This window comes from Eucalyptus grandis, chromosome 6, assembly GCF_016545825.1.
Source record: "Eucalyptus grandis isolate ANBG69807.140 chromosome 6, ASM1654582v1, whole genome shotgun sequence".
Lineage (NCBI taxonomy): Eukaryota > Viridiplantae > Streptophyta > Magnoliopsida > Myrtales > Myrtaceae > Eucalyptus > Eucalyptus grandis.
This window is the reverse complement of record NC_052617.1, coordinates 5130848-5191795: the sequence shown is the minus strand read 5'-3', so window position 1 is coordinate 5191795 and position 60948 is coordinate 5130848. Positions and strand designations below refer to the sequence as shown.

The window sequence follows — 60948 nt, the reverse complement described above, 5'->3', positions numbered from 1 at the left end:
ATACTCCTAGTTGCAAATAAGATTTCGCTGACTTGTAAATTGAAGTCCTTATTTGAGACAATTTTTACTTAAGGTCTTTTGATAAAATGGTTTTACTTCAAGCCCTTATTTGAAATTTACCCTTATCTTATTATACTTGGAAGAAGAATAATATTTGCCATCGTAAGTTAGGGTTTGTTTGTTTAAAAGAAAACTATTATAGAAATTATTTTTCAATTTTTTGGTATTTAGATGAAAAAAAATAATCGAATCGTGGATAAAGTTTTTCACTGATTGAAAACTAATTGTTTGACTTGAATATTTTCATAAAAATATTTTTTTTTACCATGGAATTTTCAGTACAATAAAAGGACCCTCGTTTCAAATAATTTACCTTTTTTGAGCTCCGTAAGTGGGCTCAATTATTGAGAAAGAGTGCGCTGTGATTGCCTTGGAATTTTGAAGTGTTCGATGGGTCCAATAGAAATAATCCAAGAAAAGTACCAAAATAGGCTTAAACATTTTATATTGATACAAATTTAGTCCTAAACTTTTTAATTTGACCATTTTAGTCCTAAACCTTTTTACATTAGTACCAATTCAATCTCGGCTAATTTAAGTCGGAAATTCTTTGACGTGGTCGTTAACGGTCTTATGTGGCGCAATGTGGACAAATTTTATAATTTTTTAAATATTTTTTTCAAATTTTTAAATTATTATTATTATTAATTTTTTCTCCTTACCCCTTGGTCGGCGAGGTCGCCGGCCACGGGTTAGTTGGGGCGAGGGACCCCGTGCCCTTGCCAGCCACTGGCGAGGGTCGTCACGCCTTTGCCGGCCACAGGCAAGGGCGTTGACCCCCGCCCAAATCCAGGTGAGGGCCGAAACCCTTGATCGTTGGCTGGCGAGGCCTTTGCGCCCTCATCGGCCACAGGCGAGGGTGCGACAGCCCTTGCTTGTAGTGGGCGAGGGTACAGCGGCCCTCTTCCAGATCCAGGCGAGGGCGCGGCCCTCCGCGGTTTCAAGCCTCGTAGCTATCAGCAAAGGGAGCGGTGGTGGTCAAGGCTCGTGTCGGCAAGATGCGACCGCTCGCGGAAGAAAGCGTGCGTGAGTGCAGGCGGGAGAGAGAGAGAGAGAGAGAGAGGGTACCGTTGAGCTTGATTGAGAGAAGAAGGGAGAGACACTTCACAGCTGGAGGAGATGAGACGCCTCGCCGCCACGCCCTCGCTTGGATCGGGCGAGGGCCACCGCACCCTCGCCGCCACGAGTGAGGGCTGCCGCACCCTCGCCTGTGGCCGACGAAGGCGCAGAGGCCCTCGCCGGCCAACGGGCAAGGGTTTTGACCCTCGCTTGGATCGGGGCGGGGGCCAACGCCCTCACTTGTGGCCGGCGAGGGCACGGCGGCCCTTGCCAGTGGCCGGCAAGGGCGCGGGGCCCCTCGCCCCGACCAGCTTGTGGCCGGTGATGGTCGGCCAGCCGGCCGGCAACCTCGCCGGCCAAGGGTAAGGAGAAAAAAGAAGAAGAGAAAATAAGGAAAAAAAGAAAATAATAATTTAAAAAATCTGAAAAAAATTATAAAAAATTATAAAATTTGTCTACGTGGCGCCACATAAGACCGCTGGCGGCATTTTCCGACTTAAATTAGCCGGATAGACTAAATTGGTACCAATGTAAAAATGTTTAGGACTAAATTGGTCTAATTAAAAAGTTTATGACTAAATTGGTACCAATACAAAAAGTTTAGGACTATTTTGGTACTTTTCCCAAATATTCCCGCAAGTTAGACAGGGCAAATGATTTTGGTGTTGGATCATGAATATGTATACTTGGATTATATCGAAGTTGAATGACCATTGCCTTGCTTTGATTAAAAAATCTAATGGCCATAGGAAAGTGATGGACAATTGTTTTTAATTGGTTATTTCTTTCCGTATACTATTTTCCATGAGCAAGGGAAAATTTACTGAGAATTAAAACTTAATTGGATTGCGTATGAGTTAAGTCCACTCGAGTTTTGCATAGGTTGCAAAACTTTTATTACATAAAGATGGAATTGTTTTGAGTTAAAATGGTTCAATTTAAATTGAATCCAATATGACCCAACAATTTGATAAGTCTATATAAAGGTTGTACGATCATCAATTTTACTGGAAAAACACAAGATAAATTGAAGAGACTATCAATCCTAAAAGGGCAGAGAGAAGCATAATCGATACTTAATCACAATAGACATCGTGTGGTGTAGCCCAAATATTTTAAAGATTTAGTCCTAATTTAGATAATGATGGGGTGCTTCATTTTTTATTGCTTTTATCCTTCCTAAAGGACTATAATTTTCAACGAGATTGCCAATCGAGAACCTGAAATCCTAAAAGAAAACAGAAATCTAAATGAGCTCAAGCTACTAATGAGCTAATCCCGTTTATCTACTTTTCAAAGGCTAATATTGATCAATTGGAACAAAATTAAGTCGTCACAAGGTATTTTTTAGCTTGGGAGAAAGATAAGTTTTCACTACGGTAAAAAAATCTATGATTCTGTCCTTATTTGGAATATTTGATATCATAGTGAAATGAAATAGTATGTTATTTTTGGACACTTGGATTTATTACTCCTAGATAGGACGCTAAGACCACAACCAATTATAGTTGAAATTTCTTTTTGATTCTTGAAATTTACCATAACAGGACTTTATTCCTATTTTTTGTGCACAAATAGAATCTCGCATTGGACGTTTCACTATTCCCTAGCTAATTGCTCTTTTTTTTTTTTTGTGTAAAAAATCATCAAAAAACCTAAATTATATCACTGTGACATATTTATCATGAATTTTTTTTTATCATGATATAAAAAAATCCAAATTATGCCCATCATAACACATTTATCTAAAATTTTTCTTGTGACATGAAAAAATCTCAAACTTATACTTGTGTGACATATCTATCCTCCATCAAGATTTTGTCATATAATTTTTTAGCTAAAACAACATGGTTTATATTTCATTTAAATCACATGGGCGCCATGTCAATACCGTCTGTTTTTAGCATCCATATATGTAGATTTCTTAGAGGATAAGTGTATCACGCAAGTATAAGTTTGAGGTTTTTGGTATCATAAAAAAAGTTTAAAGTAAATATATTATAGTGAGCATAGTTTGGAGTTTTTGATGACTTTTTTTTTTCTTTTCCTTTTTGTCAAGAGGTACCCTCATGATAGCTGTTAAATTAAGAGGCACCTATCACGAATCGAGATCTTGAAATTACTCAGGATCTAATCGAGTCATAAGATTCGGTCGAGTGTCTTAAATTGGTATTTCAAGATAATGACGAGTTTGGCCAATAATACTGTGAAATAAGAACGTCCAGTGAGATTATTATAAAATATGAGCTTAAAGAAAGAGAATTCTAAATAAACAAGAGAGGCCCAGCCCAGTATACTTCCTCAGCCCAAATAAGCTTCAATAGTCTTCTTCTTCCTCTTGCTGCTTCATCTTAAATAGAAGAAAGCCAAAAGAGAAAGCAGAGCCTTGAGGAACCGAGAGAAAAAAAGGGAGAGGGAAATCGCTGTGGTTGGTTGGAAAATATTAATTAATGCCGGAATACGCCTCCTGCATGTGATTGGTAAGCGTTTCCTCGTCGTTTTTTTCCTCTTGCATGTTAGTTCTTGTTCGAGGATAATGTCGTAGCCCCAGCTGTGTTGGCTTCGCCGGTGACGCTTCGGCCGAGATGCGTCGCTTAGATCTCAAATAGATACTAAGAAACTAAGAATCAATAACTTAGCAGATGCAATTTGTCAAGCTCTTGGAATAGAACCCAAACATTGAGTCTAGTGGAGGAATAATATTTCAGGTCAGTCACATTACCGAAAGAAGAAGGAACCAGTCAAGTGAGCTGCTTTTCGCTCTGCTCTAAGTCAAGCCTGGAGGTTTCGCGTCTCATTATGAATGTTACTGGGAAGCTGGTTACCCAGGAGAGAAACCGAAGGGTAAGCTTTGCCAAGTTGCCTAAAGACGGCAAGATTGAAAGGTTGAGATTATTATTGTAAAGGCTCAACCATCGAAGAAATTTCAAATTCCCTTGCTCTGGTTGGATGGAACCTGTAGGTTCATTATGGAGTGGGAAGTGCACTTGGTGGAGTGACCTAAGACAGTGAAAATGGCTGGGAGCTAGAAGCATGATGATTGTCTTGAAGCCTTGGGAATTTATGGCCTTTTTTCTCTTTTTGTCTGGATGTTGATTTTCTCAGGACCAAGGGGAATGCTTAAAGACTTTCCCTTGATCTAATTTTCCTATTTGGCAATGGAAATGGATCAACAAGCATCAACTTTTGTGGATCACATGGTTGTTGATGCTATCTGGCATGATGAAAAGGTTGACTGTTGCCAACAAATGGTTCTTTCTTGACATTGCATATTGCCTGTTGCCTTTCTTCTAAGATATGCAGCGCATTCAAGATTTGAGATTGATTTAACCCAATTACTTGGTAAGGTTGCGCAACATATCTCATTGTCTCGCTATGCCTTGAGTTGAATGGTTGTTACTTCATTTTACCCCCCGCACTCTCCATTGACACGGTTTTCTGAAACTACGATCTTACAAAGTTGGGTTTTATTTGAGATTGATCGAGGGCAGGGTCAAACGTTGGTATACTATGGTTTCCTATTTTAATTTCACAATACTCTGAGCTCTCAAAAATATGTTTACTTTTTTCCAGATAAAAGTACATGAGAGAATTGTTCCGACATGTTTTGCGCAAGGCAATATATTCTCTGTTTTCGAAAACAGAAAAGATGGTTTGTGGTGAGCTAAAACATGACTGAGTTTTATTTGTATTTGACGATGGAACGAGGCCCAGGGAAAATGAACTAGCATGATTTAAATCCCTCAAGATTTTGGAGGGCATCGTTTCGTCTGCCTCCAGGCTCTTGAAGTATAAGGTAGTAACAGAACAGAACTTGCATTTCTTTCTGAGATAAAGCATTGTACCATAGAATCTGCCCTCAAGATAAAATGATGATCAGATCTTCCTATTTAAGCACTTTCAAGTTCAAAGCTCTATTGAAAATAAAGTCTGGATTTCCTCTAGTGCCATATTTCTTTTGGAGCAATCAAAAGCAACTGAACTTCTAATACGTACCCACGCCATAACAACATGCAGATAGCACTCGGAATAGGAGCTGATTGAACAAACTGTTATGTAATAGCGTGGTACTAAGTTACACGAAATATAACGTTGGAATATTGGCCCACATTGCTTGACAAGGGGTTTTTTTTTATGCTTTTTATATTCTTGTGTTGTCCATGCATTTATTAGCTTAAATTTTTGGATTGGATTTTTTAACGTGGTGGTATTAGAGCTTGTGCTATTTCTTTCACATGTATGTTTGCAGGAATGGGGGCGTTGATATCATCCCATATGGCTCGATAATATCTAACAAACATGGTTCATGGCTGCAACTAGAACATTTAGTTTCTGATTGAATGCACTCTGAAAAGATGGGTGATTGAAACTTTTCTGCATGTAAGAGGATTTTATATTTACCACAAATCCACCATGAACCTTATAAAAGGACTAAAAAAGGACAAGATCTCAGAGACCAAATAAAAATATTCGGTTGCGACTTTACATGGACCCTCTGCTTTCAAGATGATAACGCTAGATACATAAGCAACTTTACAATGATACGAAATTCATATTTTATAACTCTAACTAGACATGGATACATAGCTTTCGCTGCGACGATACTAGTATGATTATTAATAGATGCAGAAACAGTTTGGAATATCTCCAGTTCAGCTGTTCTCTCCAGAAATGAAACTAGATGCCGGGAAGTTCAGGTTTTGCTCCTTCCAAAAGAAAAGGCTGTTCTATACTTGGGCATGAACGACTTGTAGTCCTCATCCTCATGTTGGTAGCCTAAACACGTACCCTTGTTTCCGGTCAAAATATTTCTCCTAAATGCAAGTACAGTTAACAGAAGAGTGATTGAAACAATAAATTAGAAAAAGCTTGAAACTTAATTGATCAGTATAAACGACAGTGTTTTTTTATTAAAGACCAGACCTTCTTGCATGTGGTTGACAGAGCAAAATCGTTTATCAGACGATATCTTCTACAAAGTGATCCAGTGTACGGCTTGGATTTGTTGCATCTCTCACAGGATCAGTGGGCTTCTGTGATTTTTGAACTCCATCAAAAATGGTTGAACGAGCTGATAGGGCGTGAGAAATCATTTTCATTGACGGCCTGAGTTGGGGATTATCAGATATGCAAGCGATTGCAAGCTTTAGGATGGTCAGAAGTTCATCCTCAATGCCTGGCATGGGCGTTGGCAGGCGTGAATCCAATATATTCTTCAAAACTACTGAGATCTCCATGCCGACCGGAGCTAATAGAGATGAAAAACTATCACCCGGATGTCTTCCTTTGATCACCTCGATGGCTACTATTCCAAAGCTATACACATCGCATTTCTCTGTCACCTTCATTGTGTAAGCAAGCTCTGCACAAAGAAGGAGATATATGTGTTAGCACAAATACATCATTTTAGCTAAACCGTTGGATCAAGAGTCGATTTTAGAAATTAACCTGGAGCTATGTAACCATATGTGCCGACGACTGCACTCCAGTTTGATGTGTCCAACTTAAGAAGCTTAGCCGTGCCAAAGTCAGAAACATGCGCCACATACTCCGAATCAAGCAGAATGTTGTTACTCGAAATATCTCGATGAACGATTGAAGAAATACAATCATGGTGCATATAGGATAGAGCATGAGCCACCCCTTTTACTATGTTCACCCTCTTGTTCCAATCCAACTCCATGGCTTCTTCTTCATTGCTCAAGATTGTAGACAAGCTTCCTCTGTCAAAGTACTCATACACCAAGAATGAGTGTTGTGGATGCGAACAAAAGCCCTCTAGTTTCACAATATTGCGGTGTCGAATTTCTGTCAATGCCTTAATCTCATTCAAAAATTCCTTTTGATCTGTTTGCCCACTATCAGCTGTTTGATAGAGCTTCTTTACAGCTACTATATCACCTGATCTTAATTTGGCCTTGAAGACACTTCCATAGCCTCCCCTTCCAATACAGAAAATCTCATCAAAAGCCCCAGTGGATTCTATGATGTCTTCATATAAGATCATTCCACCGTACTTTGATAGAGAAAAGACTTTAGTTGTCTTGCTTGATAGGTCCGCTTTTGGATGGAACTTCTTTCTAAGGAAAATGAAGAATATTCCAAAGAAAATAAACAACACTACTCCTAGCAGAGAAAACGCAATAAGAATAACCTTGCCTCCCGTTGAAGAGTTTTCCCTATCCACCACTGCTTGATTACATGGCTTAAGTCCTCCAACATTTCCACACAATCCGCTGTTGCCTTCAAACGCTTCTTTTGTTGCATTTTGGAATGCGGTGGTGTTGGGGATGGGACCCTCAAACTTGTTGTGAGAGATGTCCACCTCCATCAAACCTCGCATATCCTTGAAAGTCTCGTATATAAGGCCAGAAAGATTATTGTGTGAAAGGTTGAGTTTCACTAGGCTTTCCAGCTTGTTGAATTGAGCTGGGATCTCACCGCTTAACAAGTTATGACTCAAGTCTAGCTCGGATAAATGAGTTAGCATCCCTAATTGGCCTGGAATATCTTGGCTCAACTGGTTGTTGCTCAGATCCAGGTGGATTAATTTTGAAGAAAACCCGATAGTCTGCGGGATAGACATGCTTAATCTATTCCTTGACAAATCCAATTTTTGAAGACCAGGTAGCAACACAATATCTGGACTTATTCGGTCAGAAAGTTGGTTCCTACTTAAATTCAAATTCACCAAAGAAGTCAATTTTCCGAATTCTTTCGGAAGCTCACCAACTAAGCTGTTGAAGGAAAGATCAATTGCACCCTAGTTGAGTTGCGTTTCCAATCTCTGGAGGCAAGCTACCAGTGATGTTATTTCCCGCAATTCTTAGATCCCTTAAACGCATGCAACTTCCCCAGTTTGTTGAGATTTCTCCATAGAACTTGTTGAAACTCATGTCAATAAAGGTTAGGTTGGGGTAGACACCGAAGGTCTCGGATATGTTTCCAGTGAGCTGGTTTTCCTCAAAGCGTGCTCTGACTAAGCTTGTGCAATTTCTCAAGCTTATAGGGATAGAACCAGTTAAGTTGTTGTCACTCACCGTAAGGTTTTGGAGCAACCCATTTTGGCATAGATTCTCTGGTAAGAAGCCGCTTAAGTGGTTGGTATCCAATTGCAACACCTCCAAGTTCACTAGATCCCCTAAGGATCTAGGAATTGAACCAAAAAGGTGATTGTCACGGAGAAACAAAGATGTTAGGTAGGTCAAGTTACCCAAAGAAGAAGGAATTGGGCCGGTGAGCTGATTTGTACTTAGCTCTAAGTCAAGCATAGCGTGGAGATTTCCCATTTCATTAGGAATGTGACCGGAAAGGTTATTACCGTAGAGATAAAGAGAGGTAAGCTCCATCAAATTGCCTAATGTTGGTGGGATTGAACCCATAAGATTATTATCATTAAGGCTCAACTCATTAAGACGATTCAAATTCCCTAGCTCCAGTGGGATGGAACCAGTAAGCTCATTAGCAAATAGGTTCAGCTTTGTCAATTTGGTTAAGTTCCCCAAAGTGGAAGGAATTGGTCCTGTTAGGAAGTTGTTGTCCATGTGGAGCACTTCCAAATTTGTCATATTTCCCATTTCAGGAGGAATAGAACCAGAAAGGGAGTTGTTGTAGACATACAGTATAGCCAATTTGCTCAAATTACCTAATGAGGAAGGTATGGGTCCATTCAATTGGTTCGAATATAGCGCAACCTCATTGAGCAAATGCAATTGTCCGATTTCTTGGGGAATGGATCCATTTAACTCATTGGAAACTAAGTGCATGACCTTGAGTTTCGTTAGATGGCCGATCTCCGGGGGTATATTCCCCATGAACCGATTGATAGAGAGGTCAAGATAGGTGAGATTGCTCAAGAGACCGATTTGAGGCGGAATATGGCCAGAGAGACTATTTATACCCAGGTCCATGTATGTTAGATGAGACAAAGATGAGAATGGGAATTTGTCGAGCGTACCTTCAACATAAGCACTGGTGAGATTTATCCCGATTATGCTCCCTGCCTGATTGCAAGAGATGCCATACCAAGCACACGGACTCATGGTCGAGTTGGAACTGGTGGCATGATGAGGAGAGGGAGTCCACGAAGAGAGGGAAGTAACCGAATGGTTACTAAGACTGGACTTCCACTTGAGGAGGGCTTGGGCTTCTACAAGGGGAAGCATGAGCAGGAAGTGGAATGACAAATGTAGTGAAAAGGGCAAGGGCAGCCACAAGGCTCATGACTTTTGTGAATTCTAATGAAGGATCCATCAATTCTTCTCCTTCTTCTCTTTTGTCTCTAGTAAGTTGGTTTTTGTCTTCCTGAGGCAACGGGTGATGCTTAAATAGGCTGCGAAAACTCACCTTCTTATCATTTTCCATGGTAATGGGAATGCAATAAAACAATAGCCAACCAAAGAAGACTAGGAAAAGGCACATCGATATTGCTTCGCACGCCATAGGAATAGACATCTGAGAGTTGACTGGGATGAATTTTTGGTTCCTTGAAGACTTCGGAATTTTTACTTTTGTACTTTTCGTAGGGCCAATTTCCCACAAAAAAAAAAAAAAAGGTCTTAAACTTTAGATCTAGTCTCAAATTTGTTTGAATTTTTTTTTTTGTATTTTAAAAAATCCTAAACTTTAGGTCTAGTTCCAAATCTACACAAACTTTTTTTTTTGCCTCAGAAAAAATCCCAAAACTTTAGGCTTTGTCCCAAATCTGCCATGAACTTTTTTTTTTGTCTCAGAAAAAGCCCAAAACTTTAAGTCCAATCCTAAATCTAACTCAAATTTTTGTATCGGAAAGGAAATCATCAATTTTAGTCCTAAATTTTCCCAATTAGTCTTTTGTCCAAAAGTTGTGGTTAGTAGTGCCTAATTTTTTTATATCCTACAATGGTTTTATTTTGAAGATAATTTTCCACGTTGCCTTGTCAATGTGTATTTATTATCGATATGGAAATGTCACGTTAAGTTGGGACTGGACCATGGGGTAGATTTGAAAATATATTAAAAGTTGGTGATTTTTTTGGGTATAAATGGAGGGTAAAATCTTAAATTAGTACACTCATCAATTGTTATGTGTCATCCAACTTAGCAATTAACAGTAAAATTTAACGAAAACTAACAGAAGGTAAATTTGTCACATGTGTACCGGTTTGGGTTTTTGATAATAAAAAAATTAGTTTAAGATAAATTTGTCACATGTGTACTAATTTGAGATTTTCCGTTGTTAAAAAATTAGTTTGTGGGAAATTTATCATAGATATACTAGTTTGGGATATTTCATTGTTAAAAAATTAGTTTTGGATAAATTTGCCACATGTGAACTAATTTGGGATTTTTTCATGATATTAACCTATTTTTTTTTTTTTAGACAAAACAAAATTCCAAGCAGATTTGAGACTGTACTTAAAGTTTATGGTTTTTTCTAAGATAAAAGAAAAGTTTGGGGTTTTTTAGACAAAAAAGATGGGGCAGATTTGAGACTTAACCTAAAAGTTGGGTTTTTTTTTATATATATTTATTTTTGTAAAATTTTTAGAATTGACCTCTCTTCATGGTGACTCGGTCAGTCCCTCTTTTTGGAATTGAGTCCCACCCATTATATAAAATCAGAGACTTTGACTTGGACTGAGAAGTCTTTGAGGAAAGTGATGTAAAGTTAAGGCCTTGAACACTTTGGAATTTTCACTTTTATAGTCTTCGTGGTGACTCCGTCAGTCCCTCTTTTTGGAATTGAGTTTCACCCATTATATGAAATCAGAGACTTTGACTTGAACCGAGAAGACTTTTGAGGAAAGTGATGTAAAAGTCAAGGCCTTGAAGACTTCGGAACCTTTTACTTTTGTAGTCTTCGTAGTGACTCTCTTTTCGAAATTGAGTCCCACCCATCATGTGAAATCAGAGACTTTGACTTTGACTAAGAAGTCTTTGAGGTAAGTGATGTAAAGTCGAGACCTATCATGTGGTTTGGGAACGCTCAACTTTCCACAAGATCAGACCGTAATTTGTGCCACACAGATTTTTGAATTCAAAGCGCAAAAGGAAAGTCCTCTCACTCAGCATTTATGAAGCCATATCTTGACGCGGTTGGCCTCATTATTGCAGAAACGACTGCTGACGATCTAGCCAAATGGCCCCTGGCACAGTAAAAAAATAAAAATCTAATGGCATATTTGGAGTGGAAAATTGCTGAACATTGGAGCTTGGGTTGAGTTGTGTATGATTTGGGTCCAAGTGGAATTGAGTGTGAGCTGCTAAAATTGTATTAAAAAAATATGGGTTAGTACGTGTTATATTGGTCAATGTGAACTGGATCCATTTTCTACCCATTCGTACTTGACATGATCCTTACTAAGAATAACACCAAATAAATCTAAAATATTATTTATATCAATTGATGGAAGAGCAAACATTCATTGAGTATTAAAAACTTGTCCGGGAACAATATTTTCTCCAAAACACAATCAACTAATATAAAAAATTGATGACGAAGTACAAAAATGACACTCATAAATTTTACGTACAAAACTCAATGTGGAAAAAATTATAGATCACTCAAAATTTCCACTAATCACCAAGAATAACAAAATATATAATAGTTCATCTCTAGTCACACAGCTAGAAAATGAACACATCAACAATACAACAATATATCATTATTTGATTAACGAATGAAGTAAGAAAACTCTAACCACAGCCAGAAAAATCGAAAGACAAATTGGAGAAGGATCTCAATGATGACCTTGATATCATGAATAAGATATTAAAATTTTCGCCGATTCCGACAAGATTCCGCCATTAAATCTAATCTTCCTTTTCTCCTTTGAACCTCCTTTGTTAGTCTGGCTCTTTTCTTTTTCTTTTTGTGTGAACACTCACTTTTCTCTTTTAACTATAAAAAACATTCCACCTTAATTTTTTTTTTTTTTTTTTATATATTTTTTAAAAAAGATGTGCTGGGCCCCATGAGGCGGACCCAGCCCATCATCAAGTAGGAAGTTCACTTGTTGGAATGACTTAGACTGAAAATGGCTAGGGAAGCTAGAAGAGTTATGACTATATCGAAGCCTTGTGAATACATGGCCATTTTTCTCTTTTGGTCTGGGAGTAATTTTTCTCAGGTTCACAAGGATTCCTCGATCTTATTTTCCTGCGATTTTCCTATTTGACAATGGAAATGCATCAGCAAGCATTAACTCTTAGAAGGCCTGTTGGTTCATGCCATTTGGCATAATGAAAATATTGACAATTCTCACCGGATGGTTCTTTCTTGACATTGTATGTTTCCTGTTGCCTTTCTTCTAAGCATTACAATCGAGAATTGAGATGAATTGACACAAATACTTGAGATGATTGGGTGAACATAACTTATTGTCTCGCTGCGCCTTGATTCGAATGGCTGTCACTTCATCGTTTTCTGTCTATACGAATATTCACAAAGTTTTCTGAAACTTTGAGTTTACGATGTTGGGTTTTGAATAAGAGCGATCAAGGGTGGGGCCAAACATTAGTCTACTATGGTTTCCATTTTCAAATTCCCAAGACTTTGAGCTCTTAGAGGCTAAGTCTACTGTTTCCCAGCTGAAGTTTATGAGGCGACGTTTTTGACATGTTTTGCCAAGGCTGTTTTCCAGGTCTAAGTTCCCTGTTCGGAAGAACAAAAGAGATGTTTGATGATGAGCTAAAACCACAAATGAGTTCTTCTTGTATTTGACAATGAAGCTAGGCCAAGCAAAAACAGACCATCATGATTTAAAACCACCAAGATTTTGAGGGCTGGATATTGTCTGCCTTCACGCTATTTAAATATAAGGTAGTGCATCGCATTCTTTCTGAAACAATGGAGAATCTCCTCTTGAGATGAAATGATGACCAGTGATCTTCCTAATTTGACCACTTCAAGTTTGAAGCTCTAATGAAAACGAAGTTCGGATTTCTCTACTTTGAAGCAATCAAAAGCTACTGAACTTCTATTGAAGACTCATGCCATAATCTCAAAAGCTACTCTAATTAGAAAAACGAAGAGCTTGAATCCTTGGCCTTCTGAAACAGTGTTAATCTGACTTGGGGCATGTAAGCACCAAAGCTTTTCCTTTTTCCTTCCTATTTCCTTTTCTTTCCCTTTCTTTCTTCTCTTCTTCTTTTCCTCTCTAATTGCTTTTTCCTTTTTCCTTCCTATTTCCTTTTCTTTCCCTTTCTTTCTTCTCTTCTTCTTTTCCTCTCTATTTCTCTCTTTTTCTTCTTCCTCTTTTTCTCTCGGTCATGTCTCTTTGTTTTAAATAAAGTGGTCTCCTTTTTTCTTTTTCTTTTTTATTATTAGCGACTTCATTTGACCAAGTCAACAAACCCAAATATGATAGAATGCCTTCGAAGCACTTGACAGGGGGAGGTTTTGGATGAAGAATTTGACGTAAAAATAAGGAGCTTTATGATGTGTTCGGGTACAAACACTGTATAATCTTTCACACTTCACCTTCTTAAAGTTAGGCTACATTTTCCTTTTCCATTTGCCGTTTCTTGCACTGCATAGAAAGAAAAACCATTCTTAAACAGCATTAAAAATGAAGACTTGTTAGTCAAAAGAGGAAAAGGCTGGAAAATTGCTCCATGACCCTTCCCATACGATAAGTTGGAAATTTTAGAGCCAAACATCACTAGTAAAAGTCCATTAAGATCATGACTTTCCATGAATCATTGCAATGCGTACTGATCCAAAAATCAACACACATGAAACCCCAAGAGACCTTGACTTCTTGAGTAGGCACAAGTCTATTCTATTGCCCGAAGACCTTGACTTCATTAGGGATATTTACAAGATTGATCTACACATGCATGTCGATTTAAATTCTTTATTTTCCTTTGGGCTGGTATGCTGGTTTATATTCTAATTGTATCATAAAACCGCACAATTTAGAAAATTTTGCATTAGCGGAATATTTTCTTGATGGATATAGTAATAAAGTTTCAAAGGTGCTTACTGCAGGGGACCATGCACAAGGTGAAAAATGGGGCACAACCCTATTGTCAACTTATACTATAGTGATCGAAAAAAAAAAAAAAAAACTTATATTGCAGTGTAAGAGAGAGATTCAGAATGTTAAAATGGTTTTTCTTGTAACTTTCTTCTTATGTTAACAAAAAAAACTATTGCTATTCTTACATGGCTAACTTTTTTTTGGAACAATTTTATGGATTTCTAGCCATTGCTGTCTTTTTTGAGGAATGAGGATGTTGCCTTGTAGTTACTAGCTGAAAATAATTTAATATTTTAATGATTTTGCCACCATTTTCTTACTATGTAATCGTTAACTAGAAATACTCTTTTAGAAAAGAGCAGGATACAATGTACTTGTATGAACCATTAACTGTTCTTTGTTTAACGAAGTAATAAATTTTAGCATGCCTTTTAGAGTTTTTTTTTTGGTATAATCCCTTTTAGAGTTTGAATGCTTCTGATTATGATGTTTTAGGTAATGACAACTGTTACAAAAGAGTAGTGTTTATTTATACGGAGTCTAATATATTTGGAAGCAAATGGTAGACTTGACTAAACTTTCTAAACTAAATTTTTTTTCCATCACTATTGTTTTGCTTGCTAAATTACTGATATTTGAAAGGGAAATACTTATCTAGCGGTACTGTTATTTCTTTAAAGTAACGATGCATTCTCTGCCACAAATTGCTAACAGATTTATGAGGACACTTTTAAAGCCAGTTTAATCATTCTTTTTTTTCCTTCTTAAATATTTTGGAAAGTCAACCTGCATGATTAGGCCAATGCAATTGAATATCATTTTAGTTTGTCAGTTCAATTATTGAACATTGATCAAGCCAGTTTGATCTAGATTTGGACCAATTCGAGTCTTAGTGATCATCGGACATGACTAAGGGCAAGTTCTTGATCGAACTGGCTGGACCAAATTTTAAAACATGGGTTGTAATCAAATGTAAAACTTCACGAAACAATCTCTTACATTTTATTACGTTAAGACATTTTGTTTTCACCAAGTTCAAGATATTTTAAGATGCAATTCTTTCTAATTTTATGAATTCTAACTTTTCTAGTCTAACTAAAGGCGGAATATTCTAAAATGTGACTTACATTTTACGGATTTATGAAGTTTCATCGTATTAAAGTGTGAGACATCATAATAAAACTTTTATGGAACAGCATATGCTATATTTCTACCAAAATCATAACAAATTGAATTTATTAAACCAGCAACATTATGAAGTAACGAAGTTTTTTTTTTTTTTTTTTGCATATGTCTGAGTTGCATCTCATAGAGAAGCTTCATAGAAAGTGTTCAATGGAGTTACTTTATTTAGACAATGGAGAAGTCCTTTGTTTTTACTCTTTGAATGATCAAATGTATCAAGGGGCAGTGTGGAAAGTGGTCATTCACTAGAAGGCCACATCTTTCATCCTTCCTCTCAAAAGAAAATATTAGAAGAAATGAGAAAAATCATGAGACTAGCTTGAAAAATCTCCTTGTAATACAGCCAGTGTGGCCGAGAATGCACCATTATTTTGAAAGAACAACAATACCGTTACATAAGCATTGCCCTATTTGAAAATACGATCACAGACATTAATTAGTAAAGAAAGTAGCGCTATCCCTTCTTTTAGACTATGAGATTGTAGCACCGAAACTTTGACCAAGAACACAGGTTTCTTCATGACGCGGGAATTCCTCCCATCCCCCTTGATGAATTTCTCAACACCATTATGAAGCTATTTTAGATGTTGTAAATAGGGTAATGCTTCCAAGCATTTGATAGCAAAGGTCGAATAGTTCAATGCCTTTTATGCATGTGTGAACACCTTCTAGCTTTTTACACGTATCTTCTCCAAGACGTGCTTAAAAGATTGGGATAGGATGCATTAATATTGATAGGCTAATCTACTCTGTTGAGCAAGCAATTATGAAATTAATGATTTTCTTATGTGGTTAGCATAGTTTAAATCTTGTTGGTCAGGCACATCGAGGATAATTTATCAAAATTGTTAGCAACTTATGGACGTCCACTGCATTAGCAGGATATCAATTTTTCGATATATTCACCAATCAAAATAAAAATTGAGCTGTGAACATAGTATTTTACCAATAACTTGCCAACTAAGCTCCAATTTTGTGGTAGTATGTATGTGATAACCAGAGGAAGGAATTTTCCAACTTCAAGCGGAGTGTAAGTTACTTACTCATGTACAATTTCACTACTCACAACAAAAATTTAGCGGTGAAATTAGTGAATTACTGACGTAGGTTGTGAATCCATGGCTTTTTTTTTTTCTCTTTTGATCTAGATGATGATTTTTCTCAAGCCCCAAAAGACGCGTAAAACTTTCACTCGACTTATTTTCCTGTGGTTTTCCTATTTGACTATGGAAATGCATCATCAAGCACTAACTCGTGGAACACAAGCATGTGGATGCTATTTGGCATAATGAAAAAGTTGACTGTTGCGACAAGATGATTCTTTCTTTGATGTTGCATATTGCCTGTGACCTTTCTTCCAAGACATGCAGCTCATTCAAGAATTGATATTGAATTAACTTAATCGCGTGATAAGGTTAGGAAAACATAACTCATCATTTTGCTACTTCTCGATTGGAATAGCTGGTACTTCATCTTTCCCCCCTATACTATTCGTTCACAAAGTTATTTGAAACTTTGACTTTATTTTGTTGGTTTTTACTTGGGATTGATAAATGGCGGGGTCGATAGTTGGTCTACTGTGGTTTCCTATTTAAAATTCGCAAAACTTTTGAGCTCTCAGAGACTATATTTACTATTTTTTTAGCTAAAGTACCCGAGAGAAAATTATTCTACCATGTTTTGCGCAAGGCAACATAAGTTGATTGTACTAAAAAACAGAATAGATGGTTTATGGTGAACTAAGCCATAAATGTATTGCAAAATCTTTTCTCGAGATAAATTGATGACTAGTGATATTCCTAATTTTAGCACTTTTGAGCTCCAAACTTAATTGCAAACAAAATGAATCTGATGCCAACAAATCGCTGGCCCAAAGCGATTATTCAAAGTTATCCACAGCATGAAACTTAATCGCATATCTCTAATATTTCATTTCGACTAAACCATTACTTCAAAACAACTCCCATGAAATCTCATAGCTCCACTTCATCATAATCCATAATTTACATAAAATTTCACAACTAAACAACTCCAAAATCAGATTTTGCAATTCAAATTTAATATATTTCAACTTTGTGCTATAATCCCGAAAGCTACGCCGATTCAAAGAATGAAGAGCTTGAATTCTTACTTGACGTGGTGAAATGGTGTTAATCCGACCTGGGGCATGTATGCACAAAGAAAAATGATTGGGTGACAGTTTTAAATTCACTATGAGAATAACAATTTATTTTAGAAAAAAAATCAAATAATGAATAATTATAAATTGTTGTAGGGTTATTCCTTTTAGAGTTTATGGCTCACAATAAGTTACTATTTTTGCAGCAACTTAAAAACTATTATACTAGCAAAGTTCATGCACAAAAGCCTTTCCCTTTTTCCCTTTTTTTTTTTCCTATTTCTTTTTCATTCCCTTTCTTTCTTCTCTTCTTCTTTTACTCTCCGTTTGAGATCAACCTCTCTTTTTCTTCTTGCCCTTTTTCTTTCTGTCATGTCTCTTCGCTTTAAGTAAAGTGGTCTTCTTTTTCTTTATCTTTTTTAATTAGCCACTTCATTTGACCAAGTCAACAAACCCAAATATTACAGAATGCCTTCAAAGCACTTGACAGGGAGAGGCTATGGATGAAGAGCGTGACGTCAAAAAAGGTGCTTTTTGTTGCGTTCGTGTATGAACACTCTCTCTAACTTTTCCACTTCACCTCCTTGAAGTGGACACATTTTCCTTTTCCATACGCCGTTTCTTGCACTGCATCAAAAGAAAAACCATTCTTTCACGGCATTATAAGTTGAAGACGATAAGTCAAAAAAGGGAAAAGGTTGGAAAATTGCTCCATGACTTTATCCATACGATAAGTTGGAAATTTTCAGGCCAAACATTTAAAAGTCCATAAAGACCAGGATTTCCCAAGAACCATTGCAACGCGTACTAATCCAAAAGTCACCACATGAAATCTCAAAAGACCTTGACTTTTTGAGTAGGCACGTCTCTTCTATTGCCAAGACCTTGACTTCTTGAGTAGGCACATGTCTCTTCTAACGCCTGAAGACCTTGACTTCTTCACACTGCGTACTCGACAAAGTCCTTTGACTTCTTGAGAGATATTTACAAGATCGATCCACACATGCATGCTGGTTTGAATTCTTTCTTTTTCTTCTGGGCTGGTAAGCTAGTTTACATTCTAATTGTATCATAAAATCACGAAATTTAGAGATTTGCGTTAGTAGAATATTCTTCTTGGTGGATATGGTAATAAGGTTTCAAAGGTGCTCACTGTAGGGGTCCATGCACAAAGAGGGCATGATCCTACTGTCAATTTATAATGCAGTGTAAAAGAGAGATTCAAAATGTTAAAATAGTTTTTATGCTTACTTTCTCTTTATGTTAATATGAAACTATTGCCTTTCTTGCATGGCTGACTTCCTTTTTGAACATTTTTATGGATTTCTAGCCATTGCTCTGTCCTTTTTGAGGAGTAAGGATGTTGCTTTGTAGCTACTAGCGGAAAATAATGTAATATATTAATGATTTTGTTTACCCTTTTTTTACTATTTATTGTTAACAGGAAATACTCTCTTAGAAAAGAGCAGGAAAAATCTACTTGGATGCACCTTTAATTATACTTTGGTTATTTTGTTTCAGGTATTGACAATCGTTACAAAAGGGTGATACATTATTTATACAGTCTCACATATTTGGAAGCAAATGGTTGACTTGACTCTACCTTACTAAACTGAGTTTTTCCAATGTCAGCATTGTTTTGCTTGCTAATTTACTGATATTTGATAATAGGATTCCATGCATCACAGACATTAATCAGTGAAGAAAGTAGCGTTATATCTTCTTTTCGACTTTGAGATTGTTGCATCGATACTTTGACCGAGGACACGGGTGTCTTCACGACCTGGAAAATTCTCTCATCCTCCTTGATAAATTTCTTAACACCATTATGAAGCTACTTTAGATGTTGTAAATGGCGCAGTGCTTCGTTTCTAGTACCAGGCTAGACTTAAGACCTTACTAGCATTTGATAGCATAGGTCGAACATTTCAATACCTTCTATGCATGGGTATGAACACCTTCTAGCTTTTTACACGTATCTTCTCCAGGACGTGCTTAAAAGGTTGGGAATAAGATGGATTAGTATTCATAGTCTAATCTAGGGCTGAGTTGCAATTAGTCAGCTCAGCAAGCAATTATAAAATTAATGATTTTCCTAACACGTCTAGTATAGTTTAAATCCTGTTGGTTAGGCATGTTGATGATAATTTACCAATCATGTTAGTAACTTGTGGATTTCCAATGCAATAGCAGATTATCGACACCATTCAAAACAAAAGTTAAGCGTTGAACATGGTATTTTACCAATAACTTACCAATAGAGCTCCACTTTCTTGGTAGTATGTGATAACCTGAGTAAGGAATTTTCCAACCTCAAGTGGAATGTAAATTACTCATATACAATTTCACTACTCGCAACAAAAACTTAGTGGTGAAATTACTAAGTTACTGACGTAGGTTTGGAATTTATGGCCTTTTTTTCTTTTTTGATCAGGATGTTGATTTTTCTCAAGCCCCAAAAGATGCCTAAAACTTTCACTTGAACTTATTTTCCTATGGTTTTCCTATTTGACAATGGAAATGCATCACCAAGCATTTAATCGTGGAACACATGTTTGTGGATGCTATCTGGCATAATGAAAAGGTTGACTGTTGCCATCAGATTCTTTGACATTGCATATTGCCTGTTGCCTTCTTCCAAGACATCAGCACATTCAAGAATTGAGATTAGAATAACACAACCACGTGATGAGGTTGTGAAAATATAACTCATTGTCTTGTAACTTCTCGATTGGGATTGTCGTTAACTTCATCTTCCACACCGCCCCCCCTTTCTATTCGTTCACAAAGTTATCTGAAACTTTGATTTTACAGGTTCAGTTTTACTCGCGATTGATTGAGGATAGGGTCAAACGTTGGTCTACTATGGTTTCCTATTTCAAATTCAGAAAACTCTGAGCTCTCAAGGACTATGTTCACTGTTTTCCAGTAAAGTACTCAAGGAAAATTGTTCTGACAAGTTTTGCTCAAGGCAACATAAGTTCACAGCACTGAAAAACAGAAAAGATGGTTTATGGTGAGCTAGCCATAAATGAGTTTTACTTGTAATTGACAATTGGAGCTCGGCCAAGTGAAAACAAACCTTCATGATTTAAATGCCTTAAGATTTTGGAGAGCAGGATCTCGTCTGCCTTCCAACTCTTGAAATATAAGGTAGCAACAGAACAGAACTTGGATTCTTTTTGAGACAAAAGTATTGTATTGCAGTATCCCCTCTCAAGACAAAATGTTGACCGATGATCTTACTAATTTAAGCACTTTTTAGTTTGAAGCTCTAATGAAAACGAAGTTTGGATTTCCTCTACCACTATACTCTTTGGAGCAATCAAAAGCTACTGATTTGCCAGTAAAGACTCTTGCCGTAGCAACATGCAGTAGCACTTGAGATAGGAACTGACTGAATGCGCTCTGGGTTATGTTACCCAGCGGGTAGTAAGTTACACAAAATACAAAATTATGGCGGATGGCCACAATTAGAAACAATTAGTTTTTGATTGAATGCACTCTAAAAAGACGCATTTTTTGAAACTCTTCGGCATGTAAGGGATTTTGCATCTACATAAATCTGAACAAAGCGTTATAAGAGGACCAACAATGGACAACATTTTGGACTACTTATGAATGTTCAATTTCAACTTCACATGAACCCTTCACTTTTTAGAATATAAACACTATATACATTGACTTTACGTTGATATAATAGTTATATTTTCTCACTCTAACTCATCATGGATACTTAGATTTCACTACAATGACCTCAGACTAGATGCAGAAACAGTTCGGAATATCACTTTGAGTTCAGCTGTCTTCTCTCTACAAATGAATCTAGATGCCAGAGTTCAGCTTTTACATATTCCAAAACAAAAGGCAGTCCCATATTTACTTGGGCGAGAACGAAATGAAGTCCTCATAGTCATGCCAGTATGGGTTAAGCACTCAAATTCTGTTGCGGGTCAATAGTCTTTTAAATTCAAACAAAGATAATACCACATCAGTGAGCGTAGCAATGGAATGAAAAAAGTTTTGATACTTAATCAGATAGTTGCAAGGACCCTAATTTTCATTAAAGAACTTGCAACTGGTTGACAAAGCAACATCATTTATCAGACAAAATCTTCTACAAATGATCCAGTAAACGGCTTGAAGCTTTCGCATCTCTTCTAGGATCAGTGGCTATCCGTAAATTTTGAACGGCATGGAAAATGATTGAACGAAATCATTTCCATTGACAGCCTGAGTTGGGGATCAGCAGATACACAAGCGACTGCAAGCTATAAGATGGTCGGAAGTTCATCCTCGATGCCAGTGATGTTATTTCCAGCAATTCTTAGATCACATAAACGCATGCAACTTCCCCAAATTTCTCCATAGAACTTGTTGAGACTTGTGTCCATAAAGTCCAAGTTGGGGTACACAACAAAGGTCCCAGATATGAACCAGCGAATTAATTTAAATGCTAGTGCGATCGGCTCAAGAAATGGAACCCATTTTCATGCAAATTTGTCGAGAGAAAAAAAAACTGCCAAAAGAAGGGATGCCAAATTGGCACACCCACCGCTGTGAGGATATAAAAACCATATTAAATTCAGGAGCATCATTTCATGAGGAATGAAAAACCATATGGCATTCATAGCGGACCACCTTCGGAGATGGCTAGTGGATTATGACCAAAAAATGGCAAACGAAAGTGCAGGATCATCACCACCACGATTCTCTCATTGTCCATGTGCATTACGTATGATTAAACTGACGCCCCATCCACAATAGTTAAAAGTGTAGCCAGAGACCTATGAACAAGTGCATCACAATAAAGGCTTTAATGGACTTCATGAATGCACATTATAGCACAAGAATAAGATCAGAGTATCACAATAACCACCAAAGTCAGAAAAGACGGACCAGCTGACTTCAAAGAAGGAAAACATCACGCCCGACTAAACCTAGGATTAACATCTAAATCATTGCACGCAACGAAGTATCTGTCCACCCAATCAAGAGCAACTCAGGAGAAAGTGTAATTGTTTGTCGAGCAAAAATGACTCCCACGACCTGGGGCACTCATCTTTCCTAAAAAGGCAACATGAAAAAACAGAGATAAGGATCAAATAGTTGCAATAGAGTGAGACAAAATCCATTCACGTCATTTTACCACTCGATCTATGGACTACGTGGTGATGCACCACCGGAATTGGCAGGACGTCCACTGGGGACATCTCTTTGGAGCTGAGAATCTCTTTCACCATTTCGTACATCAGGACTTTCAAGTGTAGAAGGTCTCTGATTTGGAGAGCGACTCCTCTCATATTTGGCTTTCTGCGGGCTCTGGGATGAGCTGAAAATTGGGGAACTCCAATCAGATAGAAATTCTCAACAAGAGGTGACCAAAAGAAGCATTAAAGGGAAATAAGGAGGGCCTCACCTTGTGTATGATCCACTCCGACTTCGGTCCTCATCATCATATTTAGGTGCCCTTCGGTCTCTGCGACGATCAGGACTTGTGCTATAGCTCCTACTTTGGTGACGGTAACTCCTTCCCCCGTCTCTGTACTTGTTGCGATCATATCGTCCCCGGCTTCTACTGCGACTTCTCCTCCTGTAATCACGGTCTCCATATTCATCTCTGTACCTGAAAATCCATTGTACCATCAGTTGCAGTAAAGAATGTGAGGAATTACTTGCAACTCTGCAAGATGCAAGTACTCATTAAGATGGTTAAGGGCTAACTGCTACTTGCAGTTATTTTTTTCATTTCGCTACAAACAAAAGAACAAGGTGCAACAAAATTAGATGTCACCTAATATCTGAACTGCAAAGCTTAAACGACCAAAAAAGGGAATCTAGAAACCAACAACTCAATGGCATAATGGGAACTAGCCGAAAGAAATTAGCAACACCACATTGACACCTTACTTACTTGTTAAAAGGAGGTCACGGGAGTTTACAATTTCATGTGTGAACATCTTAGTTAAAGGCGACACAGTTACAATCTTATTAGGCTGAATCATCAAGTGCTGATGGAGTAAGTCTAAGTTCATAAGCTCTTCATCCAGCACAAATTTATAAAAATAGTTTTGGGAAAAGTGCAAAACAAGTCCTTGACGTGTTACCCATTGTCCCACTGATCAATTGAGCTCTAAATCTTTTGGCAAATGTTCAATCAGTCCTAGTCTTGCAGCTGATGCCGTCTTTTCACTGGAAAATGGAACCCACTCAATTTTACATGAAATTGAGTATGCTCTTTTACTATAACACTGGATTTTGTAATTACGAGACTCAGAACCTAAATTTCATTTAAATTGAGGAAACCTTGGACTTCAACTCAAAACCCTAAATTTGGCCCTTCAATCATCAAATTGTTTAATCATTCAGCTGATTCTCATAATCAATTCTGTCACTCAATGATTGATTAAACTGATGTGTTTTATCCCTTAGTTATGGTCCAGATTATCCAGTTAATCTTTTTTCCAATGTAATAAAAATGAGGACCAGTAGCTTAGCTGGTTTGAGCAACCGTAATGTAACTGCACTCCCAACGTTTTTCTGGAAATTGCACTTCCAAACTTAGTTGCTTAGATCTCAAGAAAAGATGGGAAAGTCCTATCCACTAACTGAAGAATAACGAATCAAATTTACTATATGCATGAGTGACTGTCGTTTTAGCATTCAGATTCAGCTGCAGCATTCAGCTTTTGGGACGTAATTCTATTTCTTGACATTGGATTACTGTGAACAAATTCAATATATAACACCCCAATTCTTTAAAAGTAATTGCCTCTAATGTCATTTAAATGTTAAACATATATTATGATTTGTATCTTTAAAAAGGTATAGATATTTTCCATAAGCCCTAAGATGCGTAAACAAGCTTCTCACATCATTTTTAACAGCATTAACTCCTCCATAGGATCAGTTCTCTCCATGAACCTGATCAACTGTTTTCATTACGTGCAGACAACTAACAAGGGATAGTGAGGATTATGCACAAAGTTCGTAATTTGATTTTCATAAGGCCAGGAGGGAACCTATAAAATAAATTAGCAGTGACATTGTTAACCCAGAGGGTCAGGTGTCCAGTCATATAGAGGTAAACTAAGGAGAAATTCCCTCCCTTTCCTCTTCAAACATCTCCACAAGTCATTGAAAAGAAATTAGATGGCTTAATCCTTCGTACATCAAAGAGCTCTAGTCATGGGTCCTCTATCCACTGTAGCATCATGATTTCAATGGTAAATTGACCCTGCCTATTTTCTCATTCAATCAGGATCCCAATCAAAGTTTCAGCTGCCTTTATTAAATCCCAATCAAAGTTACAGCAACCTTTATTAACTCTTGATATGTAGAGATAAATGAATTGTGAAGCTAGTAAACAGGCTTATGTAAGTATTAGAGGACAAAGTATCTTAACCATTCTATAAAAATGATTTTGAAATTTCACCTCAAACACAAATCAACAACTATAGCAATAGGGAGTTACAGACAGTTATCAACACATTAAACCCAAATTTATAATCAAGTGTAGAATTTTTCTCATTTTAGTATATATAGACACAATTTGCATAACTTCACTAACTTAACAAACTTAAACCAATTTGCATACACACGGTTTGTGTAACTTTACTAACTTAACAAACGTAAACCGTACCTTGGAAGAGGACTGCGACTTCTCGACCACCTTCTCATCTTTGAAACCGGTTCAGTAATCTTCCCCTTTTCGCTGTTGCGAAATAGAGGCCAAGCTCATCAGAAGAATCAATAACAAGAAACTGACAGCGAAGTTATTCAAGAAATCTATTTTTTCCTTTTCTTTAGGCCATCTCTTGCAGGTTATTTTGCGAAACGAATGCTCCACTGACAGAATCGTGCCAACAAGGTCATAGCAACTTGCACCATTCAAAGGTTTATTCCAAGAAAACCAAATTCCCTCCGGTGAACTCGTACCAGATTAGCATTGCATTGTGTTTTGTCCCGAAAGAAGCACAATCTATTTGCACAATTCGAAAACTAAAAGGTGAGATAATAATCAAACAGCTTACATTCTCTCGGCATTGGGACCGTACTTCGCGAACTGAACCCCAATCTCTCTCCCTTTCAACAAGAAAACCGAACAAGAAATCAAACGCCAATCCAAGCGTTCCCGCACAACGCAAACAGAAACCCAAGTCACCGAAGGAACTAAAAATCAGAGACAAGAGCGACACCATGGAGCTTGTCCACCGCCTTCTGCGCTTCGTCCGCGTACTTGTACCTCACGAACGCGAACCCTCTCGACTCCCCAGTCCTGCGCGATCACATCAGAACCCGGCAACAAAATCCCCAACCCTCAACACGCGACCTATGAAGCAAAAGGCAACGGAGCAGAGGAAACACACGTACCTCCGGTCCCTGGGAATGAACACGTCGACGACCTTGCCGTACTTGTCGAAGAGAGGGAAGAGGTCGTCGGCGGTGGTCCCCGCGAAACAGCCGCGTGAGGCATTGACACAGAGAGCGACGGAGGCGAAGGGAGTCGGAGCAGGGGAAAGGAGAGAGCTACGGAAGGAGATATTGAGGACGAGAAGCTAGTAAGTGTCGAATGTCCGGAGAGCCTGATCTTCCACAATGCGACATCTGCAAGCTGCTCCTCCTCCTCCTCCTCCTCCGGCGAGAGAGACAGAGATGCTTCGCTGGGGTCTCAGCTCGTCCAGCGTCCAAGGGGGTTCGACTTCGAGAGCACATAAGAGAAAACGCGAGAACGGGTTAGTGGGCCGGGGAAGATCGTGGCTGTGCGAGGAGAAACATGACTCGACGTTACAAAGACAGAGAATCGCGAACAAAACCATACTAAAGTCATTGTCCAGCTGATCAGTTGATTGAAAGGAAAAAGTCTATCACAGTCCAGTGCTTTCATAAAGCTATTTTCCAAGCTGAAGATATAACATCAAGAATGTGATCACACAATTAGTTAATTATTCCCACATTCGGTTAATTTCATTAACGTTTTATTATCCACATTAAATCATGATAACTAGTATATCGGTCAAAGAGTACTGTAACTTTTTGATGGAAGACCTTATTTGAAAGGACATGAATGAAATATTTTATATGAAAGGGTGCGAATAGAAATATAAGCAGGATGTAAGTTATATCCTCTCATTATCAAAAAAACATATCGTCAAGCTTGAGAGGGCAATTGTCTAGCAACACCCATTCACCAATCAATTCAATGCTTGACGATTCAAGTTATCAATCGAACTATTTCAATGGGTGGAGGTTAGTAAAATTTCACGTTTCCGCATTTGATTCTAATTTTGCATGAGTGTTGTTTATTCATGTATACCCGGGACAGAACCAAAACTTATCTCTACCTTGTCTCTGATTATGTGGGTTGAGCGGCGAAAGTCACGATTGTTAGGTTTTGTATTTGTTTTATTGTTCTCCCAATGGCTGAATTAATTTACTATTTTTGGCCATTTCATGCATTTTTATGGATATTTTATACATGAAATTAAATGTCCAGTGATCCATACATTTTAATTAGTTAGAGAGTAGCCATGACATCTTATATTAAGAGCCTAAATAGATATTGATTGTAATTAATCACATAATATGATTAATTTTATCTCTAGAGAATTTTCATTATATTAATATGGTTAGTTCTTAATTGGATATAATACGATAGTTTATTCATAAAAAAATTATGAATCTATTTAAATTAAAAACCTAGCTCACATGCATTTTTTTATTATGTAATTCATATTTTATTACAAGTTTAATATCGGTAAAACATGATATATATTTGATTTGCCTCAGATTTTGTTACATAAGCATGTTTGTTTATTATGTAATTTTATCACCTGTGAATATTTTTTATTTGAATATTCCCGACGGTGACAAGTGACAACTATAACGTATGGAAGCAATCCTTCTCCAATAAAACCAAAACCCATCAAGCCTGAACTTCAATCTCTAAAGCTCAATCCATCACCTCTGAAACGTGAGGAGGAAGAGCAGAGCACGCAGACATGCCCAAGGGAGAGGGCTGAAGGTGGAGGGAGAGGCGGTGATCAATTCCTCTGTCCATAACCACTGAAAAATCGTTGGGGAGAGTGACCAGCACAGAGAGAAGGAATCGGTTTTAAGGAGAGCATTTTTCGGGGTGAGAACCGATCTTTTTTGGGAAAGAAAGATCTATGAAATTTGGGCCGGAGAGTTTTGGCACTGATTTTTACGTTTAGATCTATGAAAACGAGTTTCTACAAGTGTCTCGAACTTATTGAGCAGTTTTGGTGTCAATATGGAATTGAGTCGTTGTATCTAGATCATTCGGTTGAGACGTCCATCACCTATTCGATGACATGTTTATGAGAATTTAGTGCGAGTTAACCGTGTTTTTCGTGTAATTCGAAAGTAAAACATTTTAGATTGGATGATCTTAACTGGTCTTCAAGCCATTGACGTCCGAGTCCTAGTGATTTCTCAATGTCTGAATCTGTTTCTGAACTCTGGGTTCATTGTTTTTGTGTTTTATGTTCCAACGCCGGTAAATGATGGTTAATGGTGAGAGCTTGGCTGGAGTTGATGTCACACTTACCGATCGTTCGTAAATCATTCTAGTGTATCTCCACATGGTGGTCTTACTTCATATCCTCAGTTTCTGTCCGTTTCGGTAATTCGTAGTAAAGGGGGTAACATCCGGCGAATGGCCATGGTTGAAGGTGATAGCCAATGACATGGGTCTTGTGATGAATATAGGAGATTGATTGTTTACGTATATACGTTCAATATTTCGGAGTTCTGGTGTGTTAAGCTCCGATTGTTGCTGTGCTGGTATGGTGAGCTTTGATTTTGGTTTTGTGTATTCTCGGTTAGTACTGAGGGAGGCGACAGGAAGAAGACAATGGGGGAGGGGAGAGAGAGAGAGAGAGAGAGAAGAAATTAATTAGCAAATAGCAAAATGAACGAAAGAAAACAATAAAAATGGTTTCAATTAGGGTTGACGAACTTGAGTTTAATTAGTTCGTGGATTGTGTTTAGCCTGGTTTGATGAATATGAGTCTAGTTTAGGCTGCTGTTTCTTGTCTTTGCTCTGCTCGGGTGTCATTTTGCCTGTTCATAATTAAGCCCTAACGCGTCCATGGTTTCCTATCACTTTTAGCATGTTTAGGTTTCGTCTCTATAATTGAATTGTGGACTGCGCTCGATGACTGCTTGCTGGTCATTCCTCATGGAGTGGGATTTGAGTGAATCTCAAGGTCATTTGATGATCATTCTGATTGCTCTAGATGGCATGTTAATATGTGGTTAATTTTTTTGTCGTTTCCATTGCTTAGGCACTATTTTCATGTGAAACTCAGGGTTGTTGCTTCTGCATGGGTACTGAACGTTGCGGGTCACTTCTGTTTTTTTGGGCGTGAATTTTAATTGAGTCGAGCCCCATTCAGGTGTTGCTTTGATTGCTCATGTTGAAACATTAGCCTGTCAATTTCCTGGCAATGTTGGCATGTTTGTCGATTGTTTAGATGAGTTGTGGGTTCTGCACTCTTAACGTCGCTGATTAAAGGTGACTGGGCTTGTTATGCGAAACTTTTGGTCCCATTGGAGTATAATTTAGATTTCTACGAAGGCATGTAAGCATTTGGCATGATTGAACATCATTTGCATGAGCGGAATGGGCTTATTTTAATACAGAATGTTGATCTGAGCTGTGGATTGGGTGTATTGTTGTGATTGGTGGCTTAATTTCATAGTTCTTGAGCCTACATAGGCATAGGATTCATGTCATAGCATTCTAGTTAAGTTTAGATATTTGACAATGAAAAAACTTAGCATTGTTTTGCTTGCTAAATTACTGATATTTGACAATAGGATCACGGACATTAATTAGTGAAGAAAGTAGCGTTATCTCTTATTTTTGACTTTGAGATTGTAGCACCGATACTTTGACCAAGAAGATAGTCTTCTTCATGACCTGGGAATTCCTCCCATCCTCCTTGATGAATTTCTTAGCATCATTATGAAGCTACTTTAAACGTTGTAAATGGAGCAGTGCTTCGTTTCTAGAATCAAGCTAGACTAAAGACCTTGCCAACATTTGATAGCAGAGGTCGAACAGTTCATGCCTTTTATGCATGTGCGTGAACACCTTGTAGCTTTTTACACGTATCTTCTCCAGGACATGCTTAAAGGATTGGGATAGGATGCATTAGTATTCATAGGCTAATCTAGTTTGCTGAGCAAGCAATTATGAAATTAATGATTTTCCTAATGTGGCTAGTATAGTTTAAATCTTGTTGGTCAACCACGTTAGTAATAATTTACTAACAATGTTAGTAACTTATGGAAGTCCAATGCAATAGTAGAGTATCAACCTCTCAATATATTCAGCATTCAAGATAAAAATTGAGCGGTGAACATAGTATTTTACCAATAACTTACAGACTGAGCTCCACTTGTGATAACCAGAGTAAGGAATTTTCCAACTTCAAGTAAATTGTAAGTTACTTACTCATGTAGAATTTTACTCCTCACAACAAGAATTTAGCGGTGAAATTAGTGACTTAACGCCGTAGGTTGTGAATCCATGGCCATTTTTTCTCTTTTGATCTGGATGTTGATTTTTCTCAAGCCCCGAGAGATGCATAAATCTTTCCCTCGAACTTATTTTTCCTGTGGTTTTCCTATTCGACAATGGAAATGCATCATCAAACATTAACTGGTGGAACGCATGTATTTGGACTATGGATGCTATTTGGCATAATGAAAAAGTTGATTGTTGCCACAAGATTGTTCTTTCTTGACATCGCATATTGACTGATGCCTTTCTTCTAAGGTATGAAGTACATTCAAGAATAAAAATTGAATTGATCCAACTACTGGAGAAGGTTGGGGGAACATAATTCATCGCTACTTCTCGATTGGAATAGTTTTTACTTTATCGTTCCCCTTATACTATTTGTTCACAAAGTTATCTGCAACTTTTATTTTACATTGTTGATTTTTACTGGGATCGACAAGGGCAGGGTCAAACGTTGGTCTAATGTGGTTTCCTATTTCAAATTCACAGAACCCTGAGCTCTCAAAGACTGTTTACTATTTTCCAGATAAAGCACTTGAGGGAAAATTGTTCTGACATGTTTTGCGCAAGGCAACATAAGTTCACTTTACTGAAAAACAGAAAAGGTGGTTTATGGTGAGCTAAGCCACAAATGAATTATACTTGTATTCGACAATGGAGCTAGGCCGAGCGAAACCAAACCATCATGATTTAAATGCCTCAAGATTTTGGGGGGCAGGATATCGTGTGCCTTCACACTCATAATATAAGGTAGCAATAGCACAGAACTTTTTTCTGAGACAAAGCATTGTATTGCAGTATCCCCTTTCAAGACAAAATGATGACCGACGATCCTCCTAATTTAAGCACTTTTAAGTTCGAAGCTTTGATGAAAACGAAGTTTGGATTTCCTCTACAGCCATATTCTTTTTGGAGCAATCAAAAGCTACTAAGCTTCCAGTAAAGACTCATGCCGTAGCAACATGCAGTAGCACTTGGGATAGGAACTGACCGAATGCGCTTTGGGTTAGGTTACACAACGGGTAGTAAGTTACACGAAACGCAAAGTTATGGTGGATGGCCAAGATTAGAAACAATTAGTCTCTGATTGAATGCACTCTAAAAGGATGCATTTTTGAAACTCTTTGGCATACAAGTGGATTTTACATCTACATAAATCTGAAATAAATTATATAAGAGGACTAACAATGGACAAGATTTTAGACTTCTTATAAATATTCCATTTGAACTTGACATGGGCCATTTGCTTTTAAGATGATAAACACTATATACATCGACTTTACATTGATATAATAGTTATATTTTCTAACAGTTTGAAATATCACCTGAGTTCAGCTGTCTTCTCTATACAAATGAATCTAGATGCCAGAAAGTTCTGGTTTTACTTATTCCAAAAAAGGCAGTCCACAAAATGAAGTCCTAGTCATGCTGATGTGGGTTAACCGGTTAAGCACTCAAATTGCCGGTCAAAAATCTCCTAAATTCAAAAGGAGATAACACATCAGAGAGCGAAACGATGGATTGAAATAAAAGTTCGGGCCTTAATTAAAATAGCTGCAAGGACTAATTTTCATTGAAGAAATTGCATGTGGTCGACAGAGCAACATCATTTATCAGACAACATCTTCTACAAATTGATCCAGTGAACGGCTTGAAGCTTTTGCATCTCTTCTTGAACATTATGGAAAACGATTGAACGAAATCATTTCCACTGAAGGACTGAGTTGGGGATTAGCATATACAAAAAAGCGACTGCTAGCTTTAAGATGGTCAGAAGTTCATCCCCGATGCCAGTGATGCTTTTTCCAGCAATTCTTAGATCACTAAAACACATGCAACTTCCCCCGTTTATTGAGATTTCTCCATAGAACTTGTTGAGACTCATGTCCATAAAGTCCAAGTGCGCTAGACGAAAGGTCCCATATGAGTTTCCAGTGAATTGATCTAAATGCTGGTGTGATAAGCTGAATGTAAAGCCAAGAAATGGAACCCATTTTCAAGCAAATTTGTCAAGGCCCAAAAAGTCTCCAAAAGAAGGGATGCTAAATTGGAACACCCACCACTGCGAGTAGGGGTGATCGGATTCAAAATGGGTAGGTTCCAGATTTGGACCTTGTACCTAGAGGTGTTAAATGGGTTGCATAACCCATTTATAGACCCATTTATGGTTAAATGGGTCATAAATGGGTCAAGCTTTCTTTCATAAAGCACCCATAATGGGTTTTAATGGGTCAAGATTAAGATATATGGGTTTTAAATGGGTTAGAGAGTTGACCCATTTATGACCCATTTATCAACCCATTAAAAATGAACCTATTTATTTTCACTCAAAATCCCACCATCTCTCTCCTCTCTTTAACTTTACAATTTTTTTTTTTATAAAAACCGAAATTATAATTATTTTTATTTTTTTTTATTTTTTTATTTTTTATTTTTCTTCTTATTTTTTCTTTCTTCTTCCTCCGGTCGCCGGCACGGCGATGGCCGGCGACCGGCCAGGCGAGCCTCGCCTCGCCGGCGGCGAGCGGCGTCGGGCGAGCTCGAGCTCGCCGGATCCGGCGAGGCGAGGCCTCGCCGACGCCCGCGAGGCTCAAGCCTCGCCGATCGGGCGAGGCTCAAGCCTCGCCGATGGGCGAGGCTCGAACTCGCCCGGCGTCGGGCGAGGCTCGAGCCTCGCCGGCGTCGGGCGGGGCGAGCTCGAGCTCGCCGACGCCGGCGAGCCTCGAGCTCGCCGGATCCGGGAGGCGGAGGCCTCGCCGACGTCCGGCGAGGCTCGAGCTTCGCCGATCCGGTGAGGGGCGAGCTCGAGCTCGCCGCGGCCGGCGAGCCTCGAGCTCGCCGGATCTGAGCCTCGCCGATCTGGCGAGACTCCAGCTCGCCGGCGTCGGGCGAGCTCGAGCTCGAGCTCGGCGGATCTGCGAGCCTTGAGCTCGCCGGCGTCGGTGGCCGGGCGAGCTTGAGGCTCGCTTGTGGCCGGCCGCCGGCTGTCGTCGTGGCGGCGGGCGGCCAAGAAGAAGAAGAAAAAGAAAAAGAAAAAGAAAAAGAAAATTAAATATTATATTCTTAAAAATAAAAATAATTAAAAAATTAATTTTTAAAAAATAAAAATAAAAAATAATTAAAATTCGATTTTTTTAAAATAATTATTTTAAAAATTATAAAAATTATCCATTAAATTTGTGTTGTATAAAACCATTTTAGCAATATCATTTTAAAAATATATATATAAACTTTTTTAGGTTTCGTTAAATGGATCGGGTATGGGTCGGATACGGGTCGGGTCGGGTATGGGTTAAAAATTTTGCACTGTAATAAATAGGTCATAAACGGGTTAAATGGGTCGATTTAGGTCGGACCATTTATGACCCGACCCAAACCCGACCCGACCCACCCGTTAAACGGGTCTACTTGTACCCAACCTTATTATAACTAATTCCCCTTTTTTGGACCCTGTACCAACCCTATTTGCACTAGACCCTATTCCTGAACCATCTTGTTTTTTTAGTCCGGTTCCAGGATTAATTTTGTTTCCACTCAAACCTATTTTGCACCCGTCCAATATCCTATACGGCTTCGAATTTTACATTAATACGTGAGAAAATAATGTAGTCCTTCTAATTTGTATTGAAACATTAAACACTTATAATCAATAAGTGTATGAACTTTTTGACTAGACGAAAAACTAAGGATCCACAAGGCTAATGATGATAAAGTCGCAAGAGTTATAATCTCCAATTGATGGCAACTTCCTCATTTTGGCAATAAGAATAATAAACAAAGAAAATAATAAAACATACGAATCATTAAGTGCGAACTCAATTGATCTGATTTTGAGATCTTTTTACCCCCTTAACGGACTATTATAACATAGGTACCTAAGAAAATGCATGAGAACGCCTCATACCTTCAAGAATCTTTGCGTTCATTTTGGGTTTTGGACTTTTGGAGTTGGGCTTACAAAACTAATTCCCAAACCGGTCTAGTTAATCCAGTTCCCGAGTGGGTATACACTCAGAACCGCTTCCCGGACCGATTCAAACTAGTTCCAAATTTTGGGAATCGGTTCCCAACTCTGTTTTTCTGTGGGTTGGTCCGATTCCCAGATATACCCGGTCCGGTTGTACACCTATAACTACGAGAATATAAAACCCATACTAAATTCAGAAGCATAGCGGACCGCCTTTGGAGATAGCCAGTGGATTATGACCAACAAAAGGCAAACGAAAGTGCAGGATCACACCAGCACAATTAAGTCTCATTGTCCATGTGCAGCACGCATGATTAAACCAACACACCCCATAGAAAATAGTCAAAAGTGTAGCCAGAGACCTATGAACAAATGCATCACAAGAAAGGCTTTAAAAAGACTTTCACGAATGCACATTATAGCACAAGAATAAGATCGGAGGATCACAATATCCACCAAACTCAGAATAGACAGACTGGCTCCCTTCAAAGAAAGAAAACTTCACACCCGACTGAACCTGGATTAATATCTAAATCACCACATGCAATGAAGTCTCTGTCCACCCAATCAAGAGCACCTCAGGAGAAAGTAAAATTGTTTGTCCAACAAAAATGACTCCCACGACCTTGGGCTCTCATCTTTCCTAAAAAGGCAACATGAATGTCGCGACCAATTTTTTTCGGGGGTGAACCACCTATGGTTTGGCTAATGGATTGTTAAGCCTAGACTTAACTCGGGCTCTCCCAAGCCCATACCAATTCGCGACTTAGGTTTGAATTGTTAACATGCAATTGAATTTTAACTAGGAGTCGCCACTAACTATTTTTGGTGGGTCGATTAGAAACCCTAATAAAGTAACGGGAGATTTACTTTACTCCTACGAACCAGAGACTAAGGGTACGGGGACTTGGTTACGCTAGATTTCTCTAACGCCCTTTTGGTACCTTTCTTTTTATTTTGAAAAATGTTTGGCGAGCAATTTGGATTGATTTTAAATCTATTTCCCTAACATGTGAGGTGTTCATGCAGGTGCGCAAACCACCAATTTAACACCCAAGAAAGCATTCAATTAAATGATGCAGAACTTACCTCAAGGCAATGAAAGCATCTGTAGTGTTAAATTAAAATCCACATCAACAACCCTAGATATGGTTTCTAATTAACACGCAGTTTCTTTTTCTTTTTTTGTTTTTACTTTTTTAACGAGACTGTAATCCATATGCAATGCAATGCTTTTAATCTAATATGAAATGATATGGCATGGCAATATGTCTTAAACTATATGAATGAGTAAAAAAAAGACTAATGATTTCTTAATGAACATGCAATAATTAAATATGCAATCTAAATTAACCAAGACGATTTAATTCTAATGATGTGTGATGCAATGCAATGACGTACAAGATTATTTTAACTAAAATGACATGCGACATACAATTTCATATGTGAGTTGTATGTCACGCGACATTTATTAAATGACATAATCTAATGACAGGCACTTTCTAATTAAATGAACTCAATAAATGACGTGCATTTCATGAATCTAATTCTATATGACATGGGCATTTTTATTTTCCTAACAAAAACATGCAAATTATCTAGGAGAGATTATCTACCTATAATTGATAAACATGCAACCCTAACATGCAATGACGTGCAAAGAATGCCTTAATTCAACATGATATATGCATGATGATTTTTGTGTTTTTATATTAATTTCGAAATTAAAATTTCACATGCAATTCAAATAATGATAAAACTAACATCCTAAATGAATGTGTTTTTCTTTTGGTTTTATTTTCCATGATTCAAAATAAAATTCTTATTCTAAATATAAAAGATAATAATCAAAAGAAACCTAATCCTAATTCAACATTTTTTGGATTTTTCTTATTTAAAATTCGAATTAAGATTGCAATTTTAACCCTAAAACATGAAATATTCTAAAGCAAATCTAATCCTAACTCAAATATTTTTAGATAAAAATTGACTCAACCAACTTGACGACAGCAAATCAAACAAGATAAGATTGATATCCAAAATTGGCGAACCATATCTCGCGCATGAGATCGGGTTAGCCAATTTTAAAATTAAATTGCGAATCGAATCTCGGGCTTGAGATTGGATTGTCGATTTTTGCAAGGGATTGCGAGTCAGATTTCGGGCGCGAAAATCAGACTGACAACCCCTAATTTGAGGGACTTTTCATGTCGGAATCTCAACCATCCATTCAGGAATAATCCTATTAAAAAAGTAAATAAATGAAAATAACATAAAAAAATAAAGTAAAAAAAAAAAACTACCTAATTGATTTTCCTTTTTTCTTTTGTTTTTCTGTTTTCTTTTGCCTCCTCGAGCACAAAGCTTGCTCGTAGGTCTCCAAGGGCAGCCGGTCACCGCCGGTCGGAGAGTTGCGGAGCACGGCGCCGGCGAAAAGCTCGGGCGGAGGATGGCGGGGTGCTTCACGGATCGATGTGGTGGCGTGGTGCTCGTTGGGCGTCGGCGCAGGGCTGTCCGTCGGGGCTTCGGCAAAGGGCGGCAACCGGCGTGGCGACGAGCGGCGTGCGAGCTCCGGTGGCGCCGTTTGGTTGCTGGGTCGAAAGGGAGCTCGAGTGCGTGCAGGGACGACGGCAGAGGCGAATCGGCGATGGCTTCGTGAATAGGGGTGCTGCAAGGGTGTCGGGTCAGAACGAGTAGCGGTCCGGCTCTGGCAGCGACAGAGGCGCTACGAGGGGCGCTGGCGCTCGGGCGTCCGGATCTAGCATGGCAGCAGCGTTGGTGTGGCGGCGACGCGAGATCGGGCGGCGATGGTGAACGGGAACAAGCGGAGGACAGCGGTGGGCGATCTCGGCCTCGGACAGCAGCTGCAAAGACGAGCTTGCGGGCGATGGAGCGACGGTAGCAAGGCAGCAAGGGCGTCGTTCTTTGCGGCGGCAGCGAGCAATGGACGGCGGTCGTGGTGGGCTTCGGTTCCGGGCGGCGTCGGTGTGGCGAGGCGGCGGCGTCCGGCGGGCAGCAAGCACGGGCAGACAGCAGTCGAGCCCACAGGGGAAGAAGAACAGTTCTTCTTCCCCTTTTTTATTTCTTTCTCTCTCCTCCCGTCTCCTCTCACGTCACTTTCTCTCTCTGTCTTCTCCTATGCTCTAGTGCACTTTTCAGCAAAAGGAGAGCTTTTCCTTCTTCTTTTTTTTCGACGAAGAGAACCCTCGAAAAGCCCCCTATTGTACCCTATAGGAGACTTTCACTTTTCTCCACCGGAAGAGATTTTTTTTTTTTTTTAGCGAAGGCTTGCCCCCTCTATTTATAGAGAGAAAACCCCAGTTTGTTCTACCTACAAGATTTGCATATATTGACCTAATCGCTAAAGATCATCATTCGAAACGGAGAGATGTGGTCAACAAGAAAATGGCTCCAAAATCTAAAATCATTTGTTAAAATTTTCCAAGCTGACTCACTCAACCATTGAAGATTATCTTCCGATAAGGCTTTATTATCCAAACTCTAAAATCTTTCAAAATCTCCTTCCATAACAAAATATTTTTTAACAACTTTTTAAAAGATAAGTTAAATATTATTGTTACCTTAATGCAAACGAACAAATAAAAATAGTTAAAATTTATGTGTCAACAGTTTGCCTCTCTTTGAAGGTGAGCTCGTAGAGGTTGCCTTCAAAGACAAATTGACCCATAAATTTTGACTATACACATACACTAAATGATTTTTTTTTGTCAGGAAATGTATCCCATTTTTTTTTTAAAGGAAAGCAATTCGTATGGTGCATGGAAATGCTAATGCAAATGCATGATGTCAAAGGAAAGAACGTACCTACAATTACTTACCAATCGGTGCGGTAAAGCATCTTGAGGTACATGATAAATCCCTATTTACTCCACAAGTACCCAACTCTCACTCAGGCTCCTTGAAAAGCGTAACAGGTAAGAACATTCACATCCCAAGTGAAATGTTCAACGGAAAAAAATTGAGACATCTAGATCCAGACTGAGACGTCAAGATTTTTGAAAAACTCAAAATACCTAGATCTAGACTAAGGTATAATGAGAAGGATTGACAAACATTCACATCTAGAGTGAAATGTTTGAATGAAAATAATCAAGACATCCAGGTCTAGACTGAGATGTCAAGATTTTTGTACTTGAGACACCTAGATCCAGACTAAGTATAACGAGAAAAGTCGAAAAAACATTCACATCCAGAGTGAAATATTTGACGAAGAGAATTGAGACATCTAGATCCAGACTGAGATGTCAAAATTTTGGAATGCAATTTGTATGCAAATGGTAAAGGAACCTACCTGGAATATCTTATCTTCAAGGAGGGTAGAGTGATTCAAGATAGTTGCTGTTACATGTTCAGGACTCGTACCTTTCTACGGTCGCCTAAAATAGTAACGAAGAGACTACTTTCCTAGGACCTGTACCTTTCTACGGTCGCCTAGTAGGGCAGCAAGGTTTTGTAAGGAAATTACTTTCCTAGGACCCCTACCTTTCTACGGTCGCCTAGCAGGGTAGTGTTTGGTTGTGTCTAGGACCCGTACCTTTTACGGTTGCCTAAACGGGGATTCGCTTTCCAAGACCCGTACCTTTCTACGGTTGCCTGAATAAGGAATCATTTTCTAGGACCCGTACCTTTCTACGGTTGCCTAAATAAGGAATCATTTTCTAGGACCCGTACCTTTCTACGATCGCTGAATTGAGGTAATTACTTTCCAGGACCCGTACCTTTCTACGGTCGCCTAAACTGAGGTTTTGCTTGGCTAGGGCTCGAACCTTTCTTCGGTCGCCTAACGTTGTAACATAGATTATCTGACCAGGACCCGAACCTTTCTTCGGTCGCCTTAATCAGATTGAATCTAGAGGAAAATCTTTGGGGGACAACTTAGTCGAGTGTCAACTAAAAGGGACTCTGGGCTACAAAAGCACGCCAGGTCAATATAAAGGACACCGGGCTACGAAAGCACGCCGGGTCAATGAAAGAGACTCTGGGCTACGAAAGTACGCCAAGTCAAGAACTCCGGGCTACGGAAGCACGCCGGGTCTATGAAAGGCGACATCGGGCTACAGAAGCATGCCGAGTCTATTAAAAGGGACACTAGGCTATGAAAGCACGCCAGGTCAAGAAAGGGACATTGGGCTACGGAAGCACGCCGAGTCGATAAAAATGACTCTGGGCTACAAAAGCACACCAGGTCGATATAACTGGACAGCTTGACCAAGTCAAGTGTCGATGCACTTGAGAGAGAATACCGCACAATGACAAGTATTTTAGAGTATGGTAGAGATATACTTACCTGGTGATATCTCTAATTCTTGGGGATATGTCTTTTGGAATTTAGATATCCTGTGGAGGTCTTTCTCCTCATGGTGGAGGTTTTTCATCTCCTAATATCATGAAACATTCTTAAAGGAACTTGAATTACCTATCAGACATGATTTAGAGCAAAAACTGATATGCATTCATCAAAGACATAGACAATCTAAGCTACTCTAGAATGCACATTTCAAAATTCAGTGAGGTTTTCATCAACTCAATCGGGGTTTATGCATAATGACCTTTGCATCACCCAAATTTCCATTGGAGAGAATTATCATTCAAGACAATCTTCACTCATGACATGGATTTCTTAAGAATAGTAAATGAGAGACTTTCAGTTAGAAAGGACTTTCGCTCACTCTCATTTAGAATGGCTATTTTATGCGAATCACTCAATTTTATCATATCGATATGGGTCCGAGTATTCTCGCAAGCGGTACGATCTTACCAATATGAGAGGTCTTTAACAGGGACCATAATGTGGGCTTGGTCAACGGCTTAACAAAAGGACTCTTTGAGTCAAAGCTATTGAATGAACTGTCTTGTAATCATCTCCGGGTTTACAAGTCAAGAACCCTGCAAAATGAAAAAGAAATAATCTTGCTCATACTTCTTCGAGCGATGCTTATAAACATATGAACTCCTACATTAATTCAAGTACCCTAATCTGAAGAGACTTTATTAAGGGACGTAACGTAGGTTGGGTTCATGGGTTGAGAAATGAAAGGATCATTAGGCTCAAAATGTGTGCAAAAGGTGAGAGTTGATGATCATCTTGGCATTGCCACCAATTTTTTTTTTTTTTTACCATCGGGGATTGTCTTCATGAAGTCCTCCATTGATTGTAGAAACTCGGCATTTGAGTTCTTTGAGTATTGCTCCATTGAGATTTAATTCTTGTAATTGACAGTTACCTATCTTAACTTTCTTTTTTCGTCTATGGGCATTGGCCTTGCTTTTACCAAGCACACCGCTTTTTATGCCCCTAGTTCTCATGCATTTTTTCTTCACTTCTTTTCATAGGCATCAGCCTTGCTTTTACCAGGCACACTGCTTTTTCATGCCCCTTAGTTCTATTTTGAATTCAATTCTTGCGCACAATGCATGCGTCAAGCAATTACACTTTGAATGGCACTTGAACTTTCAAAGGTCCTCATCTGCCTTTTGCCTTGCCCCAATGTGGGGGATGATCACCAATTGGGTTTAAAGAAATGAAATTGCAGGCTCAAGTGGGATATGCAAAGGATATAAGTGTATATGATAGAGAAAGAAATGCTCTTCGTCATCCTAAGGCACTTAAATTAACACATGAATTCAATGTAATAGCACGACTTGAAGATTGATGCAAGTGAGAGCAAGAAAATTTCAATTCATTTTCCTCACCTCATGATGCAATTTTATCTCCTAGTTGCCCCGATGTGGGGTGATTCTTGACAGGGGTAATTTGAAAACAATATCCGTAAGTGTATGGGCTGAAAAGGGTTAAGCAATGGATCACCTGTAGTGTTTGGGATAGAGAAATGAATTGCCTCTCATCATTTCGGTTGCCGTACCTCTTGTGAGAGAACTCTTTACCTTATGGATATGAACCTTCCTACACTCATCTCACAAGTGTATGAATATGGGACTGTGTATAGGATAGGGTTTGCCTTTCATCATCCCGACTCGTCTCATTTAGTATGCTCAATCAATTCCACATCATTCATTAAATTAGTCCATCTTGATGTTCTTTAGTGGAATTGGTGGATAAAATATGTAAGAGTCATCATGCAAAATCCTTTTTTTTTTTTTTAAAGAATTCAACAGCTTTAAGCATGTCAACTTCAAATAGTTTTTTATACTGCAAAATGGTTTTAAGCATTCATTTAAGGATTCTTCTACAATGGGAATTGCCTTAGCAGTTGATGTCTTTGGATTGTCCCTATCATTCAAGACTGAAAATCCACTTTTGCCCCTGCATAAGAGAACATGCATCAGTATGATACTATGCAACATCAACGTAAATTCAAATTGCACATCCATTTTGGCTCGGGTGAAGACTTTATCCCAGTCGGGTCACTACCAAAACCTATCATGCCCCCAATTTGTCAACTCTTCCACTAGGGAATGATGGTCCTCTTTTACTTGCCCCAAATCTTTTTCATTACAAGTGCGCTCTAAACCTGTTGATCACAAGTCAAGTTTATAATCATTGAAACTTGATACGTCATTCTCAGATGTCCCTTGTCATAACAAGTTATAGAATCATGTTCTGAGACAAGAAGCAAATGAGTCAGACAAACAAACAGGTTTAATCTGCTACAAGCTTTGGGAAAATGTTTTTTGTTTTTTGTTTTTTTAGCAATAAAATGCTTTTGTTTTCAAAAAAGTTTTTGGGAGGAAGCATGAAAAAGTCCAGCCCTTAGGATTTCTCCATGGATAATAGTTTCTTTTTCATGGTAGGATATCGTCATTGGACTGGTTTGGTATACTCCATCATGTCCTCAAAATTGAAAATAAAATTGTAATTTCATTGAATAGAATCACATGAATTACATTATTGGAATGGAAAATGCAAACAAGCCAAACCCTAAAAGCGAAAGCGATAATTGAAATTTCAAAAAGCAGATTATCCTAAGAAAAACTTGAAATCCTAGGAGATAAGAACTTCTTCACTCAGTGACAGCGTTTGTGCCTTCATCATGGTTGGGCAGAGGATTTTTCTGCTTACTGCTGAAAGAGAATGCCTTTGTATCCAAGAGATCTTGGACCTTATGCTTCAAAACATAGCAATCATCAGTAGAGTGACCAATCTCTCTCATGTGATAGTCACACTTCTCGGAGGGATTATATGTAGGATAACACTCGGGATTTGGTCGCTTCGGCTCAGTAGAGAGTAATCCCTTATTTTGGAGAATAGGCAAAACTTTGGATAGGGGCCCAGGAAGAGATGTGAACTGTCTTCTGACATTACGTCGTCGATTAGGGAGCTGATGTTCTCCACCTTGTTGCTCAGTAGAAATCTTAATTACTGGAGTGCAACCACGATTCGGTTGAGAATATGTCATATTAATCTCAGCTTCAAGGTCTTTCTCCCTCTTGGTATAAAACCTTTTGTTAGATGGCTCAGTAAACCACCCTTCTCTTATCCCCATCTCAATTTGTTCTCCCACGAGAACAAGTTGGTTGAAGTTTTCGACATATGTGCTAGCCATCCGGTTACGGAACTCAGATGGAAGAGTCTTGATGAACAACTTCATCAATTCCTTGTCAGTAGGCTCAGGAGTGATTTGAGCTACCATATTTCGCCATCTCATGGCATACTCCTTGAATGATTCACTCCTCTTCTTCTCCATTCTCTCAAGATCTTCTCGGGAAGGTGCGATGTCCATATTGAACTTATATACGTTTGAGAAATGCGTCGGCTACTTCATTCCAGTGTCAAGAAGATTGACATTCTTCATCACATACCGTTCAAGTGCGGGTCCAGTCAAACTCGCATGGAACGATTGGATCATGAGGGGCTCATTTTTGACGTGCTGGGCCATGCGCACATGATACATCTACAGATGAGATTTTGGGCAAGATGTACCGTCATATTTCTCAAACTCTGGCATTTTGAACTTGTTCGGCATTTTGACTTTCTCATAAACTGACAAGTCAAATGGGAGTGAACTCTGCGACTCTTGCAATTGTTTTAGTTTCTCTTCAAGTTTGGCGAAGTGTTTATCTTGCTCCGCTTTAGGGACATTGTCGGGCTTAACCTTTTCGGTAGTGACAAACAGTGGGTCATCCTCCAGTTCAAGACATGTCATCATCATCAATTTGAGTCTTGTTCGTCTGCTTTGGGACTATAATCTCGGGGAGAGCGGGTGCAAGGGTCTGATTCACTTGGAGAGATTGCATAGAGGTGAGCAACTGTTTGAGTTGGTCTTCCACAACAGACATACGATCTCGCATTTCGGCTTGGTCGGCCATTTTTGCTCTCGATCGTGTAATGATGGGCGAACGTGGAGGATCCGTTATCACCTAATTTAAATAAATGGGAACATGTAAGCATGAGGTGTAAATAGAGAGCTAGTCCATGACAACAATCTATTTTTAGTCAAGAAAAGTCCACATATGAAGAGGATTTCCTAAAAATGGACTAGGAAAACAAAGATATGGGATGCCCCAGTAGGGACGAAATTTCCTAAACATGAACTAAGAAGAGCCAAAACATAAATTGAAAACAAATTTCCAATTTTTTATTTTTTAAATGACTCATTATATGTCAATTTATTTTCTCATTTCATCTCTAATTGACAAAGGAATTAGATCAGATGACTAACCTAGATTGTCATGGACAGACCAAAAGCATGACAAAATAAATTGCATGGTATAGGGATAGAAAACTTACTTTACCAAGAAAAATTGATGGCAATCACATAGACATGCGCATGGTAAGTGGCTCGATTTCTAATCTATAAGGCTTAGCAAGGTGGAGCCACAAAGATAATCAGACTAGCCACGGGCTTGTGGACTATGTCGGGTCCTCATGACTTTGGCTTGGTCAAAAAGCCGACCCGGGTCGCGGGCATGCAGACCGAGGTGGGTACTCTTGACACCATGAAAGAAACTTCGGGATTGAGATGGACGACTCGTACCGCAAGCATACGATCGGAGTGGTATCCATCTCAATACCATCCTAAATGATCCTATGCGGCCCAGGTCCGGCAGCAGGTTGTGTATGCAAAGTGTAGTGATAAATGCAAAACATACACAACGGTTTATATCAAGCAACACTTCATATGTGAAAATAAACCATACATTCCTACATCTCCCTACAAAACAAAGGTTAGCAAACACTTCCCCTTATACCTCCCATCCTGCAAAAACAGTTAACACCTTAAATGTTAAGGACGTACCTGGGATCCTCGCTGCCAAACAAAAATATTTTTTCAAAAAGATATTGGCCTAAGTCTACTAAGAGTTTTAACTCAAGTCCCCAGCGGAGTCGCCAAGCTGTCGCGACCAATTTTTTTCGGGGGTGAACCACCTATGGTTTGGCTAATGGATTGTTAAGCCTAGACTTAACTTGGGCTCTCCCAAGCCCATACCAATTCGCGACTTAGGTTTGAATTGTTAACATGCAATTGAATTTTAACTAGAGTCGCCACTAATCTATTTTTGGTGGGTCGATTAGAAACCCTAGTAAAGTAACGGGAGATTTACTTTACTCCTACGAACTAGAGACTAAGGGTACGGAGACTTGGTTACGTTAGATTTCTCTAACGCCCTTTCGGTACCTTTCTTTTTATTTTGAAAAATGTTTGGCAAGCAATTTGGATTGATTATAAATCTATTTCCCTAACATGTGAGGTGTTCATGCAAGTGCGCAAACCACCAATTTAACACCCAAGAAAGCAATTAAATGATGCATAACTTACCTCAAGGCAACGAAAGCATCTGCAATGTTAAATTAAAATCCACATCAACAACCCTAGATATGGTTTCTAATTAACACGCAATTTATTTTTCTTTTTTTGTTTTCACTTTTTTAACGAGATTGTAATCCATATGCAATGCAATGCTTTTAATTTAATATGAAATGATATGGCATGGCAATATGTCTTAAACTATATGAATGAGTAAAAAAAAAGACTAATGATTTCTTAATGAACATGCAATAATTAAATATGCAATCTAAATTAACCAAGACGATTTAATTCTAATGATGTGTGATGCAATGCAATGACGTACAAGATTATTTTAATTAAAATGACATGCGACATACAATTTCATATGTGAGTTGTATGTCACGCGACATTTATTAAATGACATAATCTAATGACAGGCAATTTCTAATTAAATGAACTCAATAAATGACGTGCATTTCATGAATCTAATTCTATATGACATGGGCATTTTTATTTTCCTAACAAAAACATGCAAATTATCTAGGAGAGATTATCTACCTATAATTGATAAACATGCAACCCTAACATGCAATGACGTGCAAATAATGCCTTAATTCAACATGATATATGCATGATGATTTTTTGTGTTTTTATATTAATTTCGAAATTAAAATTTCACATGCAATTCAAATAATGATAAAACTAACATCCTAAATGAATGTGTTTTTTCTTTTGTTTCGAATTGGTCAGGGGCTCTTTTACCATGGAAAATAATAGAATTACCTCATGGGGAGTTAGCCACACCCACGAATGATATAAATACTACCGTTGCTTTAGCTTTACTCACGTCGTAGCATATTTCTATGCAGGTCTTACCAAAAAGGATTAAGTTATTTCAGTAAATACATTCAACCAACTCCAATCCTTTTACCCATTAACATCTTATAAGATTTCACAAAACCTTTATCACTTAGTTTTCGACTTTTCGGAAATATATTAGCCGATGAATTAGTAGTTGTTGTTCTTGTTTCTTTAGTACCTTTAGTGGTTCCTATACCTGTCATGTTCCTTGGATTATTTACAAGTGGTATTCAAGCTCTTATTTTTGCAACTTTAGCCGCGGCTTATATAGGTGAATCCATGGAGGGTCATCATTGACTCGTTTTCAAAATAGTCGTTTTTTAGTTTAGCCCAAGGTAATGTATGTGTAACTCAAGATAATCTACTTAGGCAAGATAAAAATAGACAAATAAGAAAAAAATTCTTATTCTAAATATAAAAGATAATAATCAAAAGAAACCTAATCCTAATTCAACATTTTTGGATTTTTCTTATTTAAAATTCGAATTAAGATTGCAATTTTAACCCTAAGACATGAAATATTCTAAAGCAAATCTAATCCTAACTCAAATATTTTTTAGATAAAATTGACTCAACCAACTTGACGACAACAAATCAAATAAGATAAGATTGATATCCAAAAATTGGCGAACCATATCTCGAGCATGAGATCGGGTTAGCCAATTTTAAAATTAAATCGCGAATCGAATCTCGGCTTGAGATTGGATTGTCGATTTTTGCAGTTGCGAGTCGATTTCCGGCGCAAAATCGACTGACAACCCCTAATTTGAGGACTTTTCATGTCGGAATCTCAACCATCCATTCAGGAATAATCCTACTAAAAAAAAAAACAAAGTAAATAAATGAAAATAACATAAAAAATAAAGTAAAAAAAAAAAAAAAATACCTAATTGGTTTTCCTTTTTTCTTTTGTTTTTATGTTTTCTTTTTCTGCCTCCTCGAGCACAGCTTGCTCGTAGGTCTCCAAGGGCAGCTGGTCACTGCTGGTCAAAGCTCTGGCGAGGGCAAATTGGCGGCGGGTCGGAGAGTTGCCGGCACGGCACCGGCGAAAAGCTCGGGCAGAGGATGGCGGGGTGCTTCACGGATCGATGTGGTGGCGCGGTGCTCGTTGGGCGTCGAAGCAGAGGGCTGTCCGTCAGGGCTTCTAGCAAAGGGCGGCAACTGGCGTGGCGGCAGAGCGGCTGTGCGAGCTCCAGCGGCGTCGTTTGGTTGCTGGGTCGAAAGGGAGCTCGAGTGCGTGCAGGGGCGACGGCGGAGGCGAATTGGCGATGACTTCGTGAATAGGGGTGCTGCAAGGGTGTCGGGTCGGAACGAGCAGCGGTCTGACTCTGGCAGCAACAGAGGCGCTGCGAGGGGTGCTGGCGCTCGGGCGTTCGGATCTGGCGTGGCAGCAACGCTGGTGTGGCGGCGATGCGAGATCGGGGCGGCGATGGTGAACAGGAACAAGCGGAGCACAGCAGTGGGCAGATCTCGGCCTCTGGACAGCAGCTGCAGCACAAGCTTGCGGGTGATGGAGCGACGGTAGCAAGGCAGCAAGGGCGTCGTTGCTGCGGCAGCGAGCAATGGACAGCGGTCACGGTGGGCTTCGGTTCCGGGCGGCGTCGGTGTGGCGAGGCGGCGGCGTCCGGCGGGTAGCAAGCGCGGGCAGACAGCAATCGAGCCCACAGGGGAAGAAGAACATTTCTTCTTCCCCTTTTTTTTTATTTCTCTCTCCTCCCGTCTCCTCTCACGTCACTTTCTCTCTCTGTCTTCTCCTGTGCTCTAGTGCACTTTTCAGCAAAAGGAGAGCTTTTCCTTCTTTTTTTCGACGAAGTGAACCCTCGAAAAGCCCCCTATTGTACCCTACAGGAGACTTTCACTTTTCTCCACCAGAAGAGAATTTCTTTTTTTTTTTTTTTTTAGCGAAGGCTTGCCCCCCCTATTTATAGAGAGAAAACCCCAGTTTGTTCTACTAAGATTTGCATATATTGACCTAATCGCTAAAGATCATCCTTCGAAACGGAGAGATGTGCTCAACAAGAAAATGGCTCCAAAATCTAAAATCATTTGTTAAAATTTTCCAAGCTGACTCACTCAATCATTGAAGATTATCTTTTGATAAGGCTTTATTATCCAAACTCTAAAATATTTCAAAATCTCCTTCCATAAGAAAATATTTTTTAACAGCTTTTTAAAAGATAAGTTAAATATTATTGTTACCTTAATGCAAACGAACAAATAAAAATAGTTAAAATTTATGTGTCAACAATGAAAAAACAGAGACATAAGGATCAAATGGTTAATAGAGTGAGACAGAAGCAACAAATCCACTCACGTCACTTTACCACTCGATCTATGGACTACGTGGAGATGCACTGGGGGAATCGGCAGGACGTCCACCGGGCACATCTCTGGGGAGCTGAGAATCTCTTTCACCATTTCGTAAATCCGGACTTTCAAGTGCAGAAGGTCTCTGATTTGAAGAGCGACGACTCCTCTCAAATTCACCTTTCTGAGGACTCCAGGATGAACTGCAAATTGGGGAACTCCAATCAGATAAAATTCTCGACAAGAGTTGACCAAAAGAAGTATTAAAGGGAAATAAGGAGGGCCCTCACCTTGTGTATGATCCACTCAGACTTCGGTCCTCATCATCATACTTGGATGCCCTTCCGTCTCTGCGACAATCAGGACTCGCGTTATAGCTCTTACTTTGGTGACGGTAACTCATTTCCCTGTATCTGTACCCGTCATATCGTCCCCTGCTTCCACTGCGACTTCTCCCGTAATCACGGTCTCTATATTAATCTCTGTACCTGGAAATCCATTTTACTATCAGTTGCAGTAGGGAATGAGAATAAAATTACTTGCAACTCTGCAAGACGCAAGTACTCATTAAGATGGTTAAGGGTTAAGGGTTAATCGCTACTTGCTGTCACATCAATGGATATATATATTTATTTCACTACGCACAAAAGAACAAGGTGTACTTACCCTTTCACCAAAAAAAAAAAAGAAAAAGAACAAGGTGCAACAAGCTTGAATGTCACCTAATATCTGAACTGTCGTCTCAAAGCTTAAATGACAAAAAAGCGGAATCTAGAAACCAACAACTCAATGGCATAATGGGAACTAGCCTAGCAACACCACATCGACAACTTGTTAAAAGGATGTGACAGGAGTTTATAATTTTATGTATGAACATCTTAGTTAAAGGCGGCACAGTCACAATCCTGCTAGGATGCATCATCAAGTGCTGATGGAGTAAGTCCAAGTTCATAAGCTCTTCATCCAGCACAAATTTATAAAAATAGATTTTGGAAAAGTGCAAAACAAGTCCTCAACATTTAACCCATTGCCCAGCTGATCGAAAATCTTTTGGCAAATGTTCAATCAATTCTAATCTTGCATCTCACCCCATCTTTTCACGGGAAAATAGAACCCACTCAATTTTATATTAACTTAACTATGATATTTTACTATAACACTGGATTTTGAAATTAAAAGACTCAAATTGAGATTGAGGAAACATTCGACTTCAACTCAAAACCCTAAATTTGGCTCTTCAATCATCAAATTGTTTTATTAGTCAGTTGATTCTCCTGATCAATTCTGTTACTCAATTATTGATTAGACTGATGGGTTGTATCCCTTAGTTATGGTCCAAATTATCCAGTTACTCTTTCTCCAAAGTAAGAAAACTAAGGACCGGTTGCTTAGCTGGCTTGAGCAACCATAACGTAACTGCACTTCCATCATTTTCCTGGAAATTGCACTTCCAAACTTAGTTGCTTAGATCTAAAGAAAAGGTAGGAAATTCCTATCCACGAACTGAAGACTAATGAGTCAAATTTACAATGTGCATGAGTGACTGTGGTTTTACCATTCAAGTTCAGCTGCAGAATTTCAGCTTTTGGGATGCAACTCTATTTCTTGACATTGGGTTAGCGTGAAAAAAATTAATATATAACACCCCAATTCATTAAAATTAATTGCCTCTAATGTCATTTAAATGTTAATGTATTATGATTTGTATCTTTAATATAGTTATTCTCCATAAGCCACAAGATGCGTAAACAAGCTTCTCACATCATTGTTAACAGCATTAACTCCTCTGTAGAATCAGTTCTCTCCATCAACTTGATCGATTGCTTTGATTACTTGCGAACAACCAACGAGGGATGGTAAGGATTACTCACAAAGTTTGCACTTTGATTTTAATAAGGCCAGGAGGGAACCTATAAAAATAAATTGTGGACTGCGCTCGATGACGGCTTGCTGGTCATTCCTCATGGAGTGGGATTTGAGTGAATCTCTAGGTCATTTGATGATCATTCTGATTGCTCTCGATGGCATGTTAATATTTGGTTAATTGTTTTTGTCGTTTCCGTTGCTTAGGCGCTATTTTCATGTGAAACTCAGGGTTGTTGCTTCTGCATGGGTAATGAACGTTGCAGGTCACTTCTGTTGTTTTGGGCGTAAATTTAATTGAGTCGAGCCCCGTTCAGGTGTTGCTGTGATTGCTCATGTTGAAACATTAGCCTGTCGATTTCCTGGCAATGTTGGCATGTTTTTATGTCGATTGTTTAGATGAGTTGTGGGTTCTGCACTCTTAACGTTGCTGATTAAAGGTGCCTGGGCTTGTTATGCGAAACTTTTGGTCCCATTTTTTAGTATAATTTAGATTTCTACGAAGGCACATAAGAATTTGTCATGGTTGAACATCATTCGTATGAGCGGAATGGGCTTATTTGCATACAGAACGTTGATCTGAGCTGTGAATTGGGTGTATTGTTGTGATTGGTGGCTTAATTTCATAGTTCTTGAGCCCACATAGGCATAGGATTCATGTCATAGAATTCTAGTTTAGTTTAGATTTAGGTAGAGTAGTCTCTTAGGAAAAATTGGATTTGATTTGAACATGGCTCGTGGGCGTTACTACTGTCCTAGGGTTTAATAACAAGATCGTGTATTTGTCTAACACTTCATTGAATTTACTTCCATATACTTTATTCTATTGTATTGGTTGTGATTATGTACTTTCTTCTAATTGCACACTCACCCATGGATATCTTTTAGCGGCATAGGGTGAGGATTATGTGGATCAAGTCCCCAATTTTAGAACTTTAGTTGCATAAAAGTAAGATACCTTCCATGCTCACTCACCTCTTAGCCGGCCTCAATAGTCTAGTGGCGACCCCTAGTTAGGTTGGATTTCATTGATGGACCTACTTGAATTGTAATTTTCCAATGTCGCGCGAAGTAAGGGTTTAGGAGAACCCGATTCCGCACTGATTAAGGACTGCTAGTTTTCAACTTGACATTACCTTTAGGAGGGTCGTTATAGGTACACTCGTGTTACATTTATCCTAAATTAATTTTTGTGTCACAAAAAATGCAAACTAATATATCGGTGCCACATTTAACCTAAATCAATTTTCGTGTTACAAAAATTGCCAAATCGGTACATTAGTACCACCTCTACTCATAATTAATTTGCGTCACAAAATATGTCCAATCACTAACAGGAGATAAAATTGGCTAATTGACAGCAGATAAAATTGGCTTGAGTGTCAGCGTACTTGAGTAGTCACTTAATTGAACCCATCACCCAATGGGAGTTTAAGGGTGATGCCTGATGTTTTTCGGATGCTCGGCGGGGGTCCATATGCCGAGTCATGGTTGAGGCTGGACCGATGCTCCTTTATGGATGCCATCTAGGTGGGGGTTCTAGACGTTGCCATGCCCGATGGGGTGGGATGATATCCAGTCATGTCGGAAGACCGCCAACCCTTGTAGTGGCCGTGGCCCAAGGGATTGTAATAATTGAAACTCGTGTATTTATGCATTGATATTATGGAATGTGTTTTGATTATTAGTTATGCTTAATGCATTGATATTGGCATATGTGATTAACTAATGTGTAGGATGCACCAAGGCAAGGTAAGTATGCCTACAGGTTACTTGACAGCTTTAATATTTGTCTTTGGGGTTGGTTGCCTGACCATGTTTATAGTTAAGGCAAAGCAAGGGTTGCTTTGCTATTGATTTGCCATCGATATAACATTGCATGTTTAGGCTGTCTTCAAGATGAATTAGCATCCTAATTGAGGCTTAGGTCGTTAACTCGCTGAGATATTTGTATCTCATCCCATTGTTGTTTAATATTTTTTAGGCCCGTAGTATGGAAAACCGTCATGCTCGATTCAGGGTCCTTTTGGAGAAGAGAGATTGGTCTAGTGTTAGTGAAGTTTAGGTTAACCTTGACCCACTGTTGGTTTTTGTGGTTGGTTGGAAGTTGCTGGTGTAAGGGTTTGAAATCACTAAACTTCCTAGGGTTAACAATAAATTTGTAATTGAAGTGATTGGTTTGATGTTGTGGTGTTTTCCATGCTATCCCTATTTGTTGTCATTGACTAGGTGTTGTTTATATCAAATGCTTTCGCTTGTATTTAATTGAAAGATAAAAATAATGAGTCGACGACGCATATTGGGACGTCACAACTAATCGATTGTTGAGGGATGTTCGCACACTCAGGGGTTCGGGGTGACACACATTTGTCATGGTTGAACATCATTCGTATGAGCGGAATGGGCTTATTTGAATATAGAACGTTGATCTGAGCTGTGGATTGGGTGTATTGTTGTGATTGGTGGCTTAATTTCTTAGTTCTTGAGCACACGTAGGCATAGGATTCATGTCATAGCATTCTAGTTTAGTTTAGATTTAGATAGATTAGTCTCTTAGGAAAAATTGGATTTGATTTGAACATGTTTCGTGGGTGTTACTACTGTCCTAGGTTTTAATAACAAGACCATGCATTTGTCTAACACTTCATTGAATTTACTTCCATACTTTATTCTAGGCAAAAGAGCGCTTCAAGTGCCATAACTTTGCACAAAGGGACACTTAAGTGCCATAACTTACGAAAGGTACACTTAAGTGCCACATTTGAAGAAAAATGAATCACTTAAGTGCCACTCCGGCCAAAGTCCGGTCAAAACGCCAACGTGGCATTTTTCCGGCAAAGTGAGCCCAAAACGACGCCGTTTGCATGCCGACGTGGCCAAATAATGCAAAAACGGCGTCGTTTTGGGCGGACGTGGTAAAAAAATATAAAAATTAATTAAATTTAATTTCAAATTAAATTTAGTTAAAATATTAAAAAATAACAATTTTAAAATTAAATTTAGTTAAAATTTTAAAAAATAATAATTTTAAATTTTAAAAAATAATAATTTAAAATTTTAAAAATTTTAAAACTTTTTTTTTTTAAAAAGAAAGGAAAGGGGGACGTGGCTGAGGGATTAGCCCTCGCCCACCGGTGCCGCCGCCCGCCGCCGCCGGGAAGGGGGGTGATCTGCGGGGGAGGGCCCCCGACCCTTGCCGGATTTGGGCAAGGGCCGCGACCCTCCCCAGATCTGTGGCTAATGGCGAGGGCTCGCGGCCCTCGCCCAGATCCAGCGAGGGTCGCGGGCCCTCACTCGGCCGGGCCAAGAGACGCCCGCTAGGGTCGCCCTAACGGGCGGTGTCCCTTGGCCCGGCCGGGCGAGGGCTCGCGACCCTCATTGGATCGGGGCGAGGGCGAGGGTCGGCCCTCGCCCTCGCCACCGGTCGGTCGAGGGTCGCCGGCCCCGGCCGTGGGCCGACGACCCCGGCCGACCCTCCCCGCCATCGCCGGCCCTTCCGGCGGCGGGCAGCGAGGGCCGATCCCTCATCCCGCCTCCCCCTTTCGTTCTTTTTTTTTTTTTTTTTTAATTTTTTTAAATTTTTAATTATTATTATTTTAATATTTTAACTAAATTTAATTATAAAATTATTATTTTTAATATATTATTGTTTTACCACGTCAACCCAAAACGACGCCGTTTTTGACCACGTCGCATGCAAAACGGCGTCGTTTTGGGCCCGTTCACTGAGAAAAATGCCACGTCGCCGTTTTGGCTGGATTGGTATTCAAGTGATCCATTTTACTCCGATTTTGGCACTTAACTGTACCTTTCGTAAGTTATGGCACTTAAGTGTCCCTTTGTGCAAAGTTAAGGCACTCCAGGGGTTCGCACGTCCTTTATTCTATTGTATTGGTTGTGATTATGTACTTCCTTCTAATTGTACACTCACCCATGGATATCTTTTAGCGGCATAGGGTAAGGATCGTGTGGATCCAGTCCCCAATTTTAAAACTCTGCTTGCATAAAAGTAAGATACCTTCCATGCTCACTCGGCTCTTAGCCAGCCTCAATAGTCTAGTGGTGACCCTTTGTTAGGTTAGATTTCATTGATAGACCTATTTGAATTGTAATTTTCCAATGTCGCGCAAAGTAAGGGTTTAGGAAAACCCGATTTTGCGCTGATTAAGGATTGCTGGTTTTCAACTTGACATTACCTTCATGAGGGTTGTTACAGGTACACTCGTGTCACATTTATCCTAAAATATTTTTCGTGTCACAAAAAATGCAAACTAATATATTGGTGTCACATTTAACCCAAATTAATTTTCGTATTACAAAAATCGCCAAATTGGTACATTAGTACCACATCTACTCATAATTAATTTGCGTCACAAAAATCCCCAATCACCAAAATTTTTCTTGACATGGATACTTATTTTTTTTACTCCAAGGACCTCGTCCGATTAAGACTAGATACAAATTGTCTGAGAACCAAACCGATGGCAACCCATAGGTTCCAAATTCCAAGATATGCAAGGCTCGTTGCAGATTCTAAAAGATGAAGAATCTTTTTTGATGGGTAGGTTCCAGGTTCTTAGTTGGCGGAATCTTGAACCTCTAACCTAGAACTTATAATCAGTTTTAATGTTTTTCTTGGTTCATATTTTGCACAATCATGCGATATTCCATGCTATTCGATGATGAGTGTGTAATCTAGAAGTACTAGTTTGAGCTTCTATTTTATGACTGAGACTTTTACTTTATTAATTTCATATTTTCGTGTATCTTTATGGTCAGTAAATTGTAGCAACAAGTGATAGTCATTAAGGGTTTTAATTCACTAGGATTGTTTAATTAATAATCTAAGTGGAACCTGAGTAGACACAGGAATTGATCCGGGGACCTGTAATAGGTTAGGTTCCAAGTTCTAAATTATATGAGGTAGGTTCTAGGTTCCAAAAATTAAAGAATCTGTTCTAATGGGTAGGTTCCAGGTTTCATATGAAACCTGTACGAAACCTAGAACCGCTTATCCCTAGTGCTTATATTAAGACTTTGTTCACCCAATTAAGCTTGTATCAAATTTGATAGATTTAATACTGCAATATTTGTCAAGTTTATTGAGATTACCTATTCATCCCATGTAGGTAATACCGTTAGCGAACAGTAGTTAGCATATTGAAAGGACACCGGTTAAAGAATTATTGTAAATAAATACTTGATCTCATATCTCTAGTTGCATAACAGTGAGGTACCCTCTATTTTTCACTTGGCTACTAGACGGCTTCAATAGGATAGTAGCGATACCCAATTTCATAGATAGATCTATTTCAATTTTAATTTTCCAATGGCACTTGAGATAAGGGCTTGGGAAAACTTGAGCCAACTGAAGATCTTTAGTTTTCAACTCGACATCACCTCTAAACTCATCTTCTCATCTTCGCCTTGCCACAAGGGTCACGATAGGTACGCCCATGTTGTATTTTCCCTAAACTAATTTCATGTCACAAAAAAGTTTTAAACGATATACTCATGCCTAAGAGGCCCTGGAATTTTACAATAAGATTCTTTGAATCTAATTTTCGAATATGCTTTGAGGTTTGAACCTTTAGGACTCTAGTTCACTATTGCAAACAAGTGTGATAGGTAGAACTGCAAATCAAAGATCTAATATCGACCTGCAACTTCAACAAAAATTTGGAGTGGGACAATGACAGATTTAGTGATCCTTAAGGACATTAAACAGCACAATCAATCATGTATGAATAAATAAAAATTATGTAAACCTGGGCCAAATGAGCTTTGATAGCTCTTGATCTTCGTTCCCATGGACAAATAAGAATGGTGTACGCTAACAAGAAAAAGGACATATAGGAGTTGCAAAGCGAGCATGTTCATCTAGTCAATCAACCCAATTCATACATCACACTTAAAGAAGATGATAACAGAATACAAATGAGCATCCATATGCCGAATTGCATTTTAATCTGACAAAAATTGTCTTCCTTGATCTACATTGCACATAGTTCAAAGGGACCACTTCCCACCAATTTCATTGGCCCCCATGAAATTTGATGATCTTTTGCTTTGGCTTCTTCATCCATTTCGGCTCCTCTTTTGTCCATCCTTATTATTTTTTTTGCCAATCAATTGGGTCTTCCAGTTTCACATGTAACATACGCTATGGAGATTCCAATTATGATTCCAAATGTATAGCCTATCTTGACTGCTTTCTTATCAAACTTGCTTCCATGCTGTCTTGAATTATCCTCTTGGAAGAATGATGGTGGTGGAGGCTAAGCATCACCAGGGCATGCATTTCGTAATGGAGTTCCACATAAGCTTAGGTTTCCACGAAATGAATTGCTTGTGAATGTGCTCAATTACTTGTCTTGAGGTATGGGGCATGTGAGTTCATTCTTTGAGAGGTCTAAATACTGAAGGAATGACAAATCGCCCAATTCTCTGGAACCCTCCCACTAAGCTTGTTTGAAGATAAATCTAGCCATTCAAGGCTAATCAAATTTCCAAGGGTTGAAGGAATGGAACCCATGAGACAGTTGTGGGAAAGGTTGAGCCCTATGAGAAAATGAAGATTTCCAATAACACTTGTGATGTTCCCTTGAAAAGAGATGAGTGATAAGTCAATGCTTGTGAAGATGTTCAAGATCCTCTCTAGTGAATCTCCTTTCCTTTCATGATCACGTTCATAGAAAGCTTCATAGAATCATGTTCCAGCTTCCTGCCTTGTGTATAATGATTTGTTTTGTGGTTCTTGCCCATTTTGTCCATTCATCATCCCTTCAAGTTTTGCTATCAAATTAGCTAGTAAAGGACTAGCAAAGTCATTATTTGAGAGATCCAAAATGTGTAACTTAGGAAATAAATGATCTACCCTTGGAAAATTTAAAATACATTTAAAATTGTTGGACCTTAGAGTAAGGACTTTTAGGTCTGATAGTCTTCCCAACCATGCTGGGAACTTATCCACTATCTTATTGTTGCTCAAATCTAGGACATCCAAGTTTTTGGAATTGACAAAGGATTGTGGCAATGTGCCTTCAAATATATTTTGACTCAAATCAAGAGTTCTCAAGCTACTTCATAGTGAAGATGTTCGAGGGATCGTGCCCAAAAGACTATTCATTTGCAAGTTCAAAATAGATAAACCACTGCTCAAGTATGATAAGCTAATTATTAGACAAGATGAGGAGTGAAAGGTTGGTGGCATTGCAAATCAATAAAGATATCTTCCTCGAAAGTTGATTCTCGCTGAGGCGTAAATAGACTAGGTTAGTCAATTTATTGAAAGAAAAGGAATTGGACCGGTGAGCTAATTTTCACTTAGATGCAATAGGTCCATAATTTGAATTTTTCCTGAGTCATTAGGAATGCTACCAGAAAGATTTTTGAAGCTTAGTAGCAGCACCTCTAAGTTCATTAGATCCCCTACAGATCTAGGAATCAAACCAGAAAGCTTATTGAGGTGGAGGCCCAAATAAACTAGGCTGGTCAAGTTACCCAAAGATGAAGGAATTAGGCTGGTGACTTGATTTCCACTTAGCTTTAAGTCATGCATAGCGCGAAGATTTCCTATCTCGTTAGGAATGTGACCAAAAAACTAGTTATCATAGAGGTAAAGAAGGGTAAGCTCCGTCAAATTGCCTCATATCGACGGGATTGAACAGGTAAGATTATTATTGTAAAGACTCAACAAGATAAGGTTCGAATTCCCTAGAGTGGAAGGAATTATTCTTGTTAGGAAGTTGGTATCCATGTGGAGCACTTCTGATGTGGACATTGAGCCATATCGAGGAAGAAGTGCTAAGGACCCATTGTCTATTCCAACTGGTTCGATCACTCGAGCGCGGGCCAAACAATTAAGGCAAGCTGTTGGCATCATGATTCGTGATCTTCAGTATGGAGATGATCTTGGATCAAATTTTGAAGAATCTTGGAAATCTTGGCGTAATCTTTGGCTTGGAGATGACCTTGAATCAAATCTTGAAGAATAATGGAAATCTTGGCGCAATTTGATTATCTGGTCACCAAATATTTGACCAAATAAAAAAAGAATTATCTTCTTGTTTAGGCATATTCTAGAATATGACATATTAGATTTCTAGGGTTGTTTTAGGATTTGTGTAGCAACTAAAAGGCCTATATTAAGGACTGGCCAACTTTCTTTGGGGGACACGGATATATTTTATTTTCGAGGAAAAGTTGAGAGGTTTTCTTCTACTGTTCTTTTGAGGACTTGACCTTATCAAGGTTCCCTTATGACGGTCAATTTGACTTATCGAGCGAGATAGTGAATTCTTTCGCTTGTGGCGTCTATAACATTGGTTGGTTGACACGTGTTCGTCAATAGGTCATGTTCATACCAATGTTGCCAATCATAGGTTCGATAGGAGGTTGAGGTACGTAATTCGCACCATCGGGCCTTCGTAGAACGATCTTTCCGCAACGATTTACATCATTTGGTATCAGAGCTTGCTTCTACAAGGTCTATTTATTTTTAATTTTCTGTTTATATTCAGCAATTTGAGATTTATTGAGCTAGGGTTTCGGTTCTAGCCAATTTAGGGATCTGATTGGTTTTGTGCTTCCATACGTAGTTGTTTGCTATTAGTTTTAATATTTTTTTTCCTAGCATCTTAAATTGTATCTGAGTTCGTCAAAAAAAAAAAAGAAAAAAAGAGAAAGTTCTTCCAAAAAAAAAAAAAAAAGGAAAGAAAACGTACACAAAAAAAAAAAAGTGTGCAAGAGAAAAAAAAAACAGATTTGGCAAAAAAAATAGCCGAACAAAAAAAAAAAATCAAGAAGCCGACTCGTTTGTTAGTGGACCGAATTGAAACAAAATTAGTAGTGATTTGCGTTTCAATTGGAATTTTGAAAGTTATACTTGTTGGTTTGAAATTGTTACTTGCTGAAACAAAATCAGTAGTGATCTAATCTTGTTTGATTAGTTTGATTGATTGTCGTGAGAGGGTTGAGAGGCGGGTTTTGAGTCCAATAAAGAGCTTGTGAAAAGAGAATACGAGAGGGAAAATGCAAGAGTGTGTAAGCTTAATTGAGGGTGGAAAAAGCCTAGACTTGAATTAAACACGAGGGGAGTGACAAACACCTTGAGAGAAACACGTGAGAGAGCGATTGGTGAGGATTTTGTGACTAACGTTTACTTGCAGGTCTAAAATATGCCGCGTGAAGAAAGCGTGAATCAAAGGGAGATTGACTCCATACGAAGGGATGGATCACTTGTGGAAAGCATCCAGCAATTGAGGGCCGTAGTGGAGGAGCTTAGTGGCTAAATGATGGGGAATGGCATGAGGGTTGATGGTGACCGAGAGATATCCCAAGGAAGGCCGCAACATCAGCAAGATGCCTCTAGAACACAACCTAGAAGGCAACGACATTATGATGATGATGAGGCCGACATGGAGGATGATCGAGATGCTCAATTTGGAAGGTGGAATGGAGCCCGAGGGTTTAGACCCCAAGAAGATAATGAACTTGGCAATATCAAGATGAAGGTTCATTCTTCCAAGGGAAGAATGATCCCGATGCGTATCTAGAGTGGGAGAAATGCATGGAGATGGTATTTGATTGCCAACGATACTTCGAGCTCAAAAGGGTAAAAATTGCAGCCATTAAATTTACTAATTATGCCATAATTTGGTGGGATCAACTTGTGACTAGTATGAGGCGCAATGGTGAAAGATCGATAGAAACGTGGGATGAGATGAAGGCGGTGATAAAGAGGCGTTTTGTACCAAGTCACTACCATCGAGATTTGTTTCAAAAATTGCAAAATCTCACACAAGGCAATAAGTGCGTGGAAGAGTATCACAAGGAGATGGAGATTGCCATAATCCATGCTAATGTTGTGGAGGATCATGAGGCCACAATGTCAAGATTTTTGAGTGGTTTAAGCCAAGACATAGCAAGGATGGTGAAGCTGCAACACTATGTTGAATTGGAGGAATTGATGGACAAAGCCATCAAAGTTGAGTGGCAATTGAAGTTGGACCGAAATCACAAGAGTGGAGGAGGTTCAAATCAGAATTGGAGATCCAATTGGAAGAGAGATGAGAAGCCAAATTGGAGAGGAAACAACACCAAAACCAAAACCTCAAAGGAGAAGGAGAGGGATGGTAAAGTTGGAACGAATTCGGTTTTAGGTAAAATCGAAAACCCTAACACTAGAACTTGTGAAATTAAATATTTTAAGTGTTTGGGTAGGGGTCATATGGCAAATCAATGTCCTAATAGAAGGGTGATGATCATGATTGGACATGGAGATGTTGAGTCCGAAAGTGAGAGGGAAGAAGAGAATGATGAGATGCTACCGTTGGAGGATTGTAGTGATGGAGAAGTAGTTGTAAAAGGAGACTTTTTGGTGGTTAGGCATTCTCTTAGTGTGCAAGTAAAGGATGAGTATCATCAACAAAGAGATAACTTGTTTCATACAAGATGTGTGGTGAATGGTAAGATCTGTAGTATGATAATTGATGGAGGTAGTTGTGCGAATGTGACAAGTTGTACTATGGTGGATAAGTTGGGTTTGAAAACGACAAAGCACCCTAGGCCTTATAAACTTCAATGGTTAAATGATAGTGGTGAGGTGAAGGTGTCGAAACAAGTTCGAATTCCATTTGAGATAGGGAAATGCAAGGATGAGGTAAAGTGTGATGTTGTACCTATGCAAGCGGGTCATGTCTTACTTGGAAGACCATGGCAATATGATCGAAAGGTACATCATGATGGGTATACTAATCGTTATTCATTGGTGATGAATCAAAAGACTTATACTTTGGTACCAATGACACCTAGTGAGGTGTATCAAAATCAATTAAAGTTACAACGAGAAGCCGAGAGAGAGAGAGAGAGAGAGAGAGAGAGAGAGAGAGAGAGAGAGAGAGAGAGAGAGAGAATGTGAGAAACCCGAGGGCTTGCGTGGTGTGTCTGAAACACAAGGAAAAGGAGACACCGAGAGGAAAACTGTGGTAAAAACCGAGGGAAAAGAAGAGAGGAAAGAAAATAGACAAAAGAATTTTTATGCAAAATCGAGTGATGTGAGGAAAGCTTTAGTTCTAGACCGACCAATGCTTGTACTTTTGTACAAGGAGGTTTTGTTTTCTACTAACGATCTTGACCCAAGTTTGCCTAGTCCTATTGTGTCTTTATTGCAGGAATTTGAAGATGTCTTTCCTGATGAACTTCCTGGAGGGATACCACCGATTCAAGGCATTGAACATCAAATCGACTTGATTCCTGATGCGCCATTACCTAACTGACCCGCATATTGAAGCAATCCC

At 38.9% G+C, this 60948-nt stretch overlaps 3 protein-coding genes across 3 annotated transcripts; all 3 read right to left on the bottom strand.

Annotated features, from left to right (window-relative positions):
- Positions 1-5598: 5598 nt before the first annotated feature.
- Positions 5599-9393, bottom strand: LOC104451189 (MDIS1-interacting receptor like kinase 2). Its single transcript, XM_039315299.1, has 3 exons — positions 6568-9393; positions 6043-6481; positions 5599-5933 (listed from the first exon to the last, which is right to left on the bottom strand). Exons 1-2 carry the CDS (start codon positions 7703-7705, stop codon positions 6078-6080), a joined length of 1542 nt encoding a protein of 513 aa, XP_039171233.1. The 5' UTR covers positions 7706-9393; the 3' UTR covers positions 5599-5933; positions 6043-6077.
- LOC120294246 (MDIS1-interacting receptor like kinase 2-like) lies at positions 7872-9161 on the bottom strand. The gene has a single exon (XM_039314235.1). It carries the CDS (start codon positions 9159-9161, stop codon positions 7872-7874), a length of 1290 nt encoding a protein of 429 aa, XP_039170169.1.
- A 12817-nt stretch (positions 9394-22210) lies between the features above and the next one.
- Positions 22211-27448, bottom strand: LOC104451254 (serine/arginine-rich splicing factor SC35-like). Its single transcript, XM_039314234.1, has 8 exons — positions 27353-27448; positions 25762-25946; positions 25587-25666; positions 25422-25473; positions 25031-25102; positions 22808-23014; positions 22538-22720; positions 22211-22455 (listed from the first exon to the last, which is right to left on the bottom strand). Exons 1-7 carry the CDS (start codon positions 27446-27448, stop codon positions 22546-22548), a joined length of 867 nt encoding a protein of 288 aa, XP_039170168.1. The 3' UTR covers positions 22211-22455; positions 22538-22545.
- Positions 27449-60948: the final 33500 nt, after the last annotated feature.

Bases quoted from the DNA above. Each gene is read 5' to 3' on its own strand.
- LOC104451189 (XM_039315299.1), bottom strand. From the start codon at position 7,705: ATGTCTATCCCGCAGACTATCGGGTTTTCTTCAAAATTAATCCACCTG. The intron at 6,482-6,567 runs GTTAATTTCTAA...TTCTTTGTGCAG, and splicing joins ATATGGTTACATAGCTCCAG to AGCTTGCTTACACAATGAAG.
- LOC120294246 (XM_039314235.1), bottom strand. From the start codon at position 9,161: ATGAGTCCGTGTGCTTGGTATGGCATCTCTTGCAATCAGGCAGGGAGC.
- LOC104451254 (XM_039314234.1), bottom strand. From the start codon at position 27,448: ATGGACAGAGGAATTGATCACCGCCTCTCCCTCCACCTTCAGCCCTCT. The intron at 25,474-25,586 runs GTGTCGCTCTTG...TCTTGTTGAAAG, and splicing joins GGCGGTGGACAAGCTCCATG to GGAGAGAGATTGGGGTTCAG. The intron at 22,721-22,807 runs GTGAGGCCCTCC...CCCAATTTTCAG, and splicing joins CGGAGTGGATCATACACAAG to CTCATCCCAGAGCCCGCAGA.